The sequence below is a fragment of the Pyrus communis genome, chromosome 12 (assembly GCF_963583255.1).
Source record: "Pyrus communis chromosome 12, drPyrComm1.1, whole genome shotgun sequence".
Taxonomy (NCBI): Eukaryota; Viridiplantae; Streptophyta; class Magnoliopsida; order Rosales; family Rosaceae; genus Pyrus; species Pyrus communis.
In genome coordinates, this window is record NC_084814.1 from 20,776,538 (window position 1) to 20,837,485 (window position 60,948).

Sequence of the window (60,948 nt, forward strand, 5' to 3'; positions counted from 1 at the left end):
CGTTTATATGGAAAGAAAAAGGCTATCGGATCAAATGATTCGAGCCTTCCAAATTTCATTCAATGGTAAAAAATTATCATAGCTTTTAATAGGTAAAAACAAATAAGCCGTTGAATGAAATTTGAAAGGTTCGTATCATTTGATTCTGTGATCTTAATCGAAGAAATCCGAAAATGATCTCTTTCCGGTTTACATGGCTTTAATTGCCATCATTTTTGGGTCCCACTATTAAAGAAGTACAATAAATAAATTAAAGTAATAGGCGGTAATTCCAGTCATAGTGAATAAATTGCATATAACTAAATAAAACTTGTGACAAGAGCTTTAATTCAGCATCATTCACATAAATCAAAACTTAAAGCAATAGGCGGTAAAACCGTTCATGATAAATAAATTGCTTTAAAGTATATAAAATTTGTGAAAAGATTTTAAACCAACACCATTCATATAAATAAATACATATATATTTTCTTCTTTCTTTTCGGATGGTGCAACACCATCTAAAAGCTTTTACCTTTTTTATTGTTATTTTTCTTATTTATTCACATATTGCATCATTCCAAAAACTTGGTTTTATTTCTTTTTCATATGGTGCTACACACCATTCCAAAATGGTCCCATTTCCCCTTTTTTTATTCTTTCACAGGTGAATGATTGATCACTCACTTTTTTCTTTCTTTTTTTGTGCACAACTAGAACCACACCTCTTTCATTGGCTCCCATTTTTATTGTATTTATTTATTTAGGTATGGTAATGGACTTTAAGCCCTTTGTTCAACAAAGGTAATCTCAACTGGAGCTCGCCACTGGGATATAGGAATTTGCCAGCGGAGCAAAACCAATAAACCTTTGTCGTCGTCGATCTGTTCACGAAAAAATGGTGATAACGTTTCATGCTTTGGATATTAGACTTAGGGGTGGTTCGGTATGGGATACCATACCGAAACTAGTATCCCGAATCCCAAACCGAAATTTTTCGGGACGGGAATTTGAAGACCAATCCCAAACCAAATTTTCGGGAATCCCAAATTTCGGGAATCCCGAAATATTTTCGGGATTTTGGGACAAATCGGGAATCCCAAATTGAAATATGAAATTATGAATTGTTCTTCAAATATATAATTCAAGAACACATTCATGAACTAGGAATTTTATTTCATTCACACTACCATTTAATTGAACACTGGCATGCTTGACTCTTTTTATCATAGTCAAAATTCAAATTAATTAAACTCTTTTTGCAATCTGTTGAGAGACAAAAGAATCAAGCCTTCTGAAATCATCAGCCATGGCAGCAGCAATAATAAAATCCACATGAATATCAAACAGAACATGAAAAATATGCAAGGTGTAAGGCATTCTAGGTTGCTGAGCATGAATTATAAACTACTAGCATCAATTATAAAATAATAATATATATATATGTATAAATATATATATATATATATATAATAATTAATATTATATATTTTCGGTTTGGTATGGGATTCCCGAAATATCGAGAAGCCAATCCCGAATCCCATACCGAAATTTTGGGATTGGTTTGGGATAGCATCCCGAAAATTTTGGGAATTTCGGTTTGGGAAATTTTTGGTTTGGGATCGGGATTTTTTCGGTTCGGTTCGGGATTTTCGGGATTTTTTTCCACCCCTAATTAGACTGGGAGTCACAAAACTGGCGACGAAGAAAATGTTGGCATCTACCAGAGGATTGCAACACCATCAAAAGACGGCGGCCATGGGCACCGGGTCGATCTGGGTTTCCAAGTTTGATGAGATTTTTCTGGATCTCTAGAAACCAATTATCAGGTACGAGTTTTCTCATCTCGTGACGACTACAGGTCATTGTAAATTTCAATTCTCACCGGAAATCGGTGGGGCGCTTCTGGCGCGGTGGGAGAGACGAAAAATGGACATACCTTTGCTTGTTTTGTTGTACCTTTGTTTGTTCGAATTTATGGTGTTATGCTTTCCACTGGCATGAGAGCTTCTTGTGCTGATAACGTGTTGTAAAATCGATAGTGTGTGTAGTGGAATAAACAAAACAAGACACAAAATTTACGAGGTTCCTCTAAAGTCAGTGTGACTGGAATACGTCATCGGGGCAACAGTGGTGTTTTCATTATAATTTAGAATAATAAGAGTACAAAAATAACTCTCTCTATTATCTCATCTCCTCTTCCTCTCTTTTCTCTCTTCCTCTTCCATGAACTTCTTCCTCTTTCGTGAGCCTTGTGTCTTCTGCCTATCTCCTTTGTGTTGTGTGGGGTGTTGTATTTATATAGAAAGCAGGAGTCGTATGAAGCAAGCTTCGGCAGATAGTGGAAAGGCAACTTGCCCATTATTTAATTATTTGAGTGGACATCCACTGTTATACAACAATATATAATAATAATAATAATAATATACACTAAAACTCAAATGGGCTGGCAACTGTGGATGACCAGTGGGCGGACCATTTTGCCCCTCGCTTTTTCCTCTGTTTTCCCTGCTGTTGCCTTCATTGTGCAGTCAAATGACTATTTAGCCCGTTCACTCCACACGTCCATCATCTAGTCTGTTCCTTTTGGTTGAGCTTTTTGTACAGTAAAATTACATCACTGCTCTTTGTTTGGTTGTCTTTGACGAATCTGGACTCCGTTTTCACTTTTTTTTTTTTGTGGTTGTATTTGTTTTTGCTACAGTTGCCACACAATCTTGTCAAGCCCACGTGTTGGTCATCGCATGGTACTTTGTTTGGGTTTTATTTTGTTCCATTTTGTTTCCTCTCATTTTCAACTTTGCTTCACTATCGCTTTCTCCCGTTTTGTTTCCTCTCATTTCCATCTTTGTTTCGCAGTTGTTCTCATAGCTTAAATCCTTTTTGCCTCAAAAATTCCTGCTTCGGGTCATCGCAAATTTTCGTGTTGTGTTTTTAGTCTGTCTTTTATGCTATTCTACACCCTACGGTTGCTACGAAAATATGAAATCAGTGTAAGGTTTTTATTTGCACCCTGTGAAGACATCCGTGTTTAAGGTGAGGAGTTTTGAAATTCTACGCTTTTGATTCGAAGGATAGTGTGCTTGCTTATTGTTAATTACTTTTATTTCTTTTTGAATTTGTTAGTTTATCTTTTGTGCATCTGAGTATATCATTCGATGTTGTAGACTGGATTTTTATGGTTTTGAGTTTGTGGGTTTTTTTGGGTGCCTGAGAAAATGTTATCCAATGCTTTAATTCAACATTTAACCTCATTCTGTTGCAACTTTGATGTCGTTGTGCCCCTTTGTCAAACTTTGTTTTCTATTTTTTATTTTTTCTGTGCTGCTTTTGTAAAATTGAAATGGGAGTTTGACGGATGTTGATGAATCCTGTAGTTTTTTGGCGAAGGGAACAACACATTTTGTCATGTTTGTAGTCATTTACCTATAGATTCATAAAGTGGTGTTATTTTTATAAAGGTGGGTTGTTAATCTTTTGTATTGTTAATTTCGCACCGAGTGGGTTGCTCGGAGACCACCGGGTTATGCTTTTGTTCACTTGGATCATAGTAGAGATGCAGAGGATGCAATTGGTGAATTAGATGGCATGTTTAGTATTTGGCTGCTGATTTTTAATATGGAGTTTTTTTAGTTTATATCATTCGAATCCACCATAAGGGAGAAGCATAAGTTCATCGGCAACATTGTTTGTGAAGCAACATAATTAGATGGTATATGTTTTGAGATGCATATTTCAAAATCTTCCTTATGCAACCTGTGATTTTTCACGAATTATATGTGTTCAACTAGATCTAGCTTTCTTCTTTATATAATATGGTTGTCACCTTCATTGGAATTTCTTCACTTTTTGACATGTGAGATATCTCAATCAAAATGATGCTCATCATATAACATATAATTTAGTAGAACAATATTGATACCATTGCTTGAGTTGTGAGCATTCTGTTTTCCTCTTCTAGAATTGTGACTTGCGGTCTTACTTTTTATGATTCACTATTTCTCTTTGTCAGCTTATTAAACGTGATTTCCTAAGTGTTTATGTTTTTAATTTGTCTGTTTGCAGTGTGGGAGAATTCTTATTATCTCCTTGACTCTACAATTTACTGCCTGCACACGTGTTTGATGTTTTGTTCCACTTTCGGTAAGTAATGTTTGTGTCTTTTTAATATGTGGTTCCTTTTTTAGTGTTCCCTTTTGAATTATTGCTTTGCTGTTTTTATCAAACGTTCACTATTTGATAATAATCTGGGAAAGCGATCTAAGTTTCTCTTTCAACTGCAAATATACCTTTGGGACAAAAACTTGGATTCAAGTTTTGTATCATTTTTTCCATATTAATTCCTGCTTTCCAATTTTGTATACTTAATTAAAATTACTTTTTATTTATTTTTTTTTTTTTTATATAGGTTGTATAGTTTGTTAATTCAGGTTTAACATCTTATATTATTTTTGAACTTAAATAGCTTGCCAATATTAGATTGTTAATGGGGGTTCAATTCAAGATCACAATGCGATGTGCTTTGTTGTACAGTTGTGTTTTAGATTTGCATTAATATTGTTTGTTGTCAAGTTAGTTCTTCTCTGTGCACATCGATATATAAAGCTTGAGATTTAGGTTTTTAGTCATGTGATGCTCAATTGCTTTATTAATTAGTTGGTTAAATGTTTGGTATTATTTGGGGCTATAGAATATTAAATTTGTTGTCAATGCTTTGAAATTTAGCTGAGTACCATGGATACCTAATTGTTTCAAATTTGTGTTTATTTCCGCTTCACATTAATGTAAAGTTATATTTATGGAACGAAAAAAAAAACAACAGTTTACACCCATGCCACTTGACAGATATAGTTGTCTTTTATTTCTTTCTTAACTTATTAAAACTAACTTAGTAAGTGTTTTTCTTTTTGGTTTATGCATTTGCAATGTGGGAAAGTAATTGATTATAACTCCTTTACCCTGCTTTTCCCTTTTGGGACAAGTGCTTCACATTTTGTTCTACTTTGGGTAATTGACTATTTGGTTTCCTCTTTAGTTTGCTTTTCACAACTATTGTTTTACTGCTTTCATAATGTGTTAAGTATTTCATAATGGTTATTCTTTCTCATCTGTTAATGTGTGATCATTTGTCTTACCATCCTAATATGAACTGTATATTTTTTTTTTGTCAAATTTAGTTCTTTAATTACTATTGGTTGACCTATTTCTTTTTCGAGTCCTTTTCATTTTTGGAATTTCAAGTTTATGTAGTGGTTATCGGTTTTGTAACAATTAAAGATTAGTTCTTTAACAGATTCAGTGGAAACAGTTAACGTCACCCCTATTACATAATTGTGTCCTTACACTAAAGCGGATAAAATAAAGATTCGTGTTTGTAGGATATGGAAATCTAGCATTTCTGCAACTGTTCGCAAATGCGTAAGACTACAGTGTATCTTGGTTGATGAAACGGTAAGCCATCATTGTCCCATAATTTTAATTAAGTATTTTAACAATTAATAGTTATGTCATAAGTTTTTTTTTTTTTCATTTGTTAGTTTGTTTACATATATATATATATATATATATATATATATATTTTAATAGTTTGATTTTTTAACATGTCCAAATTCTTTTGTAAATCTTGGTTGTGATAGTTGACATATTTTCAGTTAGTTTATTTACCCACCGTGCTCATTCAATCTCTCTTACCAAAATATAATGTTTTTTTGCTATTTATTTGTTCATAAGTTTTTAAATTCTGTTATTATTCTTTTTTTTTTCTTCTTAATATGGCATGTGATCAATTACGAAGAACAATGTGGTTGAAGCATATGCATCAGACATCGATTCTGAACTGGTAGCCTCAAAGATTGACGCTAGTAGTTGCTACGAAATCATGAATTTTTGCACGATCAGAATTAGAGGACAGTATAAAGTGGTGCCTCATGAAACCCAGGTTATATTCACTGGTACAACAGTGTTCAAAAAATTGTCTACTGTCTTTCCACCCATCCCTCAACATTGGCTTTTCCTACTAGATTTCAACAAGCTCTATCCCCGTCTAAACAGAGATAATATTCTTACAAGTAACATCAATACGTGTATATTTGTCTCTATATATGTGTGTGTGTGTGTGTGTGTGTGTGTGTGTGTGTGTGTGTGTGTGTGTGTGTGTGTATCTACACGTGCATCAATTAAAAACATTTCTGTTGTTTTTTTCACTAAAATGAGTTTTGACATTATTTTTGTATTAACTTTTTAAATTGTAAGATGTGATTGGCCATATAGCTGCGGTACAAGAATTGGAACCAAAACCGATTAATCAAAGAATAGTGCAGAAGTGTGATATACACATTGAGAATATCAAGTTGTTCTTTCCTTTAACTGTTGCAATTCCAATTTGTTAATATCATTTTCTCTGTTAGGCTACGAAGAAAATTTAGTATTTGTTTCTCATTTGTTTTGTACACAGAAAAGAAGAATTTTCTGTTACATTGTGGACAGATATTGCAGAAGCTTTTTGTTCTTTATCGATCCAGAAGTTGTCTTTGCCGATTATTGTTGTGTTTACAAGCTAGTCAAGATTTACCTAGGTAGCTCATTTAACTAAAATCCACTTTTTCTATTTTTATTTGAATATGTTCTTACATTTCTTAATATAAACTGCTCCACTCTTTTATCATTATGTAATTTTAGTGTATTTGATTGCTACTCTTTATCACAGAATTTTGATGTCTTATTTTTTCTTTTTTATTTCTTATTTATAAATTGTTAGAACATGTTTGTTGCAGTTTGTATTTCGTTTCTAGCATTGCATGTTCAAATTATTTTACCACGTTTTTATATGTATCCATTACAATTTTTTCCTTGCATTTAAACATCTATCATCCAATTAAAAACATTTACTCATCTATGATATTTGCTAATATTTGTTTGACAATTATGTTATTATTTTTTGCCATCTACAGAGAACATCGTCTTGAAGAGTACTGGTTCCTCCCTTTTTTTCATCGACCCAAACATCCTGGATGTTAATTCATATAAATCAATGTCAGTACACTTCTAAAATCGTCCTTCATGTTCAAACCTCTAAACATGCTAATTTTTCAAAATTCCTTATTTTCTTTTTAAACTTGCAAGTTCTCAACCTGTAAAGTCCCTGTAAAAATACTGCCTCCTCCTTCAAGGAAGGCAAATGAGGCTAAAATTTTGCATACAACAAGAAGAGTAACAATCGATGAGTTGGCCTTTTTGGATCTTGATTTGCATAAGGTATACAAACGATTTATGCTTTTCTATCTTTTTTTTTTTAACATTTACCTACATTTTTACATATTGAACAAAAACTAATTTGTTCTTGCTCTTTTATGATACACGTGTCACAAAACATTTGACAGAATGATACACTCCTATGTAAAACATCTGTCAAACGTTTTGACACGCATTATAATTGGTGGTACAATGCTTGCCCTAGCTGTGTCAAACAAATGCATAAGGACCCATCGACCGAACAACTCATCTGTCAGAAACATGCCAATTAAATTCTAACACCATGGTAACATTCAATATGCAAGTTTGTTATTCTGTCTTTTTTTACTTTTTCTATGATTTTCAATTCCATGCTATTTCTTTCCAACTGAAAAATGACTTCAAATCTATAACCTCTGTTCTTTAAACTTTTTTCCTCTGATTGTTAACAATGAGTTATAAGCCATAAAAAAACTTATGGAATTCAGTTTTTAAATATAGGTACAAAGTTAATTTGATTCTTGAAGACAACACTAATGAAATTAGTGCTTTGATAATTAGCAAAGCTGGAGAAAAACTCTTTGGTATGCCTTACAAAGATGTGGTCATGATTTAGAGATTGATTGACCAACAATTGCCAAATGAGTTTTTGCGACTGATTGGACAAAAGAATAGTTTCAACTCAAGTGATGGCTGGTTTACAATGTGTCTGATGATACAGCTATAGAACCAATAACTCCATAGATCTTACTAAGAGCAGTCACAGTATCTTCCACTACTGTATCATCTTCGACCTCACCACCTGAAACAAGTAGAGAATCACATAAACAAAAGAAGGAGTCTGTGAGGAAAGCTCTTTTAACTGGCAGTGAACAGAGGTATAGATTCAAACTCCATAGTATCATAAAATCTGATACTTTTATTTTACGTCCCTGTGTTCAAATATTCATACATTCTGGCTATCTTGCTTTGCTTAATATATACCCCTCAATAATCTTCTTTCTTTCTTTTTTGTTTTTTTAATTAAAGACAATTTGAGTAAATAAGAATTATAGTTAGACAACATTTTTTATGTTTTATCCAATAAAATGTGCTCATCAGTCATGGGTCATTTAAAACAGTGAAGCAGAAGAAATTTCAGAAGTTGACCCGAAAGAATTTGATGAAATGCCTATCAAATTGCTGGAAAAAAAATTCACCTCCAACTTCTACAAAAACAGCCACGGTCCCTCCAAAAATTAACTAGGTCAGTATGGTTTCATTTTGCTAAATTCTTTGCTTCAAAACTGCTCAGCTGTGAACTTAATCACTGTCTAAATCCTTACATTATATTTCTCTGTACAGGTTGGTTTCTGAATGTCAACACTAATAATGCTTCTGCAACAAGACATCTCCTGCCCTATATTAAACATTGTCTAATATCTTTGGTGGTTTGTAAATACCACTTTCTGCACAAAACAGGACAATATTTTTGCACCTTCATATACCAGCATTTGTTAATTTTTTGTGTACAGAAGCTGGTTTGGTTTTTAGAGCACAAAGAACAACTAAAGTAGAATATATAGCTCTAATATTTTTTGTTATCCCTATATAAAAGTATTTGCTAATTTTTTGTTTGTAAATATGATCATCCTAATCCAAAAACAGTTATAGTGTTGTGATCCAATCAAAAACTTTCATGTTCATCCCTATCTTCTCACAATTCAAGCTTTTCTCCAACTTTTCCAATTTGTTTGTTGTTAATGTTGTTATTGGTCTGCAAGTTTATTTTTCAAGTCTTTAATATAGCAATTCATTATGCTTTAAAACCCCAGCAACGCACGAGTACCAATAACGTGTGTGTGTGTGTGGGTCTATGGCTGTTTCAGATCCGCCCTTCTGCTCGATTGGGCTTCAACCTAGTGCAACTTGAGTAATTGATTTCTTTTGTGCTCATTTTTTTTTTTATACAAATGATGTGATAATCTACACTAAATTTATCTGTTAGTATTTATATTAGGAAATGAACAGATATGGATGTTCGTCCCCAATTCCTCGAAAGAAAGGGAAACTACATATATGCAAGCTCCTCACAACAAAAATGGGATTCGACATGTGTAAAACTTCGGCTCCTCTACCAGTTAGAGACCTTATAATTCTCGAACATGCCTTCATCTTTGCGAGACTCATCTGCACTAAAAAATTGTTACTAGGTTGTGAACACGAAAGATTCCTTGAAACAAGAAACCAGAATAACGTGTACAAAATAATATTTTTGTGTTTATGATTTTGGGGTTACGATCTCTCTCAAATTTGGTCCTCTGATTCTATCTTCGTAGGGTGTAGGTTTGTGGATGAGTTGTTGATCCAAAGGGCCGTCGGGGCTTGATCTAAGGATGAACAGTTGATGAACGGATCTTCAAGGGGCGTTGGGCTTGATCTTGAAGAATGGGTGTATGGATTTCTTCAAGGGCTTTTGGGCTTGATCTTGAAGGTTGATGGATGAGCAGATCTTCAAGGGCTTTTGGGCTTAGTCTTGAAGAACGATTGGATGTGTGGATTTGTTTGTGCTGTTGATCCAAGGGGCCGTTGGGGCTTGATCTTAGGATGAACGATGAACACTTTCTTCAAGGGCCGTCGGGGCTTGATCTTGAAGGTTGATGGATGAGCGGATCTTCAAGGGCTTTTGGGCTTAATCTTGAAGAACGATTGGATGTGTGGATTTGTTGAGGTTGTTGATCCAAAGGGCCGTTGGGGCTTGATCTTAGGATGAACAGTTGATGAACAATGAACACTTTCTTCAAGGGCCGTCGGGGCTTGATCTTGAGTTGGTGGAAGTTCTTCAAGGGCCGTTGGGGCTTGATCTTGAAGGAGGATTTGACGAAGAAACGAAGAGTGCTTTCTTGATCCTTCGGGATTTTCTTGAGAGCTTTAGAACTTTAAGGCTTCAAGGTTTTGGTGTGTAGAGAAATGTATTTGTGAATTGGTTTTGGTGTGTGTTGGCTTTTCTTGGGAATTTGGATGGTTGGAAGCTTTGGAGTTTCAAAGCTTCAAGGATTTGGGGAATTCTCTTCCAATTTGGGAGTAGAGAAATGTATTTGTGAATTGGTTGATGCTTGATACCTTGATGGAGAAGCCTATTTATAGGCTTTGAGAATGAATCACCACCACAAAATATTTTTTTCCTTTCCAAGCACCATTGCCTAATTTTCCCACTTAATGCAATATTGAAATTGAAGTGGTGTAACTTATGGCCTAATTTCCCACTTAATACCATTTTAAACTTGAAGTGATGTAACTTATGGCCTAATTTCCCACTTAATGCAATATTGAAATTGAAGTGGTCTAACTTATGGCCTAATTTCCCACTTAACACCATTTTAAACTTGAAATGTGTATGCTTTGTCATTGCCCAAAATGAGAAGAACTTGCTTTGATCCGTAATGGATTGAAGTGTGCTTGCCTTGTCATTGCCCAACATGAGAAGAAAAACTTGTTTTGATCCTCAATGGATTGAAATGTACTTGCCTTGTCATTGCCCAAAATGAGAAGAAAAACTTGTTTAGTCCTTCAAGGGTATTTCTTCCTATTTTGTTGAGTCACACGCCATGTGTACAATTTGTACAACACGTGGCGTATGCCATGTATGCCTTGACACGTCAAAACTTTAATGCATTGGTGAACATTTGTTTTACTGAAATTTCGATGTCTACAAATGCCCCCACTTCAAGGCGCGTCGTAGACATGTGTTTGTCACGTGTAGAAGATGCGTTTTGAAGTCCCTTAATGTAGATGTCAACCCAAGAGCCGTCGAGGCTTGATCTTGAATTGGGCTGGAAATTTCTTCAAGGGCCATTGAGGCTTGATCTTGAGTTCGACTGGAAGATTTTCTGGTTTCCTCCAATCGTTGATTTTCCACAGGCTTAGTCTTGAACTGGGCTGGAGGATTTCTTCAAGGGCCATTGAGGCTTGATCTTGAGTTCGACTGGAAGATTTTCTGGTTTCCTCCAATCGTTGATTTTCCATAGGCTTAGTCTTGAACTGGGCTGGAAATTTCTTCAAGGGCCATCGAGGCTTGATCTTGAGTTCGACTGGAAGATTTTCTGGTTTCCTCCAACCGTTGATTTTCCTTTGTGCTACTCTTGAACTGGGCTGGAAATTTCTTCAAAGGCCATCGAGGCTTGATCTTGAGTTCGACTGGAAGATTTTCTGGTTTCCTCCAATCGTTGATTTTCCTTTGTGCTACTCTTAAACTGGGCAGTAGGAAATTTCTTAAAGGGCCATCGAGGCTTGATTTTGAGTTCGACTGGAAGATTTTCTGGTTTCCTCCAATCGTTGATTTTCCTTTGTGCTACTCTTGAACTGGGCAGCAGGAAATTTCTTCAAGGGCCATCGAGGCTTGATCTTGAGTTCAACTGGAAGATTTTCTGGTTTCCTCCAATCGTTGATTTTCCTTTGTGCTACTCTTGAATTGGGCAGCAGGAAATTTCTTCAAGGGCCATCGAGGCTTGATTTTGAGTTCGACTGGAAGATTTTCTGGTTTCCTCCAATCGTTGATTTTCCTTTGTGCTACTCTTGAACTGGGCAGCAGGAAATTTCTTCAAGGGCCATCGAGGCTTGATCTTGAGTTCAACTGGAAGATTTTCTGGTTTCCTCCAATCGTTGATTTTCCTTTGTGCTACTCTTGAATTGGGCAGCAGGAAATTTCTTCAAGGGCCATCGAGGCTTGATCTTGAGTTCGACTGGAAGATTTTCTGGTTTCCTCCAATCGTTGATTTTCCTTTGTGCTACTCTTGAATTGGGCAGCAGGAAATTTCTTCAAGGGCCATCGAGGCTTGATCTTGAGTTCGACTGGAAGATTTTCTGGTTTCCTCCAATCGTTGATTTTCCTTTGTGCTACTCTTGAATTGGGCAGCAGGAAATTTCTTCAAGGGCCATCGAGGCTTGATCTTGAGTTCGACTGGAAGATTTTCTGGTTTCCTCCAATCGTCTGAGCTTTACTCCTTTTTTTTCTGTTTCTTTGTTCAATCTCTCCAATTCGTATTGAAGAGGGTTAGAGGATAGCTCAGCATATGCAGTTGTTGCTTGTCTCCACATGCTTTAATGTATCATTTTCACTTGCCTTACTTGCTCCCCTTTGCAGAAGTGGTCCCTTCTCTGGAAGTGTATCAACCGTTGAAGATGATTACTCGAGAGCAACGCTAGGTAAGCAACCAGGGAATAGATTCCAGGCAGTCGGTTCCAGATCGGAAGACTGACTCCAAGTGCCGGCTGATTGCTTCTTTCACTTTGCCATGCGAGTAAGAACAAGGACAAAGGAAAAGACAAGGAAAAAGCATGATATGAGATACCTTTGCTTTCGACCTTGATGATATGAGATACCTTTGCTTTTGAAGAAGCGGCGAATGGATCAGCACATGTATTTGTTGTGCTTGTCTCCACATACTTCAATCTACCGTTTCCTCCTGGGTCATCTGTACTCCAGGCATCTGGTATCTTCTTTGGGGAAGAAGAAAAAATTGAGTATTTCGAAAGGCTTTGCTGGGAGTGCGCCCTCAGAGGTGAGGAAGAGTTGGGCATTTTTTTTTTCAGGTATGCCTTGCCATAAAAGATGAAGGTCGACATATATAGGGATTTCCCAATAGCAAGTGGTGGTTATGTTCTTTTACCCTTGTCGACAAACGTCTCTTCGATTTTTTAACAAGCGTCTCTTCGATTTCTGAGCGAGCGCCTCTTCGAAAAAAATAGTCACGGGTGCGGCTCTGTCACCACGCTTGTTGGCAAAGGCGCGTAGTTGGGATGATAAACTTCACGTGTTTTCAACTTTGTCAGAGATCTTTTGACAAAGTTGAACGCGTTATCTGAAAAGCCGCGAAAGCGTCGCCGAACTTCACGCAGGAAAATCCGATTTTTTGAATCGGTGGTCGTGTCGCCTTGGCTTTTTATAGAGGTATCAATTACCTCCAACATGCACACTTTGAAGATCGCCCGTTTGTGAAAATCTTCTTCGGCCCTTTCTGATTTTACTCCATCCACCTTTCTCTTTTAACCTTTTGACAATGGCTAACCCGTCTAACATTTGCTTAGATTTGAGTCTCAGCAGTGATCCGAGTGCGCCGCGTCAGGTAAATGTATGGTGCCCTTCTTTCTTATCTTCTAATGGCCCTTTGACAGGTGAAGATTCTGTGATGAAGGACGCAACAACAGCTACGATAGTAGCTAGGAACTTCCTCACTCCAAAAGATAGTAGGCTGCTTTCAGAACGGTCCGATGAGTTGGCCGTTCAAGAGTCCCTAACTCTCAGTGTTCAGTGCGCAGGCTCTGTATCCAACATGGGCCAACGCCTACTTGCTCGATCCCGCCAAGTGGAATCATTGATGGCGGAGGTGGAAACTCTTAAGCAAGAGATCAAACAGCTTAAGCACGAGAATAGAAGTTTGCATGTGCTTGCAAATAACTATTCGACGGGCATGAAGAGGAAGCTTGATGAGCTGCAAGAATCCAGTGGTCGAATTCAAAGTGACCGTCAAAGTGACCGTCAAAGGCTTGCTGCTTTTTTCCAGAGGCACCTTTTTCCTGGCTCATCTAGCGTTCCACCAAGTATTGAGGCCTCTTCTTTGATGCCTCCCGCTTCTGTAGTTTTCCCAAGTAGTGGGGCTTCACGTGAACAACCTTTATGAAAGCTCCATCTCTTTTTTTTTTTTTTTTTTTTTTTTTTTTGTACGCACTTGTAATTTCTCGGAGATCAATGAACATGCTTTACTTATTTAGTGTATTGTGCTAAATACAGATAAAACATATACATCACCAAGATGTGTTATTTCCTCTTTTTTTTTTTTTTTGATGATGTGACTGTACTTGAAGTTTTGAAGTTTCAAGTTGCCTACGTACCCTTGGTTGAGGAGGGATCAAGTCATGACGTAGTTCAAAATGAGTGATGATTTTTTTTTTTTTTTTTTTTTTTTTTTGATGATTTTGCCGTACACAGTTTATGCTCTTGCGGGCCAGGAGCGTTTGGTGCCGTTTGCAGTTTCAGCTCGTGCAGGCAATGAGCGTTTTGGTGCCGTTTGCAGTTTCAGCTCGTGCAGGCAATGAGCGTTTTGGTGTCACCTTTTAGGCTCGTGCGAACGAGGAGCTTGTGGTGTCGTTTGCAGTTTCAACTCGTGCAGACAAGGAGCTTTTGGTTGTCGCCTTTTAGGCTCGTGCGAACGAGGAGCATGTGGTGTCGTTTGCAGTTTCAACTCGTGCAGACAAGGAGCTTTTGGTTGTCGCCTTTTAGGCTCGTGCGAACGAGGAGCATTGGTTATCGCCTTTTATGCTCGTGCGAACGAGGAGCGTGTTTGAATTTGTCAAACGATCTTAGAGAGGCATTCCTTGCAATCTTCATAGCAAGGAGTCTTGACCGAGTGATTGAAGAAGTCTTTGGGGAAGAAATCGCGCATTGTGATGGCAACGGACGATCTTTGTGTCATAACTTCCTCATCCTCAACACTTTCATGTAGCTTTGAAGGTTGACAGTAGCTGCTTTGCCCCCTTTCCGATTGGTGAACTTGTGGAGGAGACCTATGTTTCTTGTGCATTTTCTTTGGAGTGACATAAGTCCATCCTTCAACTTCACTTGACGTGACTGACATGGTTTTGGAGCATGCCCCCAGCGGTTGAGGTGAAGATTTTGAGTTCAAAGAGCCAGAAGTGACGGTGGTATAGTTTGACTTCACCACATCATTAAGATCTAGCTCGATGATCCCTTTCTGAGCTAACTTCATGATGAGATCTTTTAGCATAAAGCACTTTTCCGTCGGATGACCAATGAAGCGGTGGAATTTACAGTACCTTGGACTGTCAGTACGGTTCATCTCTTCCGGCCTTTTGCACTCAGGTAGGTCGATCACCTTTTTGTCAAGCAAGTCTTTCAACATGGCAACCACATCAGAGTCGGGGAATGGATAAGTCTTCTCCTCAAGCTCCTTCAAAGTGCGTCTACGTATCTCTTGATCACGAAAAGCTTCGGTTTGAATCGCCTTGCCTCGTGTATAGGTTTTGACTGGAGTTGTGTTGACCGTCATTGCTTCCTTGGTGGGTTTCCACGCAGCCTTATCCACCTTGGGCCCCAAAACTTTGTCATTCTTGTAGTCGGCGATCTGTTCTTTCTTCCCATGACGGGTGATGCTTAACTCCATATCATGGGCGCGGGTGGCTAACTCCTCAAATGTTCGTGGTTTGATGCCTTGAAGGATGTAGTGTAGTCCCCACTGCATGCCTTGAACGCACATCTCAATGGCAGAGGTTTCAGAAAGCCGATCTTTACAATCCAGACTTAAGGAGCGCCATCTATTTATGTAGTTGATGACATGTTCATCTCTCCACTGTTTCGTATTGGTCAGCTCTAGCATGCTTACAGTACGACGAGTGCTGTAGAAACGGTTGAGGAATTCCCTTTCTAGCTGGTCCCAACTGTTGATAGACTCGGGTTCGAGGTCGGTGTACCAGTCAAAAGCGTTACTTTTCAGCGAACGTACGAACTGTTTGACAAGGTAGTCTCCCTCTGTCCCAGCATTGTTGCAAGTTTCAATGAAATGGGCGACATGTTGCTTCGGGTTGCCTTTTCCATCGAACTGCATGAATTTTGGGGGCTGATAACCCCTTGGCATCTTCAAAGCATCAATCTTCTTGGAGTAAGGCTTTGAGTACAGTACGGAGTCATGCGAGCTTCCTTCGTACTGTGTCTTGATAGTGCTTGCGATCATCTCCTGTAGCTGCTGGATAGAGAGAGATTCCATGAACGCCGTTGCTTGGTCTAGCTTCAGCTTCTCTTCGACTTTCCCCACTGGAGGCTCCTCTTCTTCGTCGACTTCTTTCTTTAATAGGCCAACATTTGGGTCGACTTTCACGTCGAGCAGCGCATCTAGTTGGTTGACAAGTGCGGCAATCTGCAAGTCCTTCTCTTCCACAGTCTGTGTAAGCTTTGCAATTGCTTCGCTCATCTGAGCCAGTTGTTCTTCAACAGAGGTGACGCCGATGGTCATGACTTGTGCAACCAATAGACATGACTTTCCTTCAGACATCCATAGTGCTGATGAAGAACCCCATTGGCCATTTTGGGGTGTCATCTTGTGTGCCTCAATAGCATGCTTTGGGGCCCCCATCAAGGTCAGGTGGATGACCGACTCGCGCCTTTGATGCTGCTCTTGCTTGCTTAGCAGTACCAACTTTGCAGCGGCATGTTGAGAAGTGGTTGTGGCACCAATGGATGCTCCATTTGTGGCGGAAGTGCTTATGCTTCTTCCCTTGGTGGTTGCAAGAACGGCTTGTCCCTTGCTTGATGCCATTGATTTTGGAGGTGTGCTTTGGTTGTTGTCAACTCCGTAACCATGCTCCTTCAACTTCTTTTGAGTCTCGGTGAGGTCGCGATCTTTGTCGTTGACGGTGTTTGAAACCTTCTTTCCAAGATTTGAAGAGGAGGCAAAGTCATGCCTAGCCTTTGACATGAGTTCGTAGGCATTTGGGTTAAAGCCTTCTTCGGTCTTCTTAGTTGGAAGAGAGCTTGGTTTCACTTTGACGCCATGATGTGCCTCCAGACGGTTGATGAGTCCAGCGGTTTGCAAGTTTTTCTCCTCTGCAGTCTTTATCAGCCTTGCAACTGTTTCCTTCATCTGAACCAGCTGTTTTTCAATGGAGGTAGTGCCGATAGTCATGACTTGTTCTTTGTTTGAAGCCATGGACTGTGCTTGAATATCTTGAACGGAGACAGAGATGAGAGGTAGAGATAGTCCCACCGGGCGTGCCAAATTTGTGAACACGAAAGATTCCTTGAAACAAGAAACCAGAATAACGTGTACAAAATAATATTTTTGTGTTTATGATTTTGGGGTTACGATCTCTCTCAAATTTGGTCCTCTGATTCTATCTTCGTAGGGTGTAGGTTTGTGGATGAGTTGTTGATCCAAAGGGCCGTCGGGGCTTGATCTAAGGATGAACAGTTGATGAACGGATCTTCAAGGGGCGTTGGGCTTGATCTTGAAGAATGGGTGTATGGATTTCTTCAAGGGCTTTTGGGCTTGATCTTGAAGGTTGATGGATGAGCAGATCTTCAAGGGCTTTTGGGCTTAGTCTTGAAGAACGATTGGATGTGTGGATTTGTTTGTGCTGTTGATCCAAGGGGCCGTTGGGGCTTGATCTTAGGATGAACGATGAACACTTTCTTCAAGGGCCGTCGGGGCTTGATCTTGAAGGTTGATGGATGAGCGGATCTTCAAGGGCTTTTGGGCTTAATCTTGAAGAACGATTGGATGTGTGGATTTGTTGAGGTTGTTGATCCAAAGGGCCGTTGGGGCTTGATCTTAGGATGAACAGTTGATGAACAATGAACACTTTCTTCAAGGGCCGTCGGGGCTTGATCTTGAGTTGGTGGAAGTTCTTCAAGGGCCGTTGGGGCTTGATCTTGAAGGAGGATTTGACGAAGAAACGAAGAGTGCTTTCTTGATCCTTCGGGATTTTCTTGAGAGCTTTAGAACTTTAAGGCTTCAAGGTTTTGGTGTGTAGAGAAATGTATTTGTGAATTGGTTTTGGTGTGTGTTGGCTTTTCTTGGGAATTTGGATGGTTGGAAGCTTTGGAGTTTCAAAGCTTCAAGGATTTGGGGAATTCTCTTCCAATTTGGGAGTAGAGAAATGTATTTGTGAATTGGTTGATGCTTGATACCTTGATGGAGAAGCCTATTTATAGGCTTTGAGAATGAATCACCACCACAAAATATTTTTTTCCTTTCCAAGCACCATTGCCTAATTTTCCCACTTAATGCAATATTGAAATTGAAGTGGTGTAACTTATGGCCTAATTTCCCACTTAATACCATTTTAAACTTGAAGTGATGTAACTTATGGCCTAATTTCCCACTTAATGCAATATTGAAATTGAAGTGGTCTAACTTATGGCCTAATTTCCCACTTAACACCATTTTAAACTTGAAATGTGTATGCTTTGTCATTGCCCAAAATGAGAAGAACTTGCTTTGATCCGTAATGGATTGAAGTGTGCTTGCCTTGTCATTGCCCAACATGAGAAGAAAAACTTGTTTTGATCCTCAATGGATTGAAATGTACTTGCCTTGTCATTGCCCAAAATGAGAAGAAAAACTTGTTTAGTCCTTCAAGGGTATTTCTTCCTATTTTGTTGAGTCACACGCCATGTGTACAATTTGTACAACACGTGGCGTATGCCATGTATGCCTTGACACGTCAAAACTTTAATGCATTGGTGAACATTTGTTTTACTGAAATTTCGATGTCTACATAGGTGTTGAGAACTATTGCAGCTAAAAAAGAGTGTGAGGATGTTAACCTTCGCTAAAAAATTAATCGTGATTTTTTTAGCTGCGATGGTTATCTTCACTATTTTTTTTTTTTTTTGTTGGGTGTTCTTAGACCAATTTCTTTGAGTGCAGTCATCGTATAAAATAACTATTGCAACTAAAAAAGAGCGCGAGAACATTACAGGGATCAATCCGACTACCTTCAGAAGATGGCAAGGTGTATTTGATATTGATGAGTCAACATCGACGATTTACCAAAAAAAAAAAAAAGTACAGGATGACTGTTGAATTGAATGGTTTCAATGAGAATTCGACATTGCACTACGAGATAATGAAACATATGAGGAAAAAATAAAAAAATAAATCCAAAAGGAAGAGTCACTTCAAATGGATCTAGCAAGATTGCATGGGCTAGTAGTGTGATTTGTTCATAATTAAATATCATGATCTTTATTAAAAAAAATTCATTTCTAACGTAGTTGAGTAGGGAGAGCATGTTAAATCAATAACGGGAATTGCATGCAACATTAATAATGGTGAATGGTGGGGTTTATGAACTAAATGCTAAAATTGCTACATACCCAAAAGCGATAAGAGCATCTGTCAATAATATCGCTCAATAATTCAGTATTCGATTGGTGCTTTTATAAATTGATTATCCGTTTTATTTTAGTTTATTTTACTTTTGCTTATTTTTTTAATATTTTTAAATTTGTTTTTCTTATTTTAGATCTTAAAATCAACATTTTTCAAAACTTTGTTTCAAGTAATTAATTAAGATTTCATGTTATATAAATTATTCATTCAATCCTTGTAGAGGACGATCTTACTTGAGATATACTACGATTACCTTGTTCTCTTGCAAATATTTTTAAGTGTTTTTATCTATACCTTTGCTGGTGATAAAAATTTTATCAGTTCTGTTGATGGTAGCAAAAATGTGTGCTCAAGCCATGTTCTGCCTGATTTTAGATATGTGACCAAGAAGAAAATGTAGGATCCACAGGCGGCGGCACAAGTACTTACAGTTGTTGCAGAAGCTTTGAGGAAATTGGAATGGTGTTTAAGCGGCCAGACTACTTTTAAGGCAAGGGCAAGATTTAGCCAGAAGCCTTGGCATTGAACCAAGTGTTCAGTGGCCTAAACCATCTCTTTCGAAAGGTTTGGCAATAACTCTGCGTAGGTTTTTGTAGGCTTCCAAGCCTTCCATCTGCTTAATATATATAGATATATATATATATATATATATATATAGATATATAATTATCACACCCCAAAGCTCAATTTCAATGTTCAAGCTCAAATTTGTTCTCCATAGTTCATTTTTCTAATCACATTGTACGAGGAACTTGATGTTATAAAGTGTAAGAAATTTTTCAATTTGACCAAAGTGAGACAAATATAAATAAAAGTTCTACTCCAACAGAGGGATGTAAATTCTTATAATAAAATAAATATTATTGGACCGGGATGGGCTAAAATGCCTAGTTTGCTCATTGTTGATTAGCCAATATTATTTCTTCTTGTAAATTATTTGAGTAATGCTACGGAAGCTAAATTTATAGATAAAGTTTTAGAAACTAAATGACATGAAAGTTGTCAATTGGTTTTTTACCTAAGCGTGGGTAAACATGCTTATGGGAGAATAAAATCCGGTTTCGACTCATGGGCCAATACCAATCATCCAAAGATGGTGTTGTGCAAGATAAATTGTGAGGAAAGCCCACAAGAAATATATAGACGCAAGAGAGACATGTCTAGATAACTACCTCCACTACGGAGGATCACTAAGGAAGAGGGAGAAGAAGACAGGTCGTGGTAATTGTTTCCCAAGCATGTAGTCCTATAACTATGGAGAGAAGCCACAGAGCACGGTACGTAATTAGAATCCAGAGACTAACTTGAGCGTCAGAGTATCTCTTGCAGGTACCTCGCCCAGGCAAGCTACGGAGAAAGACTTCTCGGGGACACCTCTAAAGAAGGATTTGGCGAACGTGAGGATTGCAGTCAACAAATATGTGGAGTTATATCTTCCTGTAGGAAATTGCGCTCCAACAGTTGGTATTGTTTGTGGGAACCGAAACAAAATCAAGCTACAAACATGACTGGATCCACACAAAAAGTTCTGAATCCCTTCGGAGACGCAGGGACTCGATCGGTGTATGCGAGGTCTCAATCCCAAAATAGTGAACCCAGTCTCGCCATGGAACAATTTAGAAGGCTAACGAGGGAATTACGTGAAACAAAAAAGACAACAGAGGAGGCGTTAAAGAAGGTTGAAGCGATAAACGCAGTGGAAGATGTGACTGACACCAAGAGACAGCGTGCAGAAGAGGAAGATAAGAAGGGCAGCTCTAGTAGTGCGTCATCCAACAACCGTGTTGAGGTGACGAAAAATAAGGGTGAAGAGGATCATAAAGGAAAATGATCGAAAAAGGTAAATGATGTTGATTTGTGAGAACAAATTGAGAAGATTGTGAAGGGATACAAAACACAGACCCCGTCGGAACTTACCTTACAAGCGGCTAGAGGGATTCGCAAAATCACCGTTTAGAAAAGACATCCTGAAAGCTAAAAAGCCTGCCAAGTTCACCCAACCAAAGTTTAGGCTATTTGAAGGCACGACTGATCCCGTCAAGCACATTTACCACTTCCAACAGTAGATAGCGCTTAAAGGATACGACGAGGCCCTCATGTACAAGTTGTTCCCCTCAAGTCTTTCTGGATCATCTTTAACTTGGTTCAGACAACTGAAACCGAGGTCTATCGGAAGTTCCACGGAGCTTTGTGAAGCATTCATATCTCAATATGTCTGCAATTGGAGGCCAAGAAAAGATGTTACGATCTTGTTCAGCACCAAACAAAATGTTGGCGTAAGCCTTAAAAGCTACATGGCTAGGTTCACGGAAGAGATGTCCACCCTAAAAGAATATGATTTTCACACTGCATCTTTGGTGTTCTGAGAAGGGGTGTTACCCATAACGAAGATGCGTAGGTCATTAATCGAAAGTCCACCACTAGACATGAGGGAGGTGATGGCCCGAGCTGATAGAATCATCAAACTAAAGGAAGAGGAACTTATCCAGTCAAAGCGGGCCACATGCACTATTGCTGCATCTCTAGCGGGCACTATCATGCATGCCTTGAAACCCATGACTCAACCGAAGGAAGAAGGAAGATTCTCACGTGATCCGAAAGATGGGTTTAATGAAAGATCCAGATCTGATCGCCCACACACCAAGCTGACAGTGAGCCTGGGCAAAATTTTCCATGAGAACAAGGGAAAAAGAATCTTTCGTGTACTAGCATTGATTCGAACGCCGCTAAAAAGGCGAGATAGGAACAAGATGTGTGCTCATCACAACGACTTTGGTCATGCCACCAATGATTGTCCAAGCCTAAGGAACCAAATGGAAGCTATGCTGAAGATGAGGATGCTGTCACAGTACCGCGTAGAATCAAAATACAAATGTAAGAATGACAGAGGACTTAAAGCAATAACAGGAAACATCGGGGTCAATGAGAGGTTGTTGGATATCAATGTCATACATGGTGGACCCCAACCGCTTGAGGGACGCAAAACACGCTCTCGGTTGCAAAGACAAAAAACCAAGAAGTCTAGACGCATGCACAACATAACATCAACCACTGAAGCGTCTTAAGCATTAGAGAATCTTAAAGTAATCTTCTTTAGCCAAAAAGACCTCGAAGGAATTCAATTCCCTTATAATGATGCACTGGTCGTGACGCTACGTGTTGCCAATTCAACAGTGAAAAAGGATAATGATTGATGGGGGGAAGCAACATAGACGTTCTATTTTAGAGCACATTTAGAAGGATGAAATTAGACAAGAAAGAGATAAGGCCAAATCCAACTCCCATTTATGCGTTTGAAGGAACGAAAGTCCGGCCTATTGGAGACGTGACTCTTCCCATCACTACAGCAAGTAAGACTCTTTTCGTCATTTTTGTCATCATCGACGCACCAAGTGCGTATAATTCCATTATGGGAAGGGATTGGATCCATTGAATAGAAGAGGAAGCGTCAACCAGATGTCAAGTAATAAGGTGTTTGTCGACGGATGGTCAAACGACAATCGACTTCAAAGGGGATCAGCTAGAGGCTAGAAAGTGCTACATCGTGGCAACAAACATTAAGACAACTAAGGAAGTGCAATAGAGCTCGGACTTGCATGAGAATAAACCATTATAACAATTAGCGGATGACCCACCACAATTAGAGGATAAACCATTATAACAATTAGCGGGACATAATTATCAATCATAGCATCACCACCGTCACGATCGTCGTGATGATCATGATCAAGTGAGGTTACGGGACGGCTGTGATCATGGTTTCCAAGCATTTTATCCATCTCCAAGAAAGGAAAACAGTCGTGGGGCCCAGTTGTGAGGAAGGGATGGTGAGGAGAGGCAGCATCATAGAGGCTTCTGTTGAGTGTAGCAAACATGAGTGCTCTAAGCCACGTCGTACTTGATTTCGGAAGTGTGGCTAAGAAGTACATGGGCAACGACCCACGGGCGGCGCTGGTAGAACTTCCGCTTGTTTGGAATAAGTTGAAATGGTGTTGAAACTGCACGGCTGCTTTTAAGGCATAGGTAGGGGTTAGCCAGAACCCTTTGTACTGAACCAAGTGTTCAGTGATCCAACCCTTCTCTTTCGGAAGATTTGGCAGCATTTCTCTACATATTTCGGCATCAATTTTCCGGTAGGCTTCCCCGTCTTCCTTCTCCTCAATATAATCGGTTTTAGGAACAATAGGTTGGGACGTCGAAGCTGAAGACATTTGGGGGATAATGCAGGACATCCAGGTTTAGAAGCCTTACATATTCTCTAATATATACCTAGTGATTATAATATAAGTAATGACGTGATTAATTAAAATATAAAAATAATGCTACGGTGATATATATATATATATATATATATATATATATATTCTCTAATCCATGGCCACAAGTGGTGATTAAAATATTAAAAAAATGCTACGGTGATATATATATATATATATATTCTCTAATAAATAGCCACAAGTAATGATTAAAATATAAAAATAATATTACAGTAACTAAATTTGTATATAAAATTTGTAAATTAAATTATGTGTCATTAAGATGAATAAGTATGTAAATAATAACTCAATCATCAACTCTCATATCATTTAATTTACAAAATTTGTATACAAATTTAGTTTCTCTAACATTATACAAAATATAAAAGTCTAGCCGGACTACGTTTATATGGAAAGAAAAAGGTCATCAAATCAAATAATTCGGATCTTCCAAATTTTATCCAACGGTAAAAAATTATTAGAGTTTTTAAGAGATAAAAATAGATGAACCGATGAACCGTTAAATGAAATTTGAAATGTTTGTATCATTTGGTTTTATGATTTAATGGAAGAGATCTAGAAATGATCTGTTTCCCGTTTATATGGCTTTAATTGCCATCATTTTTGGGTCCCACTATTAATATAATTTAAAGAAGAATGGTAGACGGACTGGCCTACCTTTATTATTGGGTCCCAGTCCAACTATAAATATAATTTAAAAAATAATAATTTTTAAACGATATTTCTCTCTCGTCTTCTATTCCTCACCCACTCTACTCCCCACCTTCTCTCCATGCAGATGAAACTCAGAAAGTAGTAAAAAATTTCTGGTTCCTTCCATCGCTCAGTATTTCTGGCTCAAGCGTCTCAGCGTCTCCAAATACAGCAGCAATGTTTTCCATCCAAGAAATCAAATTTAATGTGGTATGACACAGAATAGTATCTCTCTCCGTTTCTGCCAAATTTGACAAGAACTTCAAATATTTTTTAATTCATCCAAATCGGGTAAAGAGAGTTTGTAAAATTTGTAATACATAACATATTAAAGCCTCTGTTATTTCTTCCCCTTGTCATTTACATTTTCTTTGAATTTTACATTTTGGGTTGTAGGAAATGAACAGATATGGATGTTCGTCCCCAATTCCTTGAAAGAAATAGAAAATATACATATGCAAGCTCCTCACAAAAAAAAAAAAAGGGATTCGCCATGCGTAAAACATCCATTCTAAATATGTAACGAAAGCACATACGTCAAGTGAATGTTCTTACTATATTCATTTAATCCAATGATGCATCAAATATAAAAATTAAATTATACCTCTACTTTGTAACGTTTTGATTTTGTTTCATCTGCAGCTAAACAAAAATTTCGACAGTTCCCAGTATAATTATGTGAAAAACCAGATAGCAACACCATGTAAAAGTCATATTGGGTATCCACACCCACACCTATCAATTTACACATAAATTTGAACTTTGAATTACTTGGGTTTCAAATATATATATTTGCACAAAAATTTGAAAAAAGATGAATAAATTAAAACAAAGTAATATCTACTGGCAATTGAGACTGACCCAAACCTATTATCAAGGTCTGCTATACGAAATAGAGACGGGCCGTGAAGAGAACTGTGCAGTATCGACAAAGTCTAGAACAACCTAGAAATTTACCAAAGTCAAATTTACAGCCGAAGAAGCAATTATTTACTGAATTACAAAGAAAAATCTTCACAAAATAGTGTCTAGTTTTACAAATAAATGAAACCCAAATTAAATTTCTTGATAGATTAACTAATTAAGAAAAAACGTACGAATCCTACCATAAAAAAGATGTAAACTTTTGCATTGGCAAATGATTCATAATCTAAAAATGATATCTTAAACATAATACATTAATCCAAGTCAAAAGTTCCCAAATTTAAATCAACCAATACGAACAAAATATAAAACATGATTCATTGTTACTCTTTGCATTTTAAATCGCATGGTGTTTCCCAATATACTATTGTCTTAACATTTCATATACTCATGCAATAGATAAAAAATGATACCATGCTAAAATTACTTGGATTGCTTTATCACGGTTTAAGGAAGCAACCCCGAATCATAGTATCTACATATTTTTTCAGATTATCTAAAACACACTTAAGAAAAACCATCACTTCTCCAATGAAGCCATGTGAGGTGAACACCTGAATCGACAATAAAGAAACAAAGAAATCAATCTTCGAACACCAAACAAAGATTCAAACCCAGAGCTGTGTAATTCAACAAAAAAATTGACAGAATCGATTGAAGAAAGTGCGAAAATTATTAAACCTGATCTTCTGGATGTGATGCGGTAGGGAGAAATCACATCAACCAGCAACCATTCATGCATCCATAATCTTCCAATACGCAAGAAATCGAAATAAAAATGGAGCTCCGAAAATCACACGAAACATAATTTAAAGTTGTGAATCAACATAGCACAGAATTCTGCATAGATCTGCTTGTCTAATAACAAATCAAATTGACAGTAGCAATTCTTTGTTCTACGTTCTTCCGATGATGATCGGGCAATACTGTTGTTAATGTAGATAAAGGTAAAGGACACAAACCTATAACAACTAATTCAAATATATCCCTTTCAATATATAGACTAATTCAAAGATCTGCTCTTCCTGGATATATAGGGAAAGGAATAACATCTCTAATGTTGTCAATACCAGTAGCAAACAGAACCATCCTTTCAAATCCTAAACCAAAACCACAATGTTTGACAGCCCCGAAGCACAACAAGTCAATGTACCACTCATATGGCTCAGCAGCAAAGATAAAATCCTTTGCAACACATAAATGGAAACACCAAGTCATCCAACACCATCCAAAACCATAAAACAACGTAGCAAAGACACCAAAATTAAAAAATAAATAAATCCCACATATTCGACTTTCACACTATAGAAAACACAACTTTCACAATATTAAAAAGTACAATTTGTTGCAGAAAATGCGCAAAGGAAAAAACCGAAATTATTTACCTTGAACATAATTGGCTTCCAAGCTTGTACACAGAAGCCCCAAAAAATGAAGAGCAAAGTGACCTGAAACAAAACACAGAAGCAAATCATACAACCAAATAACATATCTAAGGATATAAACAAAACACCCAAAATTACAAAAACTAAATTCCAAAAAACGTAGAGCAACGCGTTCTGAAACGAAAAACACAAACAAATCATCAACCCAGACAACAGATCTAATGATATAAAGAAAATACCTAGAATAAGAAGAAAAAAAATCATCCACAAATCCCACCTCAACATGGAAAACTACTAGAAAAAATCAAAACATAAAAAAAAAAAAAAAAAAAAAAAAAAGTCAAAAAATACTCACCAATAAACGATGGTGGACCTTGGAGGTAAGGCCATATCCAACTGAAGGCTGGCCAAATGACTCATTTTAGCCATGTCATAAAAAATCGTCTCCAACCAAAGGCCAAAGGGTCATAGGGCCAAATATAAGGGCCAAATATAATTTATTATTTAAATTTAAATGCTACAACTTAAATTTAAAAACTACAACTTAAATTTAAAAACTATAAATTAAATTTAAAAACTACAAATTAAATTCATAAAAAATAAAATAAAATTTGGCCCAAAAAAGATTTTGAATCCAACAGTAACTAGCCGTTGTATTTGAAATTTTGCCCTACTATTCCTGTCGGATATAACCAACAGGAATAATGAAAATTTTGGCCCAGGCCGGGGCTGGCTGCTTTGGGCCAGCCGGTTGGCCCTTTGGCCCTTTTTTGTCTAGTGGGGCCCACAAGCCCTTTGGCCTAGCCCTCGGTTGGAGGCAGTTTTCGGGCTATTTTTGACCTTTTGGCCCTCTAGACCCTTCGGTTGGAGATGGCCTAACAAATCCACCCTGATAAAATGGAAAAACCAACCAAGACAAAAATTAATAGAAATAAATTATTGAAATTAACACCCAAATTCCAGAAATGAAGAAAAAAAAACCTTAGTATGGAAATTGAAGCTTTACTTGCAGATCAGCAATGGCAAGAAGCTTTACTTGCAGATCTGCAATGGCAAACGACATCCAATGGCAGGGTACCTCAAAAGTGAGAGAGACAAAGCTGAGAGATGAGTGAGAGACGCAGAGAGAAGTCGAGATTTGAGAGCGATAGAAGGAGACTTTTGTGAGAGAGAAAAGTGAATACGGAAGGAAAAGTGGAGAAAATATCGAAGCAGAACCTTTTACTGATGATCGATGCGTGGGCAAGGTGGGCAAATCTAGAAGATGGAGCGATGATGAACACGTGGGCGAGAAGGGTAAAGCGGCCTTTTTACTGTGTGAAAACGCAAAAAGCTGCAGATAACAAAGCAATCGGAGGACATTTTCGCCATTTTACTATTAATGAACAGTAACATTGTGTTTGGGTTTTAGTGTATATAAATGTGTCAATAATCAATGCTAAGCCCACTCTTCTACTCTTTTAATGTATGTAATTTCATTTGTTAAAAAAAAAAAACAGTCTTGGTCTTTTTCTTTAAAATTATTTTTTTTGGTTAGCTGCACGCTCTGTGATATGACATCAACATGGTGAATAATATCATGTTTTGGTTTTTTTCTTTTTAATATTTTAATGTCTCGGTTTTTTTTTTATTAATTTTTTTCTGGGGTAGTTCCATGCCATATGATATGGCATAAACATGCTGATGCTTAATCGGCTGGTACGAAATATAAATTTTAAATCATCTTTGGATGTTAGTGTTCGAATTCCGACGACTAGAAAATTAAAATTCGAATTTTTTATTTGTGTGAAAAAGAAATCGGAATTCTTAATTTATATGAGATGGGCTAGCCGAATGAATTAATAGGGACGGTCGAATTCAATTTGAATGGTAATTTCGAATATAATATTAAGAATGTAATTAGCAGATGAAACTTCGATCGCTGCGAATATTTTCCATAGCGCAAACGAAAGACCAACATCTCACATGGCACCATTCCTAACTATAGACAAATTATATTTTCTATACTACAATTTCAGGTGGCTGTACCCCGCACAACTCATATGGTAGGATACGTATCCCATGGATGTAACCAAATAATAGTTGTGTATTGAAGACCGGCACTGTATTATCCGTTTTTCAACTTATAATACACTTCCATGACATCAATGTGTCTTCGTGTTTTGTGAGGAAACGAGTTGAAAGTTTGAAACTCGCATCAGAGAATTGAAAAAACCTTACATGATAAGAATTAGACTATTCTTCTATTGCCGATTAGTTCACTTCAGATTAACAGAAGTATACATAATATTAACCAAACAGTTCAAAAAAGATCGGTAGAGGACGACTTTTGAATTGAACAGTTTCAATGAGAATTCAACATTGCGCTGCAAGATAATGAAACATATCGGGAAAAAATCCAAAAGGAGGAGTCACTTCAAATGGATCTAGCAATATTGCATGGGCCATTAGTGTGATTTCTTCGTAATTAAATATCATGATCTTTTTAAAAAGAAAAATCATTTCTAAAGTAGTTGAGTAGAGAGGGTATGTTAAATCAATAACCTGAATTGCATGCAACATTAATAATGGTGAATGGTGGGGTTTATGACCTAAATGCTAAAGTTACTATATAGCCAAAAGCGATAAGCTTATCTGTTAATAAAATCGATCAATAATTCAGTTCAATTAATGCTTATGCAAATGGATTTTCCAAACTGTTTAATTTTAGTTTATTTTACTTTTGCTTATTTCTTTAATATTTTTAATTAAATTCGTTTTTCTTATTTTAGATCTTAGAATCAACTTTTTTTTTTTTAACTTTGTTTTAGTAATTAATTAAGATTTGATTTTTGATAAACTATTCATTCAATCTCTGTGCAGAACGACCTTGCTTGAGCTGTTATACTACGATTATCTTGTTCTCTTGCAAGTATTTTTAAGTGTTTTTATCTCTACTTTTGTAGATGGTGAAAATCCTATCAGTTCTGTTGATGCTAGCAAACATGAGTGCTCTAAGCCATGTTCTACCTGATTTTAGATATGTGGCCAAGAAGAAAATGTAGGATCCACAGGCGGCGGCACAAGTACAATTGCAGTTGGTGCAGAAGCTTTGAGGAAGTTGGAATGGTGTTGAAGCAGCAAGACTACTTTCAAGGCAAAGGCAAGGTTTCGCCAGAAGCCATGGTATTGAACCAAGTGTTCAGTGGCCTAACCGATCTCTTTCGAAAGTTTTGGCAGTAACTCTACGTACGTAGGTGTTTGGTAGACTTCCAGGCCTTCCTTCTCTTAATATAATTGGTTCAGGAACAATATTACGGGTAGGGATGACAACAATTCGATTTAAGGACGGAAATGCTATATCCATCATCATAAACACGAAAATTAACCATATTCATAACCACAAATTAACCATGGGAGATTGTCCATAACCAACACCAGGTAACATCTTCGTCAAAAATAAAAAAAATTATATTCATCCAATTAACGCACTATAATTTAGTAGATACTAATTTCGTCATTAAATAGCTATGTCCAATAGTAAGAAGAAAAAAAAATAACAAACTTGAAACATCTGATATATAAAAGGATTCAATGAATACATTTTGTAGAGTATAGAAATAAGAGTAGTATTGATAAAACATTGATGTTGTTGGCTGTTGATATCTCCCATAAACATGATGTTTGGTGCATAATGAATATAGTGTAGGCTTCGGTGAATACTATTATATATATATATATATATATATATATATATTATATAATACCAGTTTGTTGTATATAAATTATATTATATATTAATATATGATATTCGGGTCGGATTTGGAGACAGATACGGATTGGAGATCCCTTTAAACATTCCAAAACCATAACCGAATAGAGTTCACGGTTTTTCCCCATATCCATAATATACTTGAATTTTCATACCCAAATTCGTTCTATTTGGGCGGTTATTCATGGTTATCGAATTTAACGGTTTGAATTGTCATCCTTGATTACAAGGGCGTGACTTAAAAGAAGAAGATTGGGACGAAGATGAAGACATTTTGTGACGTAACGAGAATAAGAATGATCTAGCTAGGTGTTGGTTCATTTTTAATATTAAATTAATTATAATTGTCATTATTTGGTGGTTAGTGGGAAAGTAAGTTTACTTTTCATTATTTGTGGTTAGTAAGAAATTAAAATGGAGTCTTTAGCCTTTCATCTTTTGTAACTCTTGTAGACTTATCTTTTAACCTTATTTTAAATGCTGACTTCACTAAATTTTTTTATTTTGTGTTCTTAGACCAATTTCTTTGCAGTGCAGTCAGCATATAAAATAACGATTGCAGCTAAAAACGAGCGTGAGAACATTACAGTGATCAATCCAACTACCTTCAGAAGATAGCAAGGTGTATTTGATATCGATGAGTCAACATCGACAGTTCGCGATCAAGATGCTGCTGCTTGCAAGGAAAACTCTAGTGGAATGTGGTTGCAGGACCACCAGTACAAGCAAAGCAAAGGGTCGATCTAAACTAGTAGGCTCTGCACAGATAATTCATTGTCAAGAATAAAAGTTTTGGAAATAGAGAAAAAAAAACATAATCAAAATAACAATTGATATAGTATTTCGTTTCACCCATATATAATATGATAATAAGTTATAGAGGATCGATGACTTTGGAATTGAACGGTTTCAATGAACATTTAACATTGCACTACGAGATAATAAAACATATCGGAAAAAATCCAAAAAGAGGAGTCATTTCGAATGGAGCTAGCAATATTGCATGGGCCAAGTGTGATTTCTTCATAATTAAATATCATGATCTTTTAAAAAAAAATTCATTTCTAAAGTAATGGTGTCACATTCCGGTCCGGGCTCGACTTCACCGTAGCACGATATTGGCCGCTTTGGGCCCCTACCACACCCTCACGGTTTTGTTTCTAGAAACTCACACAACACTTCCCGGCGGATCACCCATCTTAGAAATGCTCTCACCCCGTACTCGCTTAACTTCGGAGTTCCTACAGAATCCGAAACCAGTGAGCTCCCAAAAAGCCTCGTGCTAGGTAGGGATGAGAATATACATATAAGGATCACTCCCCTGGGTGATGTGGGATGTTACAATCCATCCCCCTTAGGGGCCCGACGTCCTCGTCGGCACACCACGACTAGGGTTAGGCTCTGATACCAAATTGTCACATCTCGACCCGGGCTCCCACCACATTCCGGGCTCTACTCCACCGTAGCATGATATTGTCCGCTTTGGGCTCCTACCACACCCTCACAGTTTTGTTTTTAAGAACTCACATGAGAACTTCCCAGTGAGTCACCCATCCTGGGAATGCTCCCGCCCCGTACTCGCTTAACTTCGGAGTTTCTACAGAAACCGAAACCAGTGAGCTCCCAAAAGGCCTCGTGCTAGGTAAGGATGTGAATATACATATAAGGATCACTCCCCTGGGTGATGTGGGATGGAACCCAAAACCAGTGAGCTTCCAAAAAACCTTGTGCTAGGTAGGGATGAGAATATACATATAAAGATCACTCCCCTGGACTATGTGAGATGTTACAAGTGGAGTAGAGAGAGCATGTCAAATCAATAACGTGAATTGCATGAACAGTACTAATGGTGAATGGTGGGGCTTATGAACTGAATGCTAAAATTACTATATAATAAAACTCTAATTAAGTCTGTATAAATAGGGTCACAATCACTATTCCTGTCTCCTAGGGTTTTCTTTTTTTCCGAAGAGAGAGAGAGAGAGAGAGAGAGAGAGAGATGCCTTCAGCCAGGGGAATAAAAATCGAGTCCGAAGCCGGAAACTGTGGCTGCGGAAAGTGAGGAGATGCATGCAAACACTACGGGAAGCTCGATCACGCCCAGAAAGACCGCAGGCTGTTGAAGAACATTGTTGAATTATCTATGTTTTGTAGTTTTGTACATCACTACTCTCGAAATAAGTTATGCGAGCAGTGTGTTAGTGTTTATATTAGCTTTTGAATGTCGAATTATCTACATTGTGTACATTTTTAATCGTAATGAGAGGATCACTATTTTAAATACTTTTTTTAAATAATTTAATTTGAACATCACATCGGAAGAATGTGCTTGTAGGTCATGTGGTTAATAGCCTCTACCCGTGCTGCATCGGCCCTCTCACCCCAAGCTTCCTGCAACCCCAATATTGCTTTTGTGAATGCCACCGACGTTTGCTGCCACGCAATTGGTATCCCCGTTTGGAGAAATGCTTGTGGTACAAGAATGTAGGGGTGCGTTCAAAAAGCCAAAAACAAAAAAAAATCGAACCAAAACAGAAAAAAAGGAACCACAGTTACTGTTTGTAGATGGTCTATAATGATTGGGTACTTTATACAGTTGGTCCTTAAAATTGGACATTTTAATAAAAGAGTTCTTGAAATAAAAATTTCATCAATTTAGTCCTAATATGAGTTTTGCAAATTAATTTGATCATTCTGTTAATTTTTCGTTAAATTTTATGTTAGTACATTGATGTGACACACGAATATATCTCACTTAATTTAATCATAAAGCGCCAAATGTTTTAGTCATAAAACTATTATGTTTAACATTTTATAACTAAAATGGGCAAATCAAAAATAAAAATAAATAAAAAGTTAAAAAAAGAATAAACCTCGTCAAGATCACCACCATAGCTACTGTCCATTTTGCAATTCGGATTCCTATGAATCGATTGTCACTTAAACTATAATTTCATATCATCAGTTCATTTTAATTTAGCAGTATTTATTTCGATATGTAAATAGTATGTGTATTTGCCACTTAATACTACAGTCTGGTGTTATTCATTTTTACTTATAAGTGAAATGTCTTAGGATCGATTCTCGCGCAAAACGAATTTGAACTACATTATTGCTAGCCCATTATGAGGCTAAGCCCAATCTCTCTCCCCTTAGTGTAGATAATATCAATTGTTCAAAAAAAAAGTATATGTATTTAAGTAGTTGTATTAAAGAAAAATTCAAAGAGCCACTTAAAATTATAGTTTAGTGGTATTTCTCTTCACTTATAAATGAGAGGTTTTACATTTGATTTTCGCCAACAGTGAATTTGAACCACGTTATTACTAGTCTATTGTGAGGCTAAGCCCTCATGTTAATATACATAATATCGTTTATGTTATTTCTTTTGTACATAAGATATTATCTATACTGAGAGGAAGAGGTTTAGTCTCACAATAGACTAACAATAATATGGTTCAAACTCGCTTTTGATGAGAATTGAACCTAAAACCTCGCACTTACAAATGAAGAAAATTATCATTAGATCATAGTACTAAGTGGCAATATCGTTTATTAAGAAGAAAAAAAAATCCAACAAGAGGGAGACTTACATAGAAAGATAGCCCAACTCCCAACGTATAATAAATAAATAAATAAATAAAATCTGATCAAGTCCTTAAGACCAACTTCAACCTTTGGAGTAAGTTCTAAAATTTAGCATCTATTCTCCCTCATTTCCTTCTAACCCTTGGGCTAATTTGGGGTTCTGGGTTAGAAGCTAAAATTGGACCAAATTCCGTCCACAAATGTGGGTTGGGTTAGTGGTGTGCCCACATGTGAAAGTGGAAAACTAGATGTGAAGCCCAGTCACCTAGGCCTCACTCTCGGACGCGCTAGCTGCAGCACCAGCCAAACCCCATACACATGGGCATGTCCCCCACCTGTCGGTAGACATAATGAGCCTAATGGCTCTTTTTTTTTTTTATCCAACAGCACAGTTTAAATGGGTTGTTGGTTGATCCAACATTCCACGTTCAAATTTTATATTTTTTATATTTATATATTCATTGAATCCAACGGTTGAGATTGAATATAATCAAATCTAATGGTAAAAAAAAAGATTTAATTGTCCAACAGATAAAATAATTATAAAAATTATTTAACTCAAAATTAACCCAAAAACTCTATAATACCTATGTATTTGTTCAAACATCCACACAAAACTCACTATTCTCCTACAATTCTTCCAATTTTTCTTTCTACCATCTTCCAAAACCATTTCTTCCAATTTCCAAAATTTTCAAGATTGCAAAAATCATATTAGAGGTTGTAATTGGTCATTTGAGGAAGATGTTGTTTTATGTTTGACATGAGTTTCTATTAGTGAAGATGGTGCCGTCGGTATGAATCAAAATAAAAAGGTTTTGTGGGCTAAAATAGTTGATAAGTTCAATGAAAACTCCAACGTCGGCCGAATGAAAGTTGGTGGTGTTTACGATCAGTTGAAGGTTATCAACAAAGCATGCATTTTATGGTAGAGAAGCTTGGGGGCTGTGGTTAACATGGTTTAGTGGAAGGAGCGCTGCATAAGTGGTGAGTTTCTTTATTGATATTTTATTTGTCATGTACATAATCTTATTTTGCAACTAATTGTATTTATGTATTTCTTGCATAGGGTGACAAAGTAATGGCAATTTACAAGACAAGAACTACGCCAAAAAATCAAGCTTTTAAGTTGCATCAAGCTTGGGACATCCTCAAGGATTGTCTGATGTGTGGAACTGATACGGACCAACAATAGGGAAAATTATTGGTAATGAAGCCGCAAACACAAATAATATCAATAAATGTGTCGATTCGTTGACTCCAACTTCTTCTTTTGCAAGGTTTCCGTGAACAGATAAGCAAAATGAAGCAAAGAAAAAAGAAAAATTCAAAGATTCAGTTAGTGCAACGATTTCTGCCGGGTGAGGCTCGGTGGACCATCCACAATGTTAGGCACATCCCGGGTTTGTGCGGAATTTGATTTCGGTGGGGCAGTTGGATAAGGAGGGTTATGATCTGTAAGTAGATTGTCGGACGAGGACTTGGAAGCTATCGAAGAGAGGTGAAGAGCTTTTCACGTATGATTTCGAGCTTCCTCCAGGCTTTATCTCGCTTATTCGGTCTGAGTAGTCTACTGACGAAGATATGCTTAATTAGTTGTTTAGTAAGTAAATTAGTAGTAGTACATTGCTAATCCCGAACCAAGCTCTGCAAGCAGTATGTTAGTGTTTATTAGCCTTTGAATGTTGAATTATCGATGTTTTGTCGCTACTTCTGAATCAAACTCTGCAAGCAGTATCTTAAATCTCGTTTGGCATATCGTATAAAGTACTGGATATGACTAATTATACGGAACTGGTTGTTTAGTACATTTATGTACTAAATAGTCTTCGGATAATTAATCCGGACCTACTAATTTTATACGGCACACGCCCGCTTATCTATATCCTCTCCACAACCTCGGTATTATGAGTCGGGTTCTTCGTTTTTGTCCAACAATCTCTCCCTCGTTGCACATCGTCCGTGAAGTCCTCCCCATGGACTGGATCTAATCGAAGGACTAAAAAGTGCAGCAATGGAAAATATAAAGACTGGATTGGCCATCCCAGAGATTCCATTGCCACCCTTCTCCTTCGTCTCCTCCTCCACTTCTTTGAATTTGGAACCGAAAGTTATGGCAATGATCTGAGATTTCCACCAGCCTTCTCTCTTCTTCATCTCTTGTCTCAATTTGATTTATTGGATTGGCAAAGTTTTTCTTCACTCCGTTCCCGGTGAGGTGTGCGATGTTGACCCAGCCCCTTTCAGGCTCTTAAACATAATTAATTCTTATCAATGAATTAATTGTAAGGAATTGAGATTTCCAACACTGTTATCAATAGTAGGGTGGTAGTGGTGATTGTTGGGCGGCGACCTGGGTTTGTTTCTTCTTTCCTCTGGTTCTTTTTGTCGGTGTAATGGATTTTGATTGTTTATTTATTATCTTTTTTTTTCTTCATTTTATCTTTTATCATTTTTTTAAATTTGATTTTTATTTTATCATCAAATTTTCATTTTAACATCAATTATTCTGTTAATTTTTTTTTTAAATATTATAGTTCGGGATATTATTCAATATACAGATTAATCTGATGCAGCACCAAACGCCGGATTAATTTAGTCAGTACTATCTGACGACTATTTATCATTTTCAACTGAAATAGACAGTATAATCCAAGCTGCCAAACGAGGCTTTAATGTTTATATTAACATTTTAATGTCGAATTATCCATATTGTGTACATTAAGAGCCATAATTTTTTTTTTTGAGAGGACTAGCTGAAATTAGTACTATAAATTTATATTTACTTATATAATAATTAATATAAAATAACAATACAGAATATAAACTATTCTTAAAATCATAACTCTAACCCATAAATTTAAAGATCATATAAGTAGTTAATGTATTAATTAAATCAAGAATAAATAAATAAATTAATTAATTAAGAGCGAACAAATGTGACATTCATTGAAAATGACAAGGGAAAGTAAGAAAATATAGAAATAAGGATCTAACTGTGGATTTAAAATTTTTATTCTTCTTCTTTTTAGTAAGGAGCACGGATAAATTGCATAAGGTAAATGATTTTTAATATAAAATATATTATTTATTTTCCATCCTTTACTATATATACATTTATTTACACTGTTCTAAAAAGAGATAGATTGTCTGCCCTCTTATTTGGGTACCTTTTTCATTCCCTTCTATTTGGACGGCGTCTAGGCGCTGAGCGTGGGAGGCCCGATGCGCTTTAGGGCAAATCGTTTACAGAAATCGGTGGGGAGTTAGGCAGCCGTCTAGGCACTCCTAGGTGGTCTAAGCGGTGCTAGGCAGCATCTCTAGGCGGATGAATATCGTCTCCTTCCACAGCTGGCTCTGCAACTTCGTTTTCGAACTCTCCTCTTCTACACAGTGTTCTGTTTTCGTCGTCGTCTTCTGCTCTCCTCTAATTCATACTATCTCATTTAAGCAGACTCACATCTGCAACTCCAACTGAAAAAGGAATTTGAAGAGGAAAATAGAAGAAAATGTGCAAAAGGAGGAAGACGAAACAAAAAATAAAACCTACGTACTGTTTGGAGTACAAAAGTGGCGTTGTGATGTGCACCTACGTACTGTTTTTACTGTCATTGTTCACCACTAGCCGTATAATTATCTATACTATTATTAAAAAAACCTTTCTTGTCAATTTTTTTTTCCCTTAATTTGTCCATACATTATTGACAAAAAAAAAATAATAATAATTTTGTACCTTTTAACAAAATTACATTCATATTCCTTTTTTTTTAATGCTTTTTTTTTTTTATTTTACTCTCACTTTTGGTGCAGAATATTTACATAAAAATAACAAAACAGTAATTATGTAATATTAAAAAAATATATATACATTTAGGGTTTAGCACTTATTAAAAGAAATTATTTACACACACAAAATGTGTGCTCTCTGCTAATTAAATATAATAACTTGCTTTCTTTACATTTTTTACACTTAAATCTTTGGTAAGGATTCAGGCCTTCGGTAATGTGATAGAGGTAGAGTACATCTTTTGCTCTGGGCTCCAACAATTGGAAGCGGCTTGGGACTGGGAGAGGTGAGTGGAGGCGTCGTGGGCATTTTTCTTAATGTTGTATTAATTTTGCTAACACCAAACCATATTAGAACGTCTCCAAATGAAATGTCAAAATTTAATCAAACGGCTAGTGGTGAACAATTGAGCCTAAGGATCAAATGATTCAAGCTGTTGAAATTTGATGCAACGACTACAAACAGAGGCCCCTCTAAAAGTTATAATAATTGTAGCCGTTGCATCAAATTTCAACGGCTCGGATCATTTGATCCTTAAACTTAGTTTTTTAGATCTGGAGAGGATCTGGGTTATATCGGAATCTAACTTTTTTTAGGTTAAAATGTTCATAAAAATAAATTATGATAACTTATTGTAAGGCTAAGCTCACCCCATCCTCTTAGTGTAGATAATATCACTTGTTAAAAAAAAATTAAAAAAATAAAAAAAAGGTACACTGATACTTTTTTTTTTTTCCCTTTTCCCAAAAACCCTATGCTGAGCATTCAAGTCTTAGGCTCCAAGTCCCTCTTTTCTTGTATTTCTCCATGTTTCACATTTCATGGAAGTGTTCGATCATGCTCCTTTATTCTAGCTCCACTCCCCTAAATCTAGGGTTCATGGGAAGTGGCCCATTGCCTGAGCCTTAATTTTTGCACCCACAATCTTGTGAGATGATCGATGTGAGACCTTTTTCTTTATTCAACAATTAATGAATCTCTTTGCACTAAATTGGTGATTTGTGGCAGGGTTAGAAGAAGTTCACTATTGTGACCTTATTACATTTAAATTTATCTCTTTATTAAGGGTTTGTCTTGAATAATCCGGACTAGTGAGTACGTCAACTTTTTATCGACGAGATTTGTAAGTAAGAAAAAAAAAAGTATTTTCTCAATTTAATCTCATTTTTAATACCATTTACTCATTTAGTAGTCCTGTTAAAAAAAAATTTATTAAAGGACAACCCAATCCAAAACAAATAGACCAAAGAAATTCACTAGTCGATCCCCAAAAGCCCAACAAATATTAATAAAATAAAATAAAAAGAATCCCTAGTAGTCTCCTATAAATGGGACCATGACCCCGCCTTAGGGTTTTTTCAAGAGACCAAAACAAAGGGCAAAAGGGGAGAGAGAACGAGAGAGGCAAAGCAAATATGGAATCAAGCACCAGCGGCATAAAAATCGAGGCCGATCTCGGAAAATCGGGCTTCGGAAAGTGGGGAGACGCATGCTCGCACTGTGGGAAGCTTGATCACGCCCACAAAGATTGCAGGCTGCTGAAGAACAACGTCGGTGCCGCAGACACCATCGAAGTCATCAACGACGCTCTGACAGCCCCCTTGAATCCTGGATCTTCAGCACCGCCGCCGCGTTCCACTGCTCGCCGCACAAGGGGATTTTCGAGAAGTACACCGCCGGAAACTACGGCAAGGCCTACTTCGGCCTGAACAACAGTTCGCTGGACATTGTCGGGAAAGGCGACGTTCGGGTCAAGTTGCCGGGCGGGGCGAGGTGGATCATCCACAATGTGAAGCACATTCCGGGTTTGGTGTGGAATTTGATTTCGGTGGGGCAGTTGGCTAACGAGGGTTATGCTCCGCAAATGTCTAGCGGGAGCTGGAAGGTACTCAAAGCTGGAGAATTGCTTTTCACTTATGAATTTGTGCTTATTCCGAACATGATCACGTTTGTTACGTCCTCCAGAGATTAGGGTTTATGATCATGTTTCGGGCTTTGGGTTTACGGTTTATAACTACATGGTTTGATGAAGAAGAGCTTGGTTGGTTGGTTAGGTAATTGGTACATTGTCGTTGATCGAAATCGAGCTCTGTTAGAATTATGTGTTAGTGTTGATATTAGCTTTTGAACTTCAAATTAACGATGTTAAGTACGCTTTTAATCGAAATGAAATCCCTACGCTTGTCAAGGCTTCCGTTTTTATATTGTTCATGTTGTTCGATTGTGAATTGCTCCCACCAATCACAACTATTATTATGTTTTGTTGCTTCCAAATGGTATACAATTTTTGTAATGGTAGAATTTACCAGTTCTTCAGGCGTGCTTTGCTGCGAGGCGTATAGAATTTTCCTCGAGGCCCTATACCACACGCTTGACCAGGACTGGCGTTTACAAATCAGGGGATTGAACCCTCTGAATTTCTTGCTGCTATTGTCCAAGCAAGTTCTGTGCCCATTGCTGCATTTTCAGCAACGGGTCGAGCGTGGAATACTGGTTGTATGTGCTGGGGGAAATGACCGATCCATGGTTTGCTGGAACTGACTGATCGAGAGTGGAATACACATCTACTCCATAGCCCCCGCCAACCTGAGTTACGCCAGTAGGGAGCTGTCTCCTCCATGGGCATTGTGCAGCCCGGTGGCAAACTTAGTGCAAATTGCACAAGACGGTAATTTGGTGACCATGCGTAAGTGGCTTGACTATGCGCCGATCGGCAATGCAGCTGGGAATTTTGTCCTCCTTGAAACAAGTTGGACTCGTATTCGTCTCCTCAAGTTGGAGCCGAGCAAGAGAGTCTGCAACAGCCTTTTCGTTTTTGAGACAAGTCGTCGGAGTGTCTTTCTTTTTATATTTACAAAAGGATGAAGGTGTCTACAAACGGAATGCTAGCGAGCATTCAGAGGTTTGCTCGAACATATTTTTAACACGAGGAGGGAATTTGTACGGACACAACAATGAGGCATCAAGTTAATTAAATTCAAGCACTGTAAAGTTTTGGTTAGATATGTTTGCTGCTCAAACATATGCAGGCAAACTCGAAACTCCTCACAAAAACCATAAAAACATAAATGAAAAGCATACGAAGAGGACTACCGGTCTCACCCCGAAGCGAAGATCCTGGTCCCGCGAGGGACTTGGCGTTGAATCTTTCGTATAAGAGTTAAATGTAGCAAGTTGATCACATCTCTCGCATAAATGCGTCCTACTTGAGGTTTGTTGTACAATTAGGTTTAATTTTCTTTTCAAATAACGAATTAGATTGAATCGAAAAAATAATATGAATGATGGAGCTCAAGGCAATGCTGTTGAAACGTTTCCCATTAACAAGGGAGGGTCTGAAATTGAACTGTATATCCATCAAACAGGCTATGAACAGATGCTAAATTATACAAAGCAATAAGCAGGTCCTAATATTATTAAAGAAAGTTATAATTAAACAATTGGCTGATTACCAAAATAAATAAATAAATAAATAATACTATTTGTTGTGTAAACTCGAACTCAATCTCACGCTGCAGATATTCAAGAGTAGAATTTGAAGTTCTTCGCTTGAAGTATGAGGTTCCTTAATGCCCCGATCGGAGCTAAAAGCATCAGTGACACTCCAACTATGATGCAGAACTGTCATTGCAACAAGCAGCACAAAATTGTTAGTTTTAAAAACGAAAGAATGTGAAGAAAAGAAAAAAAAGTTCGCTTTCTTGAGTGCCAAGCTTACCCAATTTGCAAACCAAGAAAGGCCGAACTTCTTTGGTTTGTAGATGACAAGCCACATGATGCAAGGGAGCTGCAAAATGATCGAAAAAAGAAAGTTCAGACGTTTTAATTTACGTGGGAATAGAGAGTTATTGGAGGCTTGGGCAATGATTCCTTACATAGTATGTTGTAGGAGCAAATGCAAATCCTCCGAAGAAACCAAGAAGCCCGCCAAAGAACGGGAATGTAATTCCAACGAACAAGGTGAATGCTGCATCCGCAAATATGAGTATCGATATTATTTACATTGTTGATCACATCTCTTACAATGTAAGGACTTATGTATGAAGTCATTACAAGTTTAAGATTAAATAAACGAGCAGGAAAATGCTACTTACCGACAATCACATTTCGTGTTACGAAGCGAAGGACCAAAGATGGCTTGAATTTCATCTTCTTCAACAGAAATAATTCCGCCATGTCAAACACCGGCATTGCGTAGACCTACATATATGCATTGACGAAACTTGTTATGCAAGAAAGAACACCAACTCATCAGATTTTTTATGCAGATCATAATTTAAAGTAGTAGTGTACCTGATAACTTCCAATGACATGAACAACAACAAAGCAATTCGCAAGAACGATAAGCCAAGCAGGCTTCTCCAATGATATGAGGATATTATCCTCGACGTGGTTTCCAAACACCCAGTATCCGACGAGAGCCACAGGGAAATAGCACATTGCGACCACAATGTAAGCAAGAACGACCCCCTTCCACATTGGTTTTTTGGACGGCTTTTCAGGCGTGGAAGGAATCGTTGCTTGAATCTCCAAAACCACATTGTGGCCAGCAAAAGCAAAAGCTACGTCTCCCAAAGCACTAAAGAAGTTGAACGTATTCCCTGCAGGGGTTGAAGCCCTGGGACCATACTGCACTTGTGGCTCCACCCCTTTGTGCAGAGAAGCTCCCCAAGCAATGGTAGAGTAGCTGTTGAATTGGACAAGGAGTCACAGTTAAAAACGACATCGACTAACCAAATTCTGCAGATTAATTTGTAGGCAGACGGAATTTGAACCTTTTTAGTTTTACGCTAAATGGATTAAGAGAAGTTTCTTGATTTTTAACCGAATACAAATTACTTCGAACATGAGCATTCCAAATTGGATTACTTCGAACACGTTCATGTAAGTTTTTCTTGCCAATATGATTCGTCAAGCAGGTGGAGTTGCATATATCTTTTCAAAAACGGAATTGTTATTAGCACTTCAAAAACGTTATTCTGCACTACTCTTACTCTTCAATTTTTTACAAAGAGGAAGAGAGCGGGTAAACCTTTCCTGAGTGCAAACAGCAGATCCCTAAAAAAAATTAAAAAAAAAAGAAAAAGAAAGAAATATATATACATACCTCAATGACATGACAGCAGCAGCAAGAGAAACACTAGCAATGGAATTGAGGCTAGGAAGGTGGGAGAGAACAAAGTGAACAGATGCAAAGATCATGATGAAGTAGCTGGTTTTGATAGGCTTACAGTCGGGGCACACAGTGCTGTGAATCTTCTTCAAGGAATTGCCACCTGTAATCATATAAACTATGCAAGTTCCAAGTTCCACCATCAGTTGCTGGGGCACCACAATGTAAAGCCCTAGCTTTTCCCCAAAGGCATGTTGCCCTAACTCATGGTACCTATCAAACCTCTTGCCAGGTACAATTTCATGCATTTCTACCATCTGCCATAAGGTGTAGAGTGTAATTATCCACGAGAGAACCAGCACCGCAACTCCAGGACCCCTAGTACAAGAAACACATAAAAACTTATTAGATGGGTATCCTCTCTCTTTGTGTTAATATTACGTTTTTTTTTATTTTTTTAACACAAGATTAAGCAGTTAAGAGCATTCATCAATGCAACTCAGGGATTGTATAGTTTGTCTACAAGAGGCTATAGCCCAGGTACGTAGCTATTCAGGGAAAAAAAAAATTATATTTGTGAATGAAGTTCACCCAAATAAGCTAGTGGGTTAATCCAATTGGTAAGGCAATGTGCTCGCCTCTTTGCACTTGATTTCGAATTTCCTTTTTTGTCGATAGATGTAGTTTAGAATAAAAGAAAATTATCCCTTTAGAAAAATCCTAAGGATAATCCCTTGATTAAAACACACAGATTTGATTCTTAATTCTAACTCTATATTTCATAATATCTTTAAGATTTTCCCTTGATATGTCTCCCAGAATTCATATTAGCAACCAACGAGCCACCCTTGGAAAACATATAAACATTGATCATATATGTTATTTTCTCATAGAGATGGTGAGAAAGTAATGAAACTATATATATATATCATATATATCATATATGTGTATGTATGTATGTATAGGTTACTAACCATCCAAGGTGAGACATGGCATAGGGGAGGCCAAGAACACCAGCACCAACCATGGCAGTGACATTGTGGAATGCGGAATACCACCACGTCGCGTTCCGTGATTTCGTGATCGGCAGCCACTCGTTGATATCTAGCACCTCCTTCTGCTGCTCCTCCCCTCTAATTTCTCCACTTCCTCCCATCTTTTTTTTTGTCACAGATAAATCTCAGTGACAGCAAAAAATCACAAATATTAATCCCACAAATCTCCTTTTCCGGATGGAATTAACAAACAATTAGGTCACTAACCCAGTTCAATTACGTGACTGATTACTTGGAGCTTGTTTCCTAATTAAATTGAAATTGTGTACAGCGGTGCTAATTAACTAATATTCTGATTGAATTTCAGTCGTCCGATTGAAAAAAACCTGATTTAACCTCTTGATTTTTCCCTGCAAGAAACACAGCGGAAAATTTTCAGAATTTTTTTTCGAAAAAAAGGGCTGTGGAATCTGGAGCGTATCTTTATTCAACGAGTCATTGTATTTGAAATTTCCTGTCCCAAAATCTACAATCCTGATTGTCTTGGGACAGGTGTCAAGCGCTCGTGCAATCTGCTCCAAATTTGATGCTTGATCGAAGGCAAAGATCTTTCTAAAAGGATCAAGTCAAAGTAGGAAAGGTCAAGGGAGAGAGAGAACGAGAGGCGAGAGAGAGAGAGAGAGAGAGAGAGAGAGAGAGGAGGGAATGAATGACGAAACAGTTTTAAAAGATGAAATGCAAGACTCCCCTCACATTAGCTATTTATTCAGGAATTTACGGTCGTCAACCGTCGGAGGTTCGGTTTGGACAGCCATGCGATGTAACTGTATGCAGAAGCTGCATACACCAACCACGGAGATTCTGTTTCAACAACCATCCACGCGCTTACTGTATGTAGAAACTGCATGCATCAAACGCGTGGACGATTGTTATTAACGTTTGTAACAAAACTGTGAGTCAGTTGCAAGTGTACATCTCGCATTAGTCACCGATTCAGGAATCACAGTTGTCAACCGCCGGAGCTTCATTTAATTTGGACAGCCGTTCACGTGCTTTAAGCGTACTTGGAAGATGCATACACTGATCACGTGGACGACGGTTCAAAATATTTGTAACAAATCCAAAGCTAAAAACACTTTACTGCAGAAAATGAAAAATATATACAAAGTCACTGTGGTTTACATGGAGTGAAAGCAACCTGAGAGACATATTGCGCTAAAAAAGCATCCGATTACATAGCAGGAGACTGCCGGAACTAATTCTCTGTTGTTGTTTCAACCTTTCGAAGAGAAAATCGTCATTGTTCTTAAGATGGAGATACTCATCCATGTCAAAGCATGAACCATTTGACCCACTGAGGCGTGAGTGGCACTCATAGCTTCTATATCCTCCCACTTTACTTCCTGTATCTTCCATGTTAATTGACAGGGCGTTGATTATTCCAGGGCTCCAGCTTCCATGACTGCTAGCAGATTGATTACTTTGATCTTGCGCATTTGTCACTCCCTGAAAATCAAAATGATAAGAAGAGAACATCACGAACCATCCCAATATTAGTCGAAACGGATTTGACAGATAAGACTGCATTTCAATACTGTCCAGATGCTAGAACTTATAATCCCAAGATGAGCTAATCAGTTATTACCTGTGGTTCGTTCTTCTTCTTGCATCCTATTGGAGTAGCATCGTTACTAGTCTCCCACTGCAACCAAGGTAGTGCAACTCCATCCATCGCAACAGGAAGAGGAGTAGACAAAGCTGGACTCTGATAAGATTCGTGCTTTGTTATTCCTCCTATGCTTGAACTTGTATCGCTCCTTTCCCCATCAATTGATGATATATCCGTGTCTTCCACATTTGAAATGAAATCCTCAATGTATCTCTCTGCCTCCTCAGTCAATCGCTTAGACACTCTACCTCTGTCGTTACTCCTCTGCAAAAGTGAAAAGCAGGAGGTAAATAACAAAGTAAAACAAAGACAATAAATCCGAAGAAAGGCACAGTAACATGTAAATGTGCAGTGTGTTTCAGACAGAATGGTACCCTTCTGGTTCTTGATGGTCTGCCTGCGGCAACAATGTTCTTTGGCTCGGGAAGCAATTCTTTGACAATCTTAGAGAGCTCCCTATTATGTTGTTCCTCCAGTACTATTTCAGCTAATAAATCTTGTTTTCGTTTTTCTGACTGTCAATACATGGAAAAAAGAAAAATACGATTGTTAGTACGAGTAGCCAAACTTCTTTCAAATGAAATATGATGCACAGTAGTTGCATTCAACATTCTGGCCCAGCATAATAAACATTAGCATGGCAGTTTTGTTAGAAACTTAATTGGACTAAACTATCATTTAGTGAAGGATGAAATGTATTTGGTAACAATACAGTTTGACGTAAGTTGCAAACGTGGAAAAAACTGCTTCCTATTATTAAGGAAATATGGATATCAATTGTGGAGACAACTAACATCCCACTTATTTGATGAAACTGTTGTTAACTGACAAAAACCAACTCTCCATGATAGAGGGAAGTTGGTGAATGTTAATCTATATAAGGACTCCCTGCTTGTAAAGAAAAGTTCTGCGTTATTGGGTTCTATCACCTTAAGAACATTAAGTCTTTCAACGAGTAGAAGATATCCTTTTCTTGTTCTGCAATCGCTGCCTCAGGTATCATGTTGACATCTGTTAGTAATCTAGGAAACCTGTTAATATTATATACTCCTAGTTTTCCAACAAGTTTGGCACCCACAGTTAACATCTTCAATAAGAACCGATAATAATTTTCCCTTTATATCCATACAATCAAGGCCATACTCTTACTTAACTAAACTAAGCCTTTATAGTAACGTTAATACCTGTTCCAATTTGGAGGAGTAATTCTTCCTGGTCGAAGAAACAGCCTGAAGTACATCCTTCCTGTTAGAACGTAAATCACCAGGTGCTGAAACAGTGGATTTAGTTTTTTCGCTTGCCTGAATAAGATAATATAGAACCAAGTTTAGGAAGCATAACACAGGAAGAGAAAACTCTAAAATCAAATAGGGATGAAACAAATGTCAACAACGATCTAAAGAACGCTAAATACGGACTAGTTCAAGTTCTGTCCGGATCTCTTCCGCAGCATATCTAAGTTCTTTCTGCGTTACTTAATAAAATTCATTTTTAACATCATTGCCAGCAGGGTGCTCTACCTAAAGGGTGGCAAATAATTAAAAAATAAACGACTAATATGAATGAACTACACTGCGGTCATCATCATAACATAAAGAACTAATACAAAAGAACCACACTGGGGTGTTATCATTAGATAAGTGTTCAACATTAAACCTGCTTCTCTGAATATACAGCTCGGATAGTTTTCTCCGCTCCATTTTTGTTGGAATAAGCATCCCTCCCCTCATCATCTGTTAGGACCGAAGACTGGCTCTGAAAGGTCCAAACAAAACGTCTCAAAACATAGTTCAAAAAACATTAAACAGCATAAAATGAAAATACCAAAACTTAAAGAAGTCAGACTTACAGAGTAACCCTCATGGCACTTAAAATCTTTCTGGCTAAGAGATCTCCTCAATCCCGGTCTAAAATTTGAATCAGTTGACTTGCGGGACAAGGGTGTCTGATTGTTTCCACTAATGAAGTTCCTCGACTTAGAGGTGCTGCGAATGTGGGTATGATCTAGATCACTCTGACATTAAAAATACAACAAATAAACTCACAGATAAATAAGCGGTAGAATTACACTAATCCGACAAAGCTAACAAGGATCGTTTAATTTTAACAGTTTAAGATATGCATTATATCAATTCCTTCAATCACGATACTTGTTCAATGGCCTTATACTGTCTAAACCATCATTAATTACACATTTCTAATTGTAGTTTTAATTCGAATTAGCAGTAGTTTAAAAATAAATAGTATCCAAAACGTTTTACAATGTGCATTAAATCAAATAAATCAAAATTCAACGGGAAACTAAAAGCATAAGAACACAAATTCTCACCTCAGAATCGCTCATCTGATACCGAGCAACCGAAACCGATCGCCTTCGGCTCGAAATACCCTTACTTTCCGAAACTATCCTTCCTTCAGCTGAGTTAGTACCAGCGCTGCCCCTCACATCACCACTACCACCACCAACTCTCGGACCGTGCCTCGACACCGACCTCCCTCGTCTATGCAAGGCACTGGCAGCAGGAGTAGCTTCGGAGCTCCGCTCAACCGAGCGGCCTCGGTCGGTGGAGGAGTCGAATAGCTCGACGGCGAGGTCATCGAGGCTGATCTCCGGGAATCCCGAGCCTCTGACCGTGTTGACAAACCTCCCTCTGCTGGGAACCGGTGTTTCATCGTAATCGTCTCCCGCCGGCTTCCGCTCCGGCAACCCGCGCGAGAAGCAGCTCAGGCTCCTGGAGCGCCGGTGAGACGACTTCCGATTCGACGAAGCGGAGTCTTCCGCCGGAGCCATGGATGCTCCGATCGGCGTCCGCTTCGTCGTTGATTTGAACGCCGAGGTCGCCATTCCCGATACGAATCGAACAAAACAAAGAAAGCAAATGTTTAATCACATTTTACAAATTTGATAAATTCACATTTGGAAGGTGAAGACTTAGGGTTTGAAGGTAAGCAATTTGAAGGTTGTCAAAGAAAACGACGGATGCAGATTGTAGAGAGAGAAAGAGAGAGGAGAGAGAGCTCACGAGGTAGCTGAGAAAGTGATGTCTGAGCGAGAGAGAGGTTTAGGAGGGGAAAGATGGGCGGATAGATCGACAATTGGGGAGAATTTGAATGACGGAGTACGTTGGGTTTAAGGACTCACGTGGATTGGGCCGGACGGACATTAATTTCCAATCTTTTATTATTTTATCGACGGGCTTTTTGTTTTATTTTTATTATTTATTTTTGGATATACTGTCCTGGCAGATTGTTCCACTTGTCAATTTGTGCGTGAATTCGTCGAGAAGTAGGATTCTCACCCATCTCTCTCTTCTTTCATCCATTCATATTTAAACGATTGTAATTACGCTACGTTTACACCTTGTTTTAATTTTTTTATATAAAAAACAAGAAAAAAAGAATAGTGTGGGAGGAGAGGATAGAGGGAAAGGGATCCTCTCAGGATCCCTTCCGTTTAATTCTTCTCATTAAACAATATGGACCTTTGAAATTTAATCCAACGGCTACAATCATGGGCCCACTCTGAAAGTTATAATAATTTTAGCCGTTGAATCAAATTTCAAGGGCCCAGATTGTTTGACAATGAGGATTAGGTGGAAATAATCCAGAGATGATCTCTTTTTGGGATAAAGGAAGTGATAATAAGAGGAGAGAGAATCCTACTTCATTCATCAAATGTATATATATTTGACTTCGGTTACAAAATCTTTATTTATTTATTTATGTTTGTTGGAATCTTTTAATTTTCCAACCCGATGATCTATTTACTTAACTTGATATGGGAAAGAGATTCGTAATGGATTGAGAGCATCTCTGAATTTCATACTCGAAGCTCATATACTGAGTTAATGGGAACCGCGTGATCTAAACTGAACAGTTTAAATTATTCGATTGATTTCGAAATGTGAGATCTGAAGAAAATCTCAATCCAACTATTATAATACGAAAATAAGTGAGTTCTATCTTGAAATTTGTAATCAAATGGGAAGAATGGTGGATTCAATTCTCCTTCCTTGTTCTCCTATTTTTGAATTTTCTACTTCCTTTGCTTATCTCTGTCAATGTAAGTAAAAATTGATTTTAGTACTAATGGCATAAACAGGAATTATATTGGTGGGTGAGCTAAGCTAAAATTATTAGACGAGTCAATTTTTTAATCTTTTGTTGCCTACATAAAGTTTTATAATAGTAAACCTGAAGGTAATAATTTGAAGTAAGAAATTTATACTATGTTTCTAGATTTCTAGCTTTCAAAACTTTCAAGTAAGGATATGGAAGTTTTAATTTACAACTACTATATTAAAGTGATTAGTTTATTTAACATTTTATTTTCCTTAAAAGCAGCTTTAAGATCCAAATTTTCAATTGCTAAGTAGAATATGACAATTAAAATTCCTAAAATAGCCCAAAGATTAATATTTTCAAGCTTAAAGATCCAAAACTCTCCATATGTTATAGCCTAAGGAAGTCTTGTACTTGGCTTCACCAGTGTTTAGTACGCAATGTTTACTAAATTAAAATGTGAGGAATTATTCTAATTTCTGACTTCTCATGCGTTTACACACAAATACATAATTAAAAAAGGCTCACTGCCTAATCTATAATCCAAAACTTAAAATAAATAAAATAATAATAACCAAAAATTATTATGACATAATTTCCCACTCGCAATAGGGAAAATCAAAGAACTGAAAAAGGAATGGAAAAGTGGTTAGAGGATCAAACGCTCCCCTTGATGAATCTGATTCTTCATTGCAAATTACAAATTTTCGGATTCTTTTATGTTGATAAACGCAAGAACTTAGCTCAAGAATCGGATTCTTAATCCACATTCCCATTCCAAGTAAACCTCGTTTTAATAAATTTTATGACGAATTCAAACACTTCTCCTTGCCTAGAATTTTTTCAAGAACTTGCCGGCCCGGAAAGCGACAGTTCTACTGAATAAAGTTTTTTAATCTTTTGTTGCCTACATAAAGTTGTATGAAATGATAAACTGACGACATGTTTACATCAGAATAATCAGAATAAAAAAGCGTAATTGAGTTTCAATTATGGGATACTCCATTGTTATTCAAATACTGGTAAATCAAAAGTTTAGTGGGGCCCTTGAATTCCCTATAATTTGGCGGTAATTGAATTCCAGGTTATAAAATATGAAACGCATTGATAAATGAGCCATGAGAGTTATAAAACATGAAATGTCTGAACCAAAACAAATATAAAGCGAAGAACATAACAAGGCACAGAACAATCTCACGTCCACCACAAAACTTAAAAACTTGGGGCAAAATTCATCACCCCCATGACACTCAACCTAAATAAGCTACCACTCCTTTCGGGATACACGATTTATTTTTGCACACTGCATTTTACTTACTAACAGGAAGGGAAACGTTCACCGATGCGCCTAAATCGGCAAGTCTTCGTCTCGCTGCCTTAAGCAAGATCAACAGATGCGATGTAGGAAATCAGATCGACCACACGGCAGCTACAAAATCATCAAATTAAGCAAACAAAACGAGAAAGATTACCAACACATATAAACACTACAAAACTGAGTAAGAAGATGTTCTAGAGTAAGGCCGTGGCGTGTAAGTTAGAACACGAAGGCGGTGTTCATTACCTATATCCCCACTCGTTGTCATACCACGAGATCAGCTTGATGAAGTTATCGTTCAAAGCAATTCCGGCTTTTGCGTCAAAAATACTTGACCTGCACCATCAAGATGAAAACATCAGATTGAGTACATTGCCGCTACCAGCAGCAGACAGGCACGAAAAGATGGAGGTTCAATCTTCAAAACAAAGCCTTCTTTTCTCAATCACCATTAGAAATCGATCCTTTTTTTTCCGTATCTTAAAGAACAGACCGTGCCCCAAACGTCCGTCCATTCCATATCCACAATTTCAGACAGAAATTCAAAGTACAAAGTTTATCATTGTGTACCTGCTGTCGCCCACAAGGTCGGTGGAAACCACATCATCTTCGGTGTAACCCAGGATTCCGTTCAGTTTCCCCTCAGACTCCTCCCTGTGGAGCATCAAATAAAAACGAAAGAGAAAAGAACATCAATCGGATAACGTTGCATAGACACGGTTTGGTAGTATTTTCTAAAATATTATAGCAAGAAAACTCTTCTGTTCCCTTACTTGATAGCAGCTTTTACTTCATCATAAGTAGCTGCTTTTGCCAGCCTCACTGTAAGGTCAACCACCGAGACATCGACAGTAGGAACACGGAATGCCATTCCCGTCAATTTTCCGTTCAGGTCAGGCAGCACTTTACCAACAGCCTTCACAAACCAAAATACGTAATTAGTTTTCATGCTCGCAAGTAAATTACAAACACTCGAAAGAGAAAAAAGTGCTCACAACCGAACTATAACATCATAGAGGTTAAATATCTGTTTTTACCTTTGCGGCTCCAGTACTGCTGGGAATGATGTTGAATGAAGCTGCCCTTCCACCTCTCCAATCCTTCGAAGAAGGTCCATCAACAGTTTTCTGGGTGGCTGAATCATGGTAACAGAAAAAGCGAAATGAACATACGAAACAAAACCGAAAAAGCAGAATAATTGCAAAGCAAACTCCGACCAAGAACCCACCAGTAATGGAGTGAACTGTGGTCATCAGACCCTCCACAATACCGAATCTATCATGAATAACCTACAAAATTAAACACAATCACCGTAAGACATCAAATTCTTCCGTCAATTTAATGCCTTTGAGAAACAAAAACATATAAAATCAGAGAGATATAAACCTTCGCAAGGGGGGCAAGGCAGTTGGTGGTGCAACTAGCATTGGAAACAATATCAAGATCTTTCATGTAGTCCTTCTCATTGACACCGACAACGAACATAGGAGCGTCTTTGCTGGGGGCTGAGATGATAACTTTCTTAGCTCCACCCTGATAGTAGAACAAAGAAACTCCGTTAAGCAATCAACAAATGACCACAACACATTCACCCGAAACCAAAAACTTCAGAAAATAGCAGATAAAATGCAAGATAACCCTTCAAATCAGATGGGGAAAAGCAATTTTAATAAACAAACAAACGAATTCTAGCATAAACCAACTCCATACTAATCCAATAGTAAAAAGGGCCATAAAACAGAGAATTACATGTTATCCCGCCATAACCACCCGGTAAAAAACCAATTTCTAGCATCAGAAACTCCAAACTTCAAAACTCAATTGGAAAAAGCAAAATCTCGTCATTAACGAGAGGAATTTACATGTTACCTCACCATAACCACCCAGTAACAAACCAAAATTTTGATATTAATATGCAGCAAACATAAAATAACATATCCTATCAATGAAATTCTGTACATAAGATATATATACTACCAAATTACACAAAATTTCGAAACTAACAAATGATGTTACAGGTTATGGATATAAATCACAAAACATAAGCGTTCAAGCAAAGTTCAAAAACTGAATACGTAATTTGCCAACCTTCAGATGGGCAGCAGCCTTTTCCTTGTCGGTGAAAACACCGGTCGACTCAACGATGTACTCAGCTCCGCTCCCGGACCACGGGATCTCCACCGGGTCTCTAAACATTTTGCATTGCATAAATAACAATATAATCACACGTTCAAAAATTCTCTTACTGAATTTCATACAAAACTATACTATTTTTAGGCGGGAATTGTATAATATACCTGACAGCAAAAATAGAGACGGGCTTGTCACCAAAGAGAAGGGTGTCTGCGTTCTTCAGCTTCACATCGTTATGCTTCCAGCGTCCGTGGACGGTGTCGTAGTTGAACATGTACACCTGCCACACACACACACAAATAAATAAATAAACCAGTAACCATACTTGGTCAACTAATCGGACGGCTCAGAACTCCGATCAAATATACTTGGACGATCACGATCACTTCAAAATAAAAAGCACAAAATACAAACTATCAACGCAAAAGCAAAGGAGCCACTTGATACCACGAACTAGTAAATGAAAAGTCTTAGATTACGAGTTTGTAACCAGCTTTTAACTTATTGTAAATATATCGTTGTATTTAGAAAGTACAAATGAAAGGAAAGAAACACAACCATGTAATCGCCGGTGATGAAGGGATCGTTAATGGCGACGAGTTCGATATCCTCTCTCTGCAGAGCAATTCTAGCGACCAACCTTCCGATCCTTCCAAATCCTAATTTCCGAAAAATAATTGAAAAACCATAAATAAATAAAAATTGATAGAATCTGCATCAATTCATACGAGAAAAAAAAGGCGGGAAAGTTGAAACTACCATTGATTCCGACCTTGATCTTCCCTGCAACAAAATAAAATTTCAGATTAAATAAAAGGTCCCGTATAAATTAAATCGAATAAAAATACACCAAAAAAATAGAGAGTGTGAAAATATTATCAAACTGTTTACCCATGGGAGCAGATTGGATAAAAACTTCGAGTAAAAAAAAATGAGAGAGAGTGAGCGACACCAAAGAGATATGGTAGGTTTTATATATAAGGGCGGGGCAATGGGAGACCGGAATAGCCGGTTACTAGCATGCTGGTGGCGGTCTCTGATGCTCAATGCAGCGCCCGCGTGATGGATCGTTAGATTCGGTCGTCCTGGTAATCAGAGACTCAAGTGATTTATATTAACCGTTGCATTGTGCGTCATTATGAAAGGCCATGGTGTAGCGCTATTAGGCGCTTTCGGGAAGGTCAGGGAATCCCGGAATTTGTAATAATTTGCTTTCGTGAAGAAAAAAGATAAAAGTAGGGGATGGCTTGGATGCTACGTTAGGTTTTAGTGCACAAGTGTCTTCCCCATATTTCCTAGTGCGTTCGGGAATATTAAATCAGATCAACTTTTTATCTTTTATTCAAAGTTACAATAACAAAAACGTAATGTTAGGAATATCAAAATTTTAAATTAAAAATTTGTAAATTAAATAATGTATCATCAATGGAAGATAAGCACGTTAATCAACGTTTAAGTAATAATCTAACCATCAACAATCACATCATTTTGTTTAAAAAATTTGATCTCTCTAACATTATTCAGAACCTCATTCTACTACTAGAGGTTGGTTATATAAATTCTAGAAAGTTATTGTGTACGGTGTTACATCAAGTCTTCCGTCAACTTTAGGTATTCTATATTTTTGTTTGTAGCCTATTTTAAAGTCTTTTTAGGTCATCCTCTACCCATCTTAACCGATTTTTTCTCATCATGTTCAATTGGACCCACATTTACTTAGCCTGGTTATCATTGTTCTTAATCCTTTTTTTTTTTTCCTTTTTTTGTGTCCACGCATTCAACAAAGCATCCTCATCTCCATTATAGTCATTTTTTGCAAGTGTTGCATTTTAACCGTCTAACATTTTGTGCTAAAAAACATTGCGGATCTTATTGCCGTCCTAAATCAATCGAAATGGAACAAATCTTTTTTTAAATTTTTTTTTTTTCTGTTTTAGTTATGCAACAATTTTTTTGTCAAATTATACAAAGATATTTGGTGTGATAGACATGACGAAGTCACGCAATGAATTAATGTATTGTACACATCATCCATATGTGTCAAATTTTAAACCTTTTTTTTATATATAAAAATACTACTAAACCGTAGTTTTAGATATAATCTTAAATCTCTTGGCATTTGACCGAGAGGTTTGGTTGAGGAGAGATTCTTGGGCATGCATTGTTGCCCACATAGAGTGTTGTTACACAAATATTATTAGCATGGGGTCTGAGATCGCAATATCCACATAGCCACCAAATTAACCATCGATTTAATAAAAGTATACTCAAATAACTATATCCAAATCTTCTTCAAATGGTTCTCTAGCTCCGATGAGACTAAAAATACAAGGAGTTTCATTGTTTTGTGAAGTCAACTAAATATACCAAGCAACCAGTCGACATGATCGAAGATTTTACGTGTTCATATTTCTGTTTGTTTCATGTATATTAGCACATCATTTAGATGGTAAATTGAGTTAAATGGATGTTTCAAAGTGATTGATCACCTAATACATACATATATATATAGGCACAATTTAGCAGTATGTTCATCATTATCTTGTGTTATATATGGCAACGAACCCTTTTACCAATTATTTATGGATAGCAATTTAGAACTTGTGAACATAACATTGTAACCAACAAAACTGCCTTTTTCATGCAGTATGGATTGTGCTATTGTTAAAAAACTCAGACGTTTTATCACGTACAATCCAAAAATAATTTTTGGCCGAAAGAAACCAAAATTATCTAAAGTCTAAACAGAATAAAATATATTAATCAATTCAAAACAAGAGAAAGGATTTTTTATTTTTTTATCATTGAACAAGAAAAAGACATTGAGGACAAGGAAAGTGACTTATTGGTTGCAGCAAAATGGTCCGACACCCGAGATGATAACCTAATCCCTACTAAGTTTGAATTTTTTTTTTTTTTAAAACAAGTGATAGCGTTAATAGATTAAATTGTTAGTTAAAAGGAAGAGAGGAATTGATGGGAATTGATTTTGTACCAAGGTGCATAGTCATAATTGCTTTTTGATACTACGGTAAAACGCCATATACAACTTTGGACAATTTTTATACCTTGGCCATTTCATTTTCTAATACAATATGGCCAAAAAATTATCTATCCAATCCAACCCTTTATGAATATAACACAAACTTTCATCCTTAAGCTCAATATTTTGTCAAGTAAAATTTTATTCAGACCCAACTGTTCTCTTTCCATAACCACGAGTAAGTGGTTCAGTGGTAAATGATGGATTACGAAGCTCCCTTCAAATAAAAAACAGGAGGTCTTGGGTTCGAAACCCGCTGCTAGTGTAGAAGCCAGACTTGTGGCTAGGGGGAGGCTGAAATGCCTCTGTCAGTCTTCTCGGCCTCGGAAGAAGTGGACAAATGTGGCTTGCTGGTCCCCTTTTTTGAAGGACAAAAAAAAAAAAAAAAAAACTATGCTCTTTCCATACTTAATTTTAATATTTTTTCACTTATGAACTCTCTAATAAGGGGTCTTCAAATTTCAATTCCTTTACTATAAAGTTATAAACGCTCACTCGCTATTTCTTCAAATAGAGTATGCTAAATATCTACGGTGGCATTCCTTTTAACTTAATTACTTCATTAAACCCAATTATCTTCCTTTTTAACTAATTTTTTTTTTATAGTCTAGATAGAGCGTTTCTCTTTCTAATATTGGTAGAGGTTTGAATCTCCCTTTATCACTGGAGACTAGATCACTCACTTTGCTTAATTTGGGTATTGAGACAGCTATATTCTTGAGTCTATAACATTTAGAGAGCGTAACATGATGACAGACTGCCTTGCTCATCTAAGAAGCAGCCTTGAGTTGGAGCTTAATTACCATTTGTCGTAACCCTACTAACCTAGTATCTTAAGGCGTGTTTTAGTGACCTCACACATCAAACAATGTGACCAGATTATAACTCTTTGACTCACCTAAGATTAAGGTTCATCACACAGTCAATTACTTCCCTGCTTAGTCTACCAGGCTCGGCAAGAGAAGTAACTTTCGTGGCCTTTTCCATTCACTTCTTTTTCCATTTTTTTTTTCCTTATATGCATATTTGTTTACACTTAAATTTTGAATTAATCACTTAAATGACGATCCATGAGCATAAATAAGCACAATTGTATGAAAAAAAAAAGTGCAGAAAAAGTAAATAAATGGCCCAATAATATGTCCAACTCCAACACAAGCCATTTGGGCCTGGTGGTTCGAACCCTCCGGAGAGGAAAGGGTGTCCATCATCTCTTGGATGGTCTTTCTACACTCCTTTGTTTTCTTCTTCATTGCCTATCGGGATGGCTTGTTTAATGGTAGAAACTTGTTTTCAACTTTTTTTTTTTTTAATTGAAATCCAAAAACTATTTTTGGGAGTTCTTAAAATTTGGCTTGACTTTGAAGTTTAGTTTTTGAAAAAATATATATCATAAACTAAAAGGGTGGTGCTATTCAGATATCTTTTGTTACTTTTCATACACTCTTCTTAATTTTCAGCCGTCATAACAAATGAATTGAAGAAGATAAAAAAACCTAAACTAATGAGATGCAAAGGAGGTAAAAATAAGTGTGTGAATAGTACCATCCAAACTAAAATGGTTTTCAAATAGGGCCTTTGGTTAATTATAATTGTTTGAATGTTCACCGCATTCCGTGTAGACTTGCAATATAAACTATAACACATTCTCCAGAAGTACTTGCATCGTAAACTAATTTGAGCTTTCTTTCTTAAAACAACCACATTTTTCTTACCTGGTTTGAATTTGGAGGCTAAATATCTACTAATCTTCCCTCCATGAATCCGAGCTGTGACTGAGAGATTGTGTAGTACAGTTACAAGGCATGCATGCATGAATGACAATATTAGGTGTTTTCTTTTCCTTTTGCTTTCTGCATTACATTCTGATACCAAATCATTTTTCTCTGTGTTCACTTAATTTGCATTGATCGTCTGAACTGAACCTGGGAGCATGCGAAGCAACATACGAGTTTGAATAAAGCAAACAACTTAGTTTTTTTTGGTAGAGTTATATTTGATGTATATCCCGAAGCTTGGCGTCTTCTTGTCATTGCAATCGTTCAGACAAGCGTGACAAGAAGCCTGATGCAAGTTTCGGGAAGAAAAAAGGCGCAGCATTAAATAGGTTTGTTCTCTCTGTCTATGCAACTAGTAATGGTGAGGAGAGGATCACAAGAAGCAGCCGCGGTGAGTATAATTAATCCCTAAAGCTTGCATCCTGAGTTTACAATTCACACCCATCTAAGCTTGTTGGTAGCAGAGGTGCCACCATAAATTTAATTAGCTATATAGAAAGTAGTCACACTCCTTATAATCCCTCGCAAAGTTTAGTCCAACACCGATGTGAGACTTTTGTACTTCACATTCTCACAGCTACATACTGCTCCTTCCCCATAATCAAACTACCCAACTCTTTTTTGAAAACACACCAGAACAAAACAACAATCAAATAAGGAATTAAGAGCACATATAGCGGCTAGATATTATTTTGTATCTATAATACAGGTTGATACTATCATTGTATGTGGAATACCCACTTGTATTCGAAAGTGTGTCAACTGTATCATTTTTATGTGTTTAAATAACATTACTTATATTCAGCAGAATAAAAAATTAAATGAACTAAGACAGATACCTAAAAAAGAGGCTCAACAAATAACAAAGAGCTAGGGGACATTCATAGAAATGTAGGAAAACAAACATCCACAATGCGGTGACTGATTTGTATTTTTGTGCCTTGAAAGAAACAAAGGACTAAACACCAACCCAAGCAAATGCTTATATTCAAGGGTCAAATGAACCAACCCAAATGGCTTGTTCTCAGAATGGCCAACATCCCATATTCTGAAAGTATGGCCCCTCTGCCCTGCATGCTAAGTTCATCTCCAACCGAAGGAGGACCAGAAGTCTCTATTTAGCTCTATAGTCCTTTAAAAAATTATATTTTAATGAACAATATCATGTCATACTTTATACAATCTTCAACCGAGGGGGCCAAAGGATCATAGGCCAAACATAGCTTTGTGACAAAAAACCATCTCCAACCGAGGGGGCCAAAGGACCATAGGCCAAACATAATTTATTATTTCAGTTTAAAGACTACAACAACTTAAATTTAAAAACCTACACTTGTTTGAGAGCTTCCCCTCACACTATATTCCGAGACCCATCTATAAGCCCTACAAAGAGCTTCATCTTCTTTTCGGGTCCAAGCCCTACCTTTCGTTGCATATGTGGCCATTTGAAAATTATTGAAAAAAATGAAGGAAAGATTATTGGAAGAGGTAAGACAATAGAATGTGAAGAATTGAAATAAAATGAAGTAAGATAATATGAAATGGTGAAAATTATGTGAGAAATGATGTATGAATGGCTTAGGTATTTATAGGAAAAAAAAAATAGATTTTTTTTTAAAATTTTTTCTGAAAAAAAAATTCAAATCCAACGGTAACCTGGCGTCAGCTAGCCATTGCTAGCTGGCGTCAAGCTGATGCCATGTAGCCGTTAGGTTTGAAAGTTTGGGCCTAATCGGGGCTGGCTGGCTGGCTCCTTTGGGCCAGCCGGTTGGCCTGATTTGGTAGTTTTGGCCCGGTGGGGCCCACATGCCCTTTGGCCTAACCCTCGGTTGGATACGGTTTTCGTGTCATTTCAAGCTATTTTTAGCCCTATAAACCTTTGGCCGGATCGGTTGGAGATGGCCTAAGAATTCTGGGTTCATGAACCACGCCCCTCTCCTTCTCTTACTTATCCATATCATTCACATTTCAAATCAAAGATATCTGCATCTACTGATTGTGAAGTTTGGTCACTTGGACCCTTGTGTTGAATGAATTATAACCATGTATTTTGCTCCATTTTATTTTGTATATTATTTTATCAACAAAACAATATATCTTATGATTTATGTAAGCATATCCCCAATAATTTGTTTTTAAAAAAAAAAAAAAATTGTATTACAATAATTTAGAGGAAATGGAGTTTCAAACTCAAAAAATAAGGGTAGAAACTCAATACCCTATCCACTAAGATATTGGATCACATGCAGGGCTGATTCCCAATCATGTAACCCTAGATGCAACTATAAGTATAAAAGCTAAGCACCAATATATTTTAAATATGCACCATTAGAATGTTTTTTACAGATTGTGAATGAAAAACATACATGGAAGTGGTGGCTAATCTAGTGTAAACGGCATTCCTTTTCAATCCATCGCATTTTGGATTCAACCATTCTTCTATCCTCTAATGTAACTTAGAATAGTAATATCGCTTATAATTTAAAAAAAAATCATACATTCGAACACAATTTCCTGAAAACAATAACGATTCTTACGTGTAGTCTAAGAACAATACATTATATTGAAAGAGAAGAGAAAATCATTTTGTGATTCATGAAACTAATGAGATCAAAGTCTGGTCAATTAATTGAAATTTAGGGCATGATATATGGTAGGAAAATATATGACATGTGGGTCGTAAAATTGAAGGGTATATAGAAAATGAAGGGAAACCTTCGGCCCGTATGGATCGTAGGCCAATCAGCATCGAAGAACAAGAACATAAACACATGGTCACATGGCCTTGCACATGAAGATCTCGTCACTCTATAGAGCACGACAAAAATACTAACTTGGGAAAACCATAACTAGTATAATAACGGCGTAGACTTTCTTATTATTGAGAGATAATTGGAGCAATGGTCCTTTAATCAAAGTTTTGATACTTGAATTAAAAATTCATGAGTATTAGTCCCTAAATTTATATTAATGTGGAGCAATAATTCTTTTGGCCAACTCCGGTTTACATTTTTTGCCCTTTTAAATCCTTTTATTTTGATGGAAGTTGTAATGGAATTAGCGAAAATGACTTTTGCTCCACATTATAACAAGTTAAATGACCAATACTTATGAACTTTTAATTCAAGGACCAAAACTCTAATTGACCCAAACTTTAGCACCATTTCTCCAATTTTCTCTATCAACTATTACATTGTCTTCTAATTAATTTTTAAATTTCGATAGAGCTTTCATTTTGTTGTTTTTGGTTCTACAGCCAAATACCAGGCATGCACATTGTATACTTTAGGATCTACATATACATTATACATATGAGATATGCCAAAGGCAGTCGTTTA

At 37.2% G+C, this 60,948-nt stretch overlaps 3 protein-coding genes across 3 annotated transcripts; all 3 read right to left on the reverse strand.

The window, feature by feature from the left end:
- Positions 1–41,021: 41,021 nt before the first annotated feature.
- On the reverse strand, positions 41,022–43,654 carry LOC137709695 (lysine histidine transporter 1-like). The gene is made up of 7 exons (XM_068448678.1): positions 43,587–43,654; positions 42,607–42,990; positions 41,793–42,186; positions 41,594–41,699; positions 41,375–41,466; positions 41,218–41,286; positions 41,022–41,120 (listed from the first exon to the last, which is right to left on the reverse strand). The coding sequence occupies exons 1-7, from the start codon at positions 43,637–43,639 to the stop codon at positions 41,022–41,024; spliced, it is 1,197 nt and encodes a 398-aa protein (XP_068304779.1). The 5' UTR covers positions 43,640–43,654.
- Positions 43,655–44,732: 1,078 nt separating this feature from the next.
- LOC137711637 (uncharacterized) lies at positions 44,733–48,352 on the reverse strand. Its single transcript, XM_068450891.1, has 7 exons — positions 47,606–48,352; positions 47,126–47,290; positions 46,933–47,031; positions 46,461–46,577; positions 45,651–45,791; positions 45,253–45,540; positions 44,733–45,113 (listed from the first exon to the last, which is right to left on the reverse strand). The coding sequence occupies exons 1-7, from the start codon at positions 48,119–48,121 to the stop codon at positions 44,823–44,825; spliced, it is 1,617 nt and encodes a 538-aa protein (XP_068306992.1). The 5' UTR covers positions 48,122–48,352; the 3' UTR covers positions 44,733–44,822.
- Positions 48,353–50,423: 2,071 nt separating this feature from the next.
- On the reverse strand, positions 50,424–53,732 carry LOC137710676 (glyceraldehyde-3-phosphate dehydrogenase, cytosolic-like). Its single transcript, XM_068449773.1, has 12 exons — positions 53,681–53,732; positions 53,549–53,572; positions 53,348–53,448; positions 52,954–53,069; positions 52,745–52,844; positions 52,043–52,189; positions 51,885–51,945; positions 51,694–51,791; positions 51,430–51,572; positions 51,227–51,310; positions 50,903–50,992; positions 50,424–50,767 (listed from the first exon to the last, which is right to left on the reverse strand). Exons 1-12 carry the CDS (start codon positions 53,682–53,684, stop codon positions 50,716–50,718), a joined length of 1,020 nt encoding a protein of 339 aa, XP_068305874.1. The 5' UTR covers positions 53,685–53,732; the 3' UTR covers positions 50,424–50,715.
- Between the last annotated feature and the right edge of the window lie 7,216 nt (positions 53,733–60,948).

Excerpts from the sequence above, each read along its gene's own strand:
- LOC137711637 (XM_068450891.1), bottom strand. The coding sequence starts at position 48,121 with ATGGCGACCTCGGCGTTCAAATCAACGACGAAGCGGACGCCGATCGGA. Across the intron at positions 47,291-47,605 it reads ATCAGATGAGCGATTCTGAG|AGTGATCTAGATCATACCCA; the intron begins GTGAGAATTTGT and ends TTTTAATGTCAG. Across the intron at positions 45,114-45,252 it reads AGAAGAAGAACGAACCACAG|GGAGTGACAAATGCGCAAGA; the intron begins GTAATAACTGAT and ends TTTGATTTTCAG.
- LOC137710676 (XM_068449773.1), bottom strand. Across the intron at positions 52,845-52,953 it reads GTCTCTATTTTTGCTGTCAG|AGACCCGGTGGAGATCCCGT; the intron begins GTATATTATACA and ends CAAAATGTTTAG. Across the intron at positions 51,946-52,042 it reads GCCTTGCCCCCCTTGCGAAG|GTTATTCATGATAGATTCGG; the intron begins GTTTATATCTCT and ends TTAATTTTGTAG.
- LOC137709695 (XM_068448678.1), bottom strand. The coding sequence starts at position 43,639 with ATGGTTGGTGCTGGTGTTCTTGGCCTCCCCTATGCCATGTCTCACCTT. Across the intron at positions 41,467-41,593 it reads AACACGAAATGTGATTGTCG|CATTCACCTTGTTCGTTGGA; the intron begins GTAAGTAGCATT and ends TTGCGGATGCAG. Across the intron at positions 41,287-41,374 it reads TTGCTCCTACAACATACTAT|CTCCCTTGCATCATGTGGCT; the intron begins GTAAGGAATCAT and ends ATCATTTTGCAG.